Genomic DNA, 72089 nt, shown 5'->3' with positions numbered 1-72089 from the left:
CTCTGCAGGTTTGTGAATTACAGTGCCCCTGAGCTCCTTTCTTCAACTCGCTTTCTTTTGAGCTGGCCGCAACACCGCAGGATGGCTTCAGGCCCTAATCTGGTTCCGGCACGGCACGCTGAGCCTTTGGTTAATTCCTCTTCCTGGTGGGAAATGAGAGTTAAATTTGCCCGTCCAGACACCTCCAGCTAGTCTCTCATTGGTTCTCGCTATTCCTGTTCATCTTCCGCAGAAATTGCAAACTGGGCCAAACAGGAGGTTAAAGGGACTGACTCTCCAAGTGGGGAGAGTGTTAGTAAAGCGTCGGGAATGTTGCACCCGAGTACCAGGGTACGAAAACTGAGACATATTTGAACACGTCTCCCGATCACATGGTTGATCATACTCTAGGTTCCACATGCATGTTTTAGCTGAAGGAAGAATACCTTAAACCTGGGTAGTTGAAACCCGTGGAATGGGTACCATGCAATATGACTTCAAAGGGTCTTCATTTGCTCACCGAACCTCTTCAATCCTATCACTGCTGCGTTTATGCCCCTGTACACATGCTTGATTCTCTTTCGGAGACATAGCAATCCATAGGTTTTAAGATACTTACTAGTCAGGTACATTCTTAGGCGTTTAATATGGGGTGTTGAGTCCATTTCGTTGAGCAAGGAGTAGCTCTTGTCTATTCCATATTTGACTTAAGGAACATTATCTGTGTTCATTTCAATCTCTGGTTTTATGCAGCACCCCAACTCACCTTTACCCTTAAGCAAGCATAAGTTGGTTTTCTAAATTTGAGACCCTGTTCTGTTTTGGAATTCAGTTCCTGTGTAGCCAAGTTTACATTCCGTGTATTAGTGATATCTTATGATGTTTCTTTTTCTGTGTGACTTATTTCAGTTAGAATCATCGTACCTGAATCCACTCGTTATGCTGCTACGGGCCTGATGACATAGATTTTATTGCTGAGTGATACTGCATTGTACGTAAGTACCACAAGTTCTTTATCCATTTTTCACTTTCTGTGATATTGAACTCGTACGGTAAACGAGGTTCTTGTAAACAGAGGCGTCCCAAACTTTGGGGTGGCTGTGTCTTTTTGATTTTAATTTCCCTAAGCTATAGGACCATAAGTGGAAGTGCCCTAGGCTCTGTTGCTTTGTTTTTTAGATGTTTCAGGAAACACCATACACTTCTCCCGAGTGTCTGTTGGCAATTTACATCCCGCCCATCAGCATAACAAGGCTCCCAGTTCTCCATGGCCTGTCCTGCCTTTCTGGATTTTACACTTTTTTCATATGGCCCTTTTGACGGGGGGAAGTGAGACTTCATTGTAGTGCAGATTTCCTTTGCAAGTTTGCTTGGTTGGCCAAAACGGGCGTATGCGTTTTTTCCTGAATGTATTCAGGAAAAAACGCATACGCGCTTTTTGGCCAAGTGCATCATTGTGGACGTTCTGCCTCTTTTCCTATGCTTTCAATGCAATTCCAGTCTACCTCCTGAAATTGGTTTCCTGCAATTCTGCCCCGCTTTGAAGTCCTCTTGGCAGCCTTATTTCAGTATATTTTTGGACGATAGCTGTCATTTATAACTCTGCAGGTTTGTGAATTACAGTGCCCCTGAGCTCCTTTCTTCAACTCGCTTTCTTGTGACCTGGCCGCAACACCGCAGGATGGCTTCAGGCCCTAATCTTGTTCCGGCACGGCACACTGAGCCTTTGGTTAATTCCTCTTCCTGGTGGGAAATGAGAGTTAAATTTGCCCGTCCAGACACCTCCAGCTAGTCTCTCATTGGTTCTCGCTATTCCTGTTCATCTTCAGCAGAAATTGCAAACTGGGCCAAACAGGAGGTTAAAGGGACTGACTCTCCAAGTTGGGAGAGTGTTAGTAAAGCGTCTGGAATGTTGCACCCGAGTACCAGGGGAGGAAAACTGAGACATATTTGAACACGTCTCCCGTTCACACGGTTGATCATACTCTGGGTTCCACATGCATGTTTTAGCTGAAGGAAGAATACCTTAAACCTGGAGAGTTGAGACCCGTGGAATGGGTACCATGCAATATGACTTCAAAGGGTCTTCATTTGCTCACCGAACCTCTCCAATCCTATCACTGCTGCGTTTATGCCCCTGTACACACGCTTGATTCTCTTTTGGAGACATAGCAATCCATAGGTTTTAAGATACTTACTAGTCACGTACATTCTTAGGCGTTTAATATGGGGTGTTGAGTCCATTTCGTTGAGCAAGGAGTAGCTCTTGTCTATTCCATATTTGGCTTAAGGAACTTTATCTGTGCTCATTTCAATGTCTGGTTTTATGCAGCACCCCAACTCACCTTTCCCGTTAAGCAAGCATAAGTTGGTTTTCTAAATTTGAGACTCTGTTCTGTTTTGGAATTCAGTTCCTGTGTAGCCAAGTTTACATTCCGTGTATTACTGATATCTTATGATGTTTCTTTTTCTGTGTGACTTATTTCAGTTAGAATCATTGTACCTGAATCCACTCATTATGCTGCTACGGGCCTGATGACATAGATTTCATTGCTGAGTGATACTGCATTGTACGTATGTACCACAAGTTCTTTATCCATTTTTCACTTTCTGTGATATTGAACTTGTACGGTAAACGAGGTTCTTGTAAACAGAGGTGTCCCAAACATTGGGGTGGCTGTGTCTTTTTGATTTTAATTTCCCTAAGCTATAGGACCATAAGTGGAAGTGCCCTAGGCTCTGTTGCTTTGTTTTTTAGATGTTTCAGGAAACACCATACACTTCTCCCGAGTGTCTGTTGGCAAATTACATCCCCCCCATCAGCATAACAAGACTCCCAGTTCTCCATGGCCTGTCCTGCCTTTCTGGATTTTACACTTTTTTCAGATGGCCCTTTTGACCGGGGGGAAGTGAGACTACATTGTAGTGCAGATTTCCTTTGCAAGTTTGCTTGGTTGGCCAAAAAGGGCGTATGCGTTTTTTCCTGAATATATTCAGGAAAAAACGCATACGCACTTTTTGGCCAAGTGTATCATTGTGGACGTTCTGCCTCTTTTCCCATGCTTTCAATGCAATTCCTGTCTACCTCCTGAAATCGGTTTCCTGCAATTCTGCCCCGCTTTCAAGTCCTCTTGGCAGCCTTACTTCAGTATATTTTTGGACGATAGCTGTCATTTATAACTCTGCAGGTTTGTGAATTACAGTGCCCCTGAGCTCCTTTCTTCAACTCGCTTTCTTTTGAGCTGGCAGCAACACCGCAGGATGGCTTCAGGCTCTAATCTGGTTCCGGCACGGCACGCTGAGCCTTTGGTTAATTCCTCTTCCTGGTGGGAAATGAGAGTTAAATTTGCCCGTCCAGACACCTCCAGCTAGTCTCTCATTGGTTCTCGCTATTCCTGTTCATCTTCCGCAGAAATTGCAAACTGGGCCAAACAGGAGGGTAAAGGGACTGACTCTCCAAGTCGGGAGGATGTTAGTAAAGCGTCTGGAATGTTGCACCCGAGTACCAGGGTACGAAAACTGAGACATATTTGAACACGTCTCCCGATCACATGGTTGATCATACTCTAGGTTCCACATGCATGTTTTAGCTGAAGGAAGAATACCCTAAACCTGGGTAGTTGAAACCCGTGGAATGGGTACCATGCAATATGACTTCAAAGGGTCTTCATTTGCTCACCGAACCTCTCCAATCCTATCACTGCTGCGTTTATGCCCCTGTACACATGCTTGATTCTCTTTCGGAGACATAGCAATCCATAGGTTTTAAGATACTTACTAGTCAGGTACATTCTTAGGCGTTTAATATGCGGTGTTGAGTCCATTTCGTTGAGCAAGGAGTAGCTCTTGTCTATTCCATATTTGGCTTAAGGAATTTTATCTGTGCTCATTTCAATCTCTGGTTTTATGCAGCACCCCAACTCACCTTTACCCTTAAGCAAGCATAAGTTGGTTTTCTAACTTTGAGACCCTGTTCTGTTCTGTAATTCAGTTCCTGTGTAGCCAAGTTTACATTCCGTGTATTACTGATATCTTATGATGTTTCTTTTTCTGTGTGACTTATTTCAGTTAGAATCATCATACCTGAATCCACTCATTGTGCTGCTAAGGGCCTGATGACATAGATTTCATTGCTGAGTGATATTGCTTTGTAAGTAAATAGCACAACATCTTTATCCATTTTTCACTTTCTGCGAAATTGAACTTGTACTGTAAACGAGGTTCTTGTAAACAGAGGCATCCCAAACTTTGGGGTGGCTGTGTCTTTTTGATTTTAATTTCCCTAAGCTATAGGACCATAAGTGGAAGTGCCCTAGGCTCTGTTGCTTTGTTTTTTAGATGTTTCAGGAAACACCATACACTTCTCCCGAGTGTCTGTTGGCAATTTACATCCCGCCCATCAGCATAACAAGGCTCCCAGTTCTCCATGGCCTGTCCTGCCTTTCTGGATTTTACACTTTTTTCAGATGGCCCTTTTGACCGGGGGGAAGTGAGACTTCATTGTAGTGCAGATTTCCTTTGCAAGCTTGCTTGGTTGGCCAAAAAGGGCGTATGCGTTTTTTCCTGAATATATTCAGGAAAGAACGCATACGCCCTTTTTGGCCAAGTGCATCATTGTGGACGTTCTGCCTCTTTTCCTATGCTTTCAATGCAATTCCAGTCTACCTCCTGAAATCGGTTTCCTGCAATTCTGCTCCGCTTTCAAGTCCTCTTGGCAGCCTTACTTCAGTATATTTTTGGACGATAGCTGTCATTTATAACTCTGCAGGTTTGTGAATTACAGTGCCCCTGAGCTCCTTTCTTCAACTCGCTTTCTTGTGACCTGGCCGCAACACCGCAGGATGGCTTCAGGCCCTAATCTGGTTCCGGCACGGCACGCTGAGCCTTTGGTTATTTCCTCTTCCTGGTGGAAAATGAGAGATAAATTTGCCCGTCCAGACACCTCCAGCTAGTCTCTCATTGGTTCTCGCTATTCCTGTTCATCTTCCGCAGAAATTGCAAACTGGGCCAAACAGGAGGTTAAAGGCATTGACTCTCCAAGTGGGGAGAGTGTTAGTAAAGCGTCTGGAATGTTGCACCCGAGTACCAGGGGAGGAAAACTGAGACATATTTGAACACGTCTCCCGTTCAAATGGTTGATCATACTCTGGGTTCCACATGCATGTTTTAGCTGAAGGAAGAATACCTTAAACCTGGAGAGTTGAGACCCGTGGAATGGGTACAATGCAATATGACTTCAAAGGGTCTTCATTTGCTCACCGAACCTCTCCAATCCTATCACTGCTGCGTTTATGCCCCTGTACACATGCTTGATTCTCTTTCGGAGACATAGCAATCCATAGGTTTTAAGATACTTACTAGTCAGGTACATTCTTAGGCGTTTAATATGGGGTGTTGAGTCCATTTCGTTGAGCAAGGAGTAGCTCTTGTCTATTCCATATTTGACTTAAGGAACATTATCTGTGTTCATTTCAATCTCTGGTTTTATGCAGCACCCCAACTCACCTTTACCCTTAAGAAAGCATAAGTTGGTTTTCTAAATTTGAGACCCTGTTCTGTTCTGTAATTCAGTTCCTGTGTAGCCAAGTTTACATTCCGTGTATTAGTGATATCTTATGATGTTTCTTTTTCTGTGTGACTTATTTCAGTTAGAATCATCGTACCTGAATCCACTCGTTATGCTGCTACGGGCCTGATGACATAGATTTTATTGCTGAGTGATACTGCATTGTACGTAAGTACCACAAGTTCTTTATGCATTTTTCACTTTCTGTGATATTGAACTCGTACGGTAAACGAGGTTCTTGTAAACAGAGGCGTCCCAAACTTTGGGGTGGCTGTGTCTTTTTGATTTTAATTTCCCTAAGCTATAGGACCATAAGTGGAAGTGCCCTAGGCTCTGTTGCTTTGTTTTTTAGATGTTTCAGGAAACACCATACACTTCTCCCGAGTGTCTGTTGGCAATTTACATCCCGCCCATCAGCATAACAAGGCTCCCAGTTCTCCATGGCCTGTCCTGTCTTTCTGGATTTTACACTTTTTTCAGATGGCCCTTTTGACCGGGGGGAAGTGAGACTTCATTGTAGTGCAGATTTCCTTTGCAAGCTTGCTTGGTTGGCCAAAAAGGGCATATGCGTTTTTTCCTGAATATATTCAGGAAAAAACGCATATGCCCTTTTTGGCCAAGTGCATCATTGTGGACGTTCTGCCTCTTTTCCTATGCTTTCAATGCAATTCCAGTCTACCTCCTGAAATCGGTTTCCTGCAATTCTGCCCCGCATTCAAGTCCTCTTGGCAGCCTTACTTCAGTATATTTTTGGACGATAGCTGTCATTTATAACTCTGCAGGTTTGTGAATTACAGTGCCCCTGAGCTCCTTTCTTCAACTCGCTTTCTTTTGAGCTGGCCGCAACACCGCAGGATGGCTTCAGGCTCTAATCTGATTCCGGCATGGCATGCTGAGCCTTTGGTTATTTCCCTTTCCTGGTGGGAAATGAGAGTTAAATTTGCCCGTCTAGACACCTCCAGCTAGTCTCTCATTGGTTCTCCCTATTCCTGTTCATCTTCCGCAGAAATTGCAAACTGGGCCAAACAGGAGGTTAAAGGCGCTGACTCTACAAGTGGGGAGAGTGTTAGTAAAGCGTCTGGAATGTTGCACCCGAGTACCAGGGGAGGAAAACTGAGACATATTTGAACACGTCTCCCGTTCACATGGTTGATCATACTCTGGGTTCCACATGCATGTTTTAGCTGAAGGAAGAATACCTTAAACCTGGAGAGTTGAGACCCGTGTAATGGGTACCATGCAATATGACTTCAAAGGGTCTTCATTTGCTCACCGAACCTCTCCAATCCTATCACTGCTGCGTTTATGCCCCTGTACACACGCTTGATTCTCGTTTGGAGACATAACAATCCACAGGTTTTAAGATATTTACTAGTCAGATACATTCTTAGGCGTTTAATATGCGGTGTTGAGTCCATTTCGTTGAGCAAGGAGTAGCTCTTGTCTATTCCATATTTGGCTTAAGGAACTTTATCTGTGCTCATTTCAATCTCTGGTTTTATGCAGCACCCCAACTCACCTTTACCCTTAAGCAAGCATAAGTTCGTTTTCTAAATTTGAGACCCTGTTCTGTTCTGTAATTCAGTTCCTGTGTAGCCAAGTTTACATTCCGTGTATTAGTGATATCTTATGATGTTTCTTTTTCTGTGTGACTTATTTCAGTTAGAATCATCGTACCTGAATCCACTCGTTATGCTGCTACGGGCCTGATGACATAGATTTCATTGCTGAGTGATACTGCATTGTACGTAAGTACCAAAACTTCTTTATCCATTTTTCACATTCTGCAATGTTGAACTTGTACGGTAAACGAGGTTCTTGTAAACAGAGGCGTCCCAAATTTTGGGGTGGCTGTGTCTCTTTGATTTTAATTTCCCTAAGCTATAGGACCATAAGTGGAAGTGCCCTAGGCTCTGTTGCTTTGTTTTTTAGATGTTTCAGGAAACACCATACACTTCTCCCAAGTGTCTGTTGGCAATTTACATCCCGCCCATCAGCATAACAAGGCTCCCAGTTCTCCATGGCCTGTCCTGCCTTTCTGGATTTTACACTTTTTTCAGATGGCCCTTTTGACCGGGGGGAAGTGAGACTTCATTGTAGTGCAGATTTCCTTTGCAAGCTTGCTTGCTTTGCCTAAAAGGGTGTATGCGTTTTTCCCTGAATATATTCAGGAAAAAACACATACGCCCTTTTTGGCCAAGTGCATCATTGTGGACGTTCTGCCTCTTTTCCTATGCTTTCAATGCAATTCCAGTCTACCTCCTGAAATCGGTTTCCTGCAATTCTGCCCCGCTTTCAAGTCGTCTTGGCAGCCTTACTTCAGTATATTTTTGGACGATAGCTGTCATTTATAACTCTGCAGGTTTGTGAATTACAGTGCCCCTGAGCTCCTTTCTTCAACTCCCTTTCTTGTGACCTGGCCGCAACACCGCAGGATGGCTTCAGGCCCTAATCTGGTTCCGGCACGGCACGCTGAGCCTTTGGTTAATTCCACTTCCTCGTGGGAAATGAGAGTTAAATTTGCCCGTCCAGACACCTCCAGCTAGTCTCTCATTGGTTCTCGCTATTCCTGTTCATCTTCCGCAGAAATTGGAAACTGGGCCAAACAGGAGTTTAAAGGGACTGACTCTCCAAGTCGGGAGGGTGTTAGTAAAGCGTCTGGAATGTTGCACCCAAGTACCAGGGGAGGAAAACTGAGACATATTTGAACACGTCTCCCGTTCACACGGTTGATCATACTCTGGGTTCCACATGCATGTTTTAGCTGAAGGAAGAATACGTTAAACCTGGAGAGTTGAGACCCGTGGAATGGGTACAATGCAATATGACTTCAAAGGGTCTTCATTTGCTCACCGAACCTCTCCAATCCTATCACTGCTGCGTTTATGCCCCTGTACACATGCTTGATTCTCTTTTGGAGACATAGCAATCCATAGGTTTTAAGATACTTACTAGTCACGTACATTCTTAGGCGTTTAATATGGGGTGTTGAGTCCATTTCGTTGAGCAAGGAGTAGCTCTTGTCTATTCCATATTTGGCTTAAGGAACTTTATCTGTGCTCATTTCAATGTCTGGTTTTATGCAGCACCCCAACTCACCTTTCCCCTTAAGCAAGCATAAGTTGGTTTTCTAAATTTGAGACCCTGTTCTGTTTTGGAATTCAGTTCCTGTGTAGCCAAGTTTACATTCCGTGTATTACTGATATCTTATGATGTTTCTTTTTCTGTGTGACTTATTTCAGTTAGAATCATCGTACCTGAATCCACTCATTATGCTGCTACGGGCCTGATGACATAGATTTCATTGCTGAGTGATACTGCATTGTACGTAAGTACTACAAGTTCTTTATCCATTTTTCACTTTCTGTGATATTGAACTTGTACGGTAAACGAGGTTCTTGTAAACAGAGGTGTCCCAAACATTGGGGTGGCTGTGTCTTTTTGATTTTAATTTCCCTAAGCTAAAAGACAATAAGTGGAAGTGCCCTAGCCTCTGTTGCTTTGTTTTTTAGATGTTTCAGGAAACACCATACACTTCTCCCGAGTGTCTGTTGGCAATTTACATCCCGCCCATCAGCATAACAAGGCTCCCAGTTCTCCATGGCCTGTCCTGCCTTTCTGGATTTTACACTTTTTTCAGATGGCCCTTTTGACCGGGGGGAAGTGAGACTACATTGTAGTGCAGATTTCCTTTGCAAGTTTGCTTGGTTGGCCAAAAAGGGCGTATGCGTTTTTTCCTGAATATATTCAGGAAAAAACGCATACGCCCTTTTTGGCCAAGTGTATCATTGTGGACGTTCTGCCTGTTTTCCCATGCTTTCAATGCAATTCCAGTCTACCTCCTGAAATCGGTTTCCTGCAATTCTGCCCCGCTTTCAAGTCCTCTTGGCAGCCTTACTTTAGTATATTTTTGGACGATAGCTGTCATTTATAACTCTGCAGGTTTGTGAATTACAGTGCCCCTGAGCTCCTTTCTTCAACTCGCTTTCTTGTGACCCGGCCGCAACACCGCAGGATGGCTTCAGGCCCTAATCTGGTTCCGGCACGGCACGCTGAGCCTTTGGTTAATTCCTCTTCCTGGTGGGAAATGAGAGTTAAATTTGCCCGTCCAGACACCTCCAGCTAGTCTCTCATTGGTTCTCGCTATTCCTGTTCATCTTCCGCAGAAATTGGAAACTGGGCCAAACAGGAGGTTAAAGGGACTGACTCTCCAAGTCGGGAGGGTGTTAGTAAAGCGTCTGGAATGTTGCACCCGAGTACCAGGGTACGAAAACTGAGACATATTTGAACACGTCTCCCGATCACATGGTTGATCATACTCTGGGTTCCACATGCATGTTTTAGCTGAAGGAAGAATACCTTAAACCTGGAGAGTTGAGACCCGTGGAATGGGTACCATGCAATATGACTTCAAAGGGTCTTCATTTACTCACCGAACCTCTCCAATCCTATCACTGCTGCGTTTATGCCCCTGTACACACGCTTGATTCTCTTTCGGAGACATAGCAATCCATAGGTTTTAAGATACTTACTAGTCAGGTACATTCTTAGGCGTTTAATATGCGGTGTTGAGTCCATTTCGTTGAGCAAGGAGTAGCTCTTGTCTATTCCATATTTGGCTTAAGGAACTTTATCTGTGCTCATTTCAATCTCTGGTTTTATGCAGCACCCCAACTCACCTTTCCCCTTAAGCAAGCATAAGTTGGTTTTCTAAATTTGAGACCCTGTTCTGTTTTGGAATTCAGTTCCTGTGTAGCCAAGTTTACATTCCGTGTATTAGTGATATCTTATGATGTTTCTTTTTCTGTGTGACTTATTTCAGTTAGAATCATCGTACCTGAATCCACTCATTATGCTGCTACGGGCCTGATGACATAGATTTCATTGCTGAGTGATACTGCATTGTACGTAAGTACCACAAGTTCTTTATCCATTTTTCACTTTCTGTGATATTGAACTTGTACGGTAAACGAGGTTCTTGTAAACAGAGGTGTCCCAAACTTTGGGGTGGCTGTGTCTTTTTGATTTTAATTTCCCTAAGCTATAGGACCATAAGTGGAAGTGCCCTAGGCTCTGTTGCTTTGTTTTTTAGATGTTTCAGGAAACACCATACACTTCTCCCGAGTGTCTGTTGGCAATTTACATCCCGCCCATCAGCATAACAAGGCTCCCAGTTCTCCATGGCCTGTCCTGCCTTTCTGGATTTTACACTTTTTTCAGATGACCCTTTTGAGCGGGGGGAAGTGAGACTTCATTGTAGTGCAGATTTCCTTTGCAAGCTTGCTTGGTTGGCCAAAAAGGGCGTATGCGTTTTTTCCTGAATATATTCAGGAAAAAACGCATACGCCCTTTTTGGCCAAGTGCATCATTGTGGACGTTCTGCCTCTTTTCCTATGCTTTCAATGCAATTCCAGTCTACCTCCTGAAATCGGTTTCCTGCAATTCTGCCCCGCTTTCGAGTCCTCTTGGCAGCCTTACTTCAGTATATTTATGGACGATAGCTGTCATTTATAACTCTGCAGGTTTGTGAATTACAGTGCCCCTGAGCTCCTTTCTTCAACTCGCTTTCTTGTGAGCTGGCCGCAACACCGCAGGATGGCTTCAGGCCCTAATCTTGTTCTGGCACGGCACGCTGAGCCTTTGGTTATTTCCTCTTCCTGGTGGGACATGAGAGTTAAATTTGCCCGTCCAGACACCTCCAGCTAGTCTCTCATTGGTTCTCCCTATTCCTGTTCATCTTCCGCAGAAATTGCAAACTGGGCCAAACAGGAGGTTAAAGGCGCTGACTCTCCAAGTAGGGAGAGTGTTAGTAAAGCGTCTGGAATGTTGCACCCGAGTACCAGGGTACGAAAACTGAGACATATTTGAACACGTCTCCCGTTCACATGGTTGATCATACTCTGGGTTCCACATGCATGTTTTAGCTGAAGGAAGAATACCTTAAACCTGGAGAGTTGAGACCCGTGTAAAGGGTACCATGCTATATGACTTCAAAGGGTCTTCATTTGCTCACCGAACCTCTCCAATCCTATCACTGCTGCTTTTATGCCCCTGTACACACGCTTGATTCTCTTTTGGAGACATAGCAATCCATAGGTTTTAAGATACTTACTAGTCAGGTACATTCTTAGGTGTTTAATATGGGGTGTTGAGTCCATTTCGTTGAGCAAGGAGTAGGTCTTGTCTATTCCATATTTGGCTTAAGGAACTTTATCTGTGCTCATTTCAATCTCTGGTTTTATGCAGCACCCCAACTCACCTTTACCCTTAAGCAAGCATAAGTTGCTTTTCTAAATTTGAGACCCTGTTCTGTTTTGGAATTCAGTTCCTGTGTAGCCAAGTTTACATTCCGTGTATTAGTGATATCTTATGATGTTTCTTTTTCTGTGTGACTTATTTCAGTTAGAATCATCGTACCTGAATCCACTCATTATTCTGCTACGGGCCTGATGACATAGATTTCATTGCTGAGTGATACTGCATTGTACGTAAGTACCACAAGTTCTTTATCCATTTTTCACTTTCTGTGATATTGAACTTGTACGGTAAATGAGGTTCTTGTAAACAGAGGCGTCCCAAACTTTGGGGTGGCTGTGTCTTTTTGATTTTAATTTCCCTAAGCTATAGGACCATAAGTGGAAGTGCCCTAGGCTCTGTTGCTTTGTTTTTTAGATGTTTCAGGAAACACCATACAATTCTCCCGAGTGTCTGTTGGCAATTTACATCCCGCCCATCAGCATAACAAGGCTCCCAGTTCTCCATGGCCTGTCCTGACTTTCTGGATTTTACACTTTTTTCAGATGGCCCTTTTGACCGGGGGGAAGTGAGACTTCATTGTAGTGCAGATTTCCTTTGCAAGTTTGCTTGGTTGGCCAAAAAGGGCATATGCGTTTTTTCCTGAATATATTCAGGAAAAAACGCATACGCCCTTTTTGGCCAAGTGCATCATTGTGGACGTTCTGCCTCTTTTCCTATGCTTTCAATGCAATTCCAGTCTACCTCCTGAAATCGGTTTCCTGCAATTCTGCCCCGCTTTCAAGTCCTCTTGGCAGCCTTACTTCAGTATATTTTTGGACGATAGCTGTCATTTATAACTCTGCAGGTTTGTGAATTACAGTGCCCCTGAGCTCCTTTCTTCAACTCGCTTTCTTTTGAGCTGGCCGCAACACCGCAGGATGGCTTCAGGCCCTAATCTGGTTCGGGCACGCTACGCTGAGCCTTTGGTTAATTCCTCTTCCTGGTGGGAAATGAGAGTTAAATTTGCCCGTCCAGACACCTCCAGCTAGTCTCTCATTGGTTCTCGTTATTCCTGTTCATCTTCCGCAGAAATTGCAAACTGGGCCAAACAGGAGGTTAAAGGCGCTGACTCTCCAAGTGGGGAGAGTGTTAGTAAAGCGTCTGGAATGTTGCACCCGAGTACCAGGGGAGGAAAACTGAGACATATTTGAACACGTCTCCCGTTCACACGGTTGATCATACTCTGGGTTCCACATGCATGTTTTAGCTGAAGGAAGAATACCTTAAACCTGGAGAGTTGAGACCCGTGGAATGGGTACCATGCAATATGACTTCAAGGGGTCTTCATTTGCTCACCGAACCTCTGCAATCTTATCACTGCTGCATTTATGCCCCTGTACACATGCTTGATTCTCTTTCGGAGACATAGCAATCCATAGGTTTTAAGATACTTACTAGTCAGGTACATTCTTAGGCGTTTAATATGCGGTGTTGAGTCCATTTCGTTGAGCAAGGAGTAGCTCTTGTCTATTCCATATTTGGCTTAAGGAACTTTATCTGTCCTCATTTCAATCTCTGGTTTTATGCAGCACCCCAACTCACCTTTACCCTTAAGCAAGCATAAGTTGGTTTTCTAAATTTGAGACCCTGTTCTGTTCTGGAATTCAGTTCCTGTGTAGCCAAGTTTACCTTCCGTGTATTAGTGATATCTTATGATGTTTCTTTTTCTGTGTGACTTATTTCAGTTAGAATCATCGTACCTGAATCCACTCATTATGCTGCTACGGGCCTGATGACATAGATTTCATTGCTGAGTGATACTGCATTGTACGTATGTACCACAAGTTCTTTATCCATTTTTCACTTTCTGTGATATTGAACTTGTACGGTAAAGGAGGTTCTTGTAAACAGAGGCGTCCCAAACTTTGTGGTGGCTGTGTCTTTTTGATTTTCATTTCCCTAAGCTATAGGACCATAAGTGGAAGTGCCCTAGGCTCTGTTGCTTTGTTTTTTAGATGTTTCAGGAAACACCATACACTTCTCCCGAGTGTCTGTTTGCAATTTACATCCCGCCCATCAGCATAACAAGGCTCCCAGTTCTCCATGGCCTGTCCTGCCTTTCTGGATTTTACACTGTTTTCAGATGGTCCTTTTGACCGGGGGGAAGTGAGACTTCATTGTAGTGCAGATTTCCTTTGCAAGTTTGCTTGGTTGGCCAAAAAGGGCGTATGCGTTTTTTCCTGAATATATTCAGGAAAAAACGCATACGCCCTTTTTGGCCAAGTGCATCATTGTGGACGTTCTGCCTCTTTTCCTATGCTTTCAATGCAATTCCAGTCTACCTCCTGAAATCTGTTTCCTGCAATTCTGCCCCGCTTTCAAGTCCTCTTGGCAGCCTTACTTCAGTATATTTTTGGACGATAGCTGTCATTTATAACTCTGCAGCTTTGTGAATTACAGTGCCCCTGAGCTCCTTTCTTCAACTCGCTTTCTTTTGAGCTGGCCGCAACACCGCAGGATGGCTTCAGGCCCTAATCTGGTTCGGGCACGGCACGCTGAGCCTTTGGTTAATTCCTCTTCCTGGTGGGAAATGAGAGTTAAATTTGCCCGTCCAGACACCTCCATCTAGTCTCTCATTGGTTCTCGCTATTCCTGTTCATCTTCTGCAGAAATTGCAAACTGGGCCAAGCAGGAGGTTAAAGGGACTGACTCTCCAAGTCGGGAGAGTGTTAGTAAAGTGTCTGGAATGTTGCATCCGAGTACCAGGGTACGAAAACTGAGACATATTTGAACACGTCTCCCGTTCACACGGTTGATCATACTCTGGGTTCCACATGCATGTTTTAGCTGAAGGAAGAATACCTTAAACCTGGAGAGTTGAGACCCGTGGAATGGGTACCATGCAATATGACTTCAAAGGGTCTTCATTTGCTCACCGAACCTCTCCAATCCTATCACTGCTGCGTTTATGCCCCTGTACACACGCTTGATTCTCTTTCAGAGACATAGCAATCCATAGGTTTTAAGATACTTACTAGTCAGGTACATTCTTAGGCGTTTAATATGCGGTGTTGAGTCCATTTCGTTGAGCAAAGAGTAGCTCTTGTCTATTCCATATTTGGCTTAAGGAACTTTATCTGTGCTCATTTCAATCTCTGGTTTTATGCAGCACCCCAACTCACCTTTCCCCTTAAGCAAGCATAAGTTGGTTTTCTAAATTTGAGACCCTGTTCTGTTCTGTAATTCAGTTCCTGTGTAGCCAAGTTTACATTCCATGTATTACTGATATCTTATGATGTTTCTTTTTCTGTGTGACTTATTTCTGTTAGAATCATCATACCTGAATCCACTCATTTTGCTGCTAAGGGCCTGATGACATAGATTTCATTGCTGAGTGATATTGCTTTGTAAGTAAATACCACAACTTCTTTATCCATTTTTCACTTTCTGCGATGTTGAACTTGTACTGTAAACGAGGTTCTTGTAAACAGAGCTGATCCAAACTTTGGGGTGGCTGTGTCTTTTTGATTTTAATTTCCCTAAGCTATAGGACCATAAGTGGAAGTGCCCTAGGCTCTGTTGCTTTGTTTTTTAGATGTTTCAGGAAACACCATACACTTCTCCCGAGTGTCTGTTGGCAATTTACATCCCGCCCATCAGCATAACAAGGCTCCCAGTTCTCCATGGCCTGTCCTGCCTTTCTGGATTTTACACTTTTTTCAGATGGCCCTTTTGAGCGGGGGGAAGTGAGACTTCATTGTAGTGCAGATTTCCTTTGCAAGCTTGCTTGGTTGGCCAAAAAGGGCGTATGCGTTTTTTCCTGAATATATTCAGGAAAAAACGCATACGCCCTTTTTGGCCAAGTGCATCATTGTGGACGTTCTGCCTCTTTTCCTATGCTTTCAATGCAATTCCAGTCTACCTCCTGAAATCGGTTTCCTGCAATTCTGCCCCGCTTTCAAGTCCTCTTGGCAGCCTTACGTCAGTATATTTTTGGACAATAGCTGTCATTTATAACTCTGCAGGTTTGTGAATTACAGTGCCCCTGAGCTCCTTTCTTCAACTCGCTTTCTTTTGAGCTGGCCGCAACACCGCAGGATGGCTTCAGGCCCTAATCTGGTTCCGGCACGGCACGCTGAGCCTTTGGTTAATTCCTCTTCCTGGTGGGAAATGAGAGTTAAATTTGCCCGTCCAGACACCTCCAGCTAGTCTCTCATTGGTTCTCCCTATTCCTGTTCATCTTCCGCAGAAATTGCAAACTGGGCCAAACAGGAGGTTAAAGGCGCTGACTCTCCAAGTGGGGAGAGTGTTAGTAAAGCATCTGGAATGTTGAACCCAAGTACCAGGGGAGGAAAACTGAGACATATTTGAACACATCTGCCGTTCACACGGTTGATCATACTCTGGGTTCCACATGCATGTTTTAGCTGAAGGAAGAATACCTTAAACCTGGAGAGTTGAGACCCGTGTAATGGGTACCATGCAATATGACTTCAAAGGGTCTTCATTTGCTCACCGAACCTCTCCAATCCTAACACTGCTCCGTTTATGCCCCTGAACAAATGCTTGATTCTCTTTTCGAGACATAGCAATCCATAGGTTTTAAGATACTTACTAGTCAGGTACATTCTTAGGCGTTTAATATGGGGTGTTGAGTCCATTTCGTTGAGCAAGGAGTAGCTCTTGTCTATTCCATATTTGGCTTAAGGAACTTTATCTGTGCTCATTTCTATCTCTGGTTTTATGCAGCACCCCAACTCACCTTTCCCCTTAAGCAAGCATAAGTTGGTTTTCTAAATTTGAGACCCTGTTCTGTTATGTAATTCAGTTCCTGTGTAGCCAAGTTTACATTCCGTGTATTACTGATATCTTATGATGTTTCTTTTTCTGTGTGACTTATTTCAGTTAGAATCATCGTACCTGAATCCACTCATTATGCTGCTACGGGCCTGATGACATAGATTTCATTGCTGAGTGATACTGCATTGTACGTAAGTACCACAAGTTCTTTATCCATTTTTCACTTTCTGCGATGTTGAACTTGTACGGTAAACGAGGTTCTTGTAAACAGAGGCGTCCCAAACTTTGGGGTGGCTGTGTCTTTTTGATTTTAATTTCCCTAAGCTATAGGACCATAAGTGGAAGTGCCCTAGGCTCTGTTGCTTTGTTTTTTAGATGTTTCAGGAAACACCATACACTTCTCCCGAGTGTCTGTTGGCAATTTACATCCCGCCCATCAGCATAACAAGGCTCCCAGTTCTCCATGGCCTGTCCTGCCTTTCTGGATTTTACACTTTTTTCAGATGGCCCTTTTGAGCGGGGGGAAGTGAGACTTCATTGTAGTGCAGATTTCCTTTGCAAGCTTGCTTGGTTGGCCAAAAAGGGCGTATGCGTTTTTTCCTGAATATATTCAGGAAAAAACGCATACGCCCTTTTTGGCCAAGTGCATCATTGTGGACGTTCTGCCTCTTTTCCTATGCTTTCAATGCAATTCCAGTCTACCTCCTGAAATCGGTTTCCTGCAATTCTGCCCCGCTTTCGAGTCCTCTTGGCAGCCTTACTTCAGTATATTTATGGACGATAGCTGTCATTTATAACTCTGCAGGTTTGTGAATTACAGTGCCCCTGAGCTCCTTTCTTCAACTCGCTTTCTTGTGAGCTGGCCGCAACACCGCAGGATGGCTTCAGGCCCTAATCTTGTTCTGGCACGGCACGCTGAGCCTTTGGTTATTTCCTCTTCCTGGTGGGACATGAGAGTTAAATTTGCCCGTCCAGACACCTCCAGCTAGTCTCTCATTGGTTCTCCCTATTCCTGTTCATCTTCCGCAGAAATTGCAAACTGGGCCAAACAGGAGGTTAAAGGCGCTGACTCTCCAAGTAGGGAGAGTGATAGTAAAGCGTCTGGAATGTTGCACCCGAGTACCAGGGGAGGAAAACTGAGACATATTTGAACACATCTCCCGTTCACACGGTTGAGCATACTCTGGGTTCCACATGCATGTTTTAGCTGAAGGAAGAATACCTTAAACTTTGAGAGTTGAGACCCGTGGAATGGGTACCATGCAATATGACTTCAAAGGGTCTTCATTTGCTCACCGAACCTCTCCAATCCTATCACTGCTGCGTTTATGCCCCTGTACACACGCTTGATTCTCTTTCGGAGACATAGCAATCCATAGGTTTTAAGATACTTACTAGTCAGGTACATTCTTAGGCGTTTAATATGCGGTGTTGAGTCCATTTCGTTGAGCAAGGAGTAGCTCTTGTCTATTCCATATTTGGCTTAAGGAACTTTATCTGTGCTCATTTCAATCTCTGGTTTTATGCAGCACCCCAACTCACCTTTACCCTTAAGCAAGCATAAGTTGGTTTTCTAAATTTGAGACCCTGTTCTGTTCTGTAATTCAGTTCCTGTGTAGCCAAGTTTACATTCCATGTATTACTGATATGTTATGATGTTTCTTTTTCTGTGTGACTTATTTCAGTTAGAATCATCGTAACTGAATCCACTCATTGTGCTGCTAAGGGCCTGATAACATAGATTTCATTGCTGAGTGATATTGCTTTGTAAGTAAATACCACAACTTCTTTATCCATTTTTCACTTTCTGCGATGTTGAACTTGTACTGTAAACGAGGTTCTTGTAAACAGAGCTGTTCCAAACTTTGGGGTGGCTGTGTCTTTTTGATTTTAATTTCCCTAAGCTATAGGACCATAAGTGGAAGTGCCCTAGGCTCTGTTGCTTTGTTTTTTAGATGTTTCAGGAAACACCATACACTTCTCCCGAGTGTCTGTTGGCAATTTACATCCCGCCCATCAGCATAACAAGGCTCCCAGTTCTCCATGGCCTGTCCTGCCTTTCTGGATTTTACACTGTTTTCAGATGGCCCTTTTGACCGGGGGGAAGTGAGACTTCATTGTAGTGCAGATTTCCTTTGCAAGCTTGCTTGGTTGGCCAAAAAGGGCGTATGCGTTTTTTCCTGAATATATTCAGGAAAAAACGCATACGCCCTTTTTGGCCAAGTGCATCATTGTGGACGTTCTGCCTCTTTTCCTATGCTTTCAATGCAATTCCAGTCTACCTCCTGAAATCGGCTTCCTGCAATTCTGCCCTGCTTTCAAGTCCTCTTGGCAGCCTTACTTCAGTATATTTTTGGACGATAGCTGTCATTTATAACTCTGCAGGTTTGTGAATTACAGTGCCCCTGAGCTCCTTTCTTCAACTCGCTTTCTTGTGACCTGGCCGCAACACTGCAGGATGGCTTCAGGCCCTAATCTGGTTCCGGCACGGCACGCTGAGCCTTTGGTTAATTCCTCTTCCTGGTGGGAAATGAGAGTTAAATTTGCCCGTCCAGACACCTCCAACTAGTCTCTCATTGGTTCTCGCTATTCCTGTTCATCTTCCGCAGAAATTGCAAACTGGGCCAAACAGGAGGTTAAAGGCGCTGACTCTCCAAGTGGGGAGAGTGTTAGTAAAGCATCCCGAATGTTGCACCCGAGTACCAGGATACGAAAACTGAGACATATTTGAACACGTCTCCCGATCACACGGTTGATCATAATCTGGGTTCCACATGCATGTTTTAGCTGAAGGAAGAATACCTTAAACCTGGAGAGTTGAGACCCGTGTAATGGGTGCCATGCAATATGACTTCAAAGGGTCTTCATTTGCTCACCGAACATCTCCAATCCTATCACTGCTGCGTTTATGCCCCTGTACACACGCTTGATTCTCTTTTGGAGACATAGCAATCCATAGGTTTTAAGATACTTACTAGTCAGGTACATTCTTAGGCGTTTAATATGCGGTGCTGAGTCCATTTCGTTGAGCAAGGAGTAGCTCTTGTCTATTCCATATTTGGCTTAAGGAACTTTATCTGTGCTCATTTCAATGTCTGGTTTTATGCAGCACCCCAACTCACCTTTCCCCTTAAGCAAGCATAAGTTGGTTTTCTAAATTTGAGACCCTGTTCTGTTTTGGAATTCAGTTCCTGTGTAGCCAAGTTTACATTCCGTGTATTAGTGATATCTTATGATGTTTCTTTTTCTGTGTGACTTATTTCAGTTAGAATCATCATACCTGAATCCACTCATTGTGCTGCTAAGGGCCTGATGACATAGATTTCATTGCTGAGTGATACTGCATTGTACGTAAGTACCACAAGTTCTTTATCCATTTTTCACTTTCTGTGATATTGAGCTTGTACGGTAAACGAGGTTCTTGTAAACAGAGGCGTCCCAAACTTTGGGGTGGCTGTGTCTTTTTGATTTTAATTTCCCTAAGCTATAGGACCATAAGTGGAAGTGCCCTAGGCTCTGTTGCTTTGTTTTTTAGATGTTTCAGGAAACACCATACACTTCTCCCGAGTGTCTGTTGGCAATTTACATCCCGCCCATCAGCATAACAAGGCTCCCAGTTCTCCATGGCCTGTCCTGCCTTTCTGGATTTTACACTTTTTTCAGATGGCCCTTTTGACCGGGGGGAAGTGAGACTTCATTGTAGTGCAGATTTCCTTCGCAAGTTTGCTTGGTTGGCCAAAAAGGGCGTATGCGTTTTTTCCTGAATATATTCAGGAAAAAACGCATATGCCCTTTTTGGCCAAGTGCATCATTGTGGACGTTCTGCCTCTTTTCCTATGCTTTCAATGCAATTCCAGTCTACCTCCTGAAATCGGTTTCCTGCAATTCTGCCCCGCTTTCAAGTCCTCTTGGCAACCTTACTTCAGTATATTTTTGGACGATAGCTGTCATTTATAACTCTGCAGGTTTGTGAATTACAGTGCCCCTGAGCTCCTTTCTTCAACTCGCTTTCTTTTGAGCTGGCCGCAACACCACAGGATGGCTTCAGGCCCTAATCTGGTTCCGGCACGGCACGCTGAGCCTTTGGTTAATTCCTCTTCCTGGTGGGAAATGAGAGTTAAATTTGCCCGTCCAGACACCTCCAGCTAGTCTCTCATTGGTTCTCGCTATTCCTGTTCATCTTCCGCAGAAATTGCAAACTGGGCCAAACAGGAGGTTAAAGGCGCTGACTCTCCAAGTGGGGAGAGTGTTAGTAAAGCATCCCGAATGTTGCACCCGAGTACCAGGATACGAAAACTGAGACATATTTGAACACATCTCCCGATCACACGGTTGATCATAATCTGGGTTCCACATGCATGTTTTAGCTGAAGGAAGAATACCTTAAACCTGGAGAGTTGAGACCCGTGTAATGGGTACCATGCAATATGACTTCAAAGGGTCTTCATTTGCTCACCGAACCTCTCCAATCCTATCACTGCTGCGTTTATGCCCCTGTACACACGCTTGATTCTCTTTTGGAGACATAGCAATCCATAGGTTTTAAGATACTTACTAGTCAGGTACATTCTTAGGCGTTTAATATGGGGTGTTGAGTCCATTTCGTTGAGCAAGGAGTAGCTCTTGTCTATTCCATATTTGGCTTAAGGAACTTTATCTGTGCTCATTTCAATCTCTGGTTTTATGCAGCACCCCAACTCACCTTTCCCCTTAAGCAAGCATAAGTTGGTTTTCTAAATTTGAGACCCCGTTTTGTTTTGGAATTCAGTTCCTGTGTAGCCAAGTTTACATTCCGTGTATTAGTGATATCTTATGATATTTCTTTTTCTGTGTGACTTATTTCAGTTAGAATCATCGTACCTGAATCCACTCATTATGCTGCTACGGGCCTGATGACATAGATTTCATTGCTGAGTGATACTGCATTGTACGTAAGTACCACAAGTTCTTTATCCATTTTTCACTTTCTGTGATATTGAGCTTGTACGGTAAACGAGGTTCTTGTAAACAGAGGCGTCCCAAACTTTGGGGTGGCTGTGTCTTTTTGATTTTAATTTCCCTAAGCTATAGGACCATAAGTGGAAGTGCCCTAGGCTCTGTTGCTTTGTTTTTTAGATGTTTCAGGAAACACCATACACTTCTCCCGAGTGTCTGTTGGCAATTTACATCCCGCCCATCAGCATAACAAGGCTCCCAGTTCTCCATGGCCTGTCCTGCCTTTCTGGATTTTACACTTTTTTCAGATGGCCCTTTTGACCGGGGGGAAGTGAGACTTCATTGTAGTGCAGATTTCCTTCGCAAGTTTGCTTGGTTGGCCAAAAAGTGCGTATGCGTTTTTTCCTGAATATATTCAGGAAAAAACGCATACGCCCTTTTTGGCCAAGTGCATCATTGTGGACGTTCTGCCTCTTTTCCTATGCTTTCAATGCAATTCCAGTCTACCTCCTGAAATCGGTTTCCTGCAATTCTGCCTCGCTTTCAAGTCCTCTTGGCAACCTTACTTCAGTATATTTTTGGACGATAGCTGTCATTTATAACTCTGCAGGTTTGTGAATTACAGTGCCCCTGAGCTCCTTTCTTCAACTCGCTTTCTTGTGACCTGGCCGCAACACCGCAGGATGGCTTCAGGCCCTAATCTGGTTCCGGCATGGTACGCTGAGCCTTTGGTTATTTCCTCTTCCTGGTGGGACATGAGAGTTAAATTTGCCCGTCCAGACACCTCCAGCTAGTCTCTCATTGGTTCTCGCTATTCCTGTTCATCTTCCGCAGAAATTGCAAACTGGGCCACACAGGAGGTTAAAGGGACTGACTCTCCAAGTCGGGAGAGTGTTAGTAAAGTGTCTGGAATGTTGCACCCGAGTACCAGGATACGATAACTGAGACATATTTGAACACGTCTCCCGATCACATGGTTGATCATACTCTAGGTTCCACATGCATGTTTTAGCTGAAGGAAGAATACCTTAAACTTGGGTAGTTGAAACCCGTGGAATGGGTACCATGCAATATGACTTCAAAGGGTCTTCATTTGCTCACCGAACCTCTCCAATCCTATCACTGCTGCGTTTATGCCCCTGTACACATGCTTGATTCTCTTTCGGAGACATAGCAATCCATAGGTTTTAAGATACTTACTAGTCAGGTACATACTTAGGCATTTAATATGCGGTGTTGAGTCCATTTCGTTGAGCAATGAGTAGCTCTTGTCTATTCCATATTTGGCTTAAGCAACTTTATCTGTGCTCATTTCAATCTCTGGTTTTATGCCGCACCCCAACTCACCTTTACCCTTAAGCAAGCATAAGTTGGTTTTCTAAATTTGAGACCCTGTTCTGTTCTGTAATTCAGTTCCTGTGTAGCCAAGTTTACATTCCGTGTATTACTGATATCTTATGATGTTTCTTTTTCTGTGTGACTTATTTCAGTTAGAATCATCATACCTGAATGCACTCATTGTGCTGCTAAGGGCCTGATGACATAGATTTCATTGCTGAGTGATATTGCTTTGTAAGTAAATACCACAACTTCTTTATCCATTTTTCACTTTCTGCGATGTTGAACTTGTACTGTAAACGAGGTTCTTGTAAACAGAGGCGTCCCAAACTTTGGGGTGGCTGTGTCTTTTTGATTTTAATTTTCCTAAGCTATAGGACCATAAGTGGAAGTGCCCTAGGCTCTGTTGCTTTGTTTTTTAGATGTTTCAGGAAACACCATACACTTCTCCCGAGTGTCTGTTGGCAATTTACATCCCGCCCATCAGCATAACAAGGCTCCCAGTTCTCCATGGCCTGTCCTGCCTTTCTGGATTTTACACTGTTTTCAGATGGCCCTTTTGATCGGGGGGAAGTGAGACTTCATTGTAGTGCAGATTTCCTTTGCAAGCTTGCTTGGTTGGCCAAAAAGAGCGTATGCGTTTTTTCCTGAATATATTTAGGAAAAAACGCATATGCCCTTTTTGGCCAAGTGCATCATTGTGGACATTCTGCCTCTTTTCCTATGCTTTCAATGCAATTCCAGTCTACCTCCTGAAATTGGTTTCCTGCAATTCTGCCCCGCTTTCAAGTCCTCTTGGCAGCCTTACTTCAGTATATTTTTGGACGATAGCTGTCATTTATAACTCTGCAGGTTTGTGAATTACAGTGCCCCTGAGCTCCTTTCTTCAACTCCCTTTCTTTTGAGCTGGCCACAACACCACAGTATGGCTTCAGGCCCTAATCTGGTTCCGGCATGGCACACTGAGCCTTTGGTTATTTCCTCTTCCTGGTGGGAAATGAGAGTTAAATTTGCCCGTCCAGACACCTCCAGCTAGTCTCTCATTGGTTCTCGCTATTCCTGTTCATTTTACGCAGAAATTGCAAACTGGGCCAAACAGTTGGTTAAAGGCGCTGACTCTCCAAGTGGGGAGAGTGTTAGTAAAGCGTCTGGAATGTTGCACCCGAGTACCAGGGGAGGAAAACTGAGACATATTTGAACACGTCTCCCGTTCACACGGTTGATCATACTCTGGGTTCCACATGCATGTTTTAGCTGAAGGAAGAATACCTTAAACCTGGGTAGTTGAAACCCGTGGAATGGGTACCATGCAATATGACTTCAAAGGGTCTTCATTTGCTCACCGAACCTCTCCAATCCTATCACTGCTGCGTTTATGCCCCTGTACACATGCTTGATTCTCTTTCGGAGACATAGCAATCTATAGGTTTTAAGATACTTACTAGTCAGGTACATTCTTAGGCGTTTAATATGGGGTGTTGAGTCCATTTCGTTGAGCAAGGAGTAGCTCTTGTCTATTCCATATTTGGCTTAAGGAACTTTATCTGTGCTCATTTCAATCTCTGGTTTTATGCAGCACCCCAACTCACCTTTCCCCTTAAGCAAGCATAAGTTGGTTTTCTAAATTTGAGACCCTGTTCTGTTTTGGAATTCAGTTCCTGTGTAGCCAAGTTTACATTTCGTGTATTAGTGATATCTTATGATGTTTCTTTTTCTGTGTGACTTATTTCAGTTAGAATCATCGTACCTGAATCAACTCATTATGCTGCTACGGGCCTGATGACATAGATTTCATTGCTGAGTGATACTGCATTGTACGTAAGTACCACAAGTTCTTTATCCATTTTTCACTTTCTGTGATATTGAACTTGTACGGTAAACGAGGTTCTTGTAAACAGAGGCGTCCCAAACTTTGGGGTGGCTGTGTCTTTTTGATTTTAATTTCCCTAAGCTATAGGACCATAAGTGGAAGTGCCCTAGGCTCTGTTGCTTTGTTTTTTAGATGTTTCAGGAAACACCATACACTTCTCCCGAGTGTCTGTTGGCAATTTACATCCCGCCCATCAGCATAACAAGGCTCCCAGTTCTCCATGGCCTGTCCTGCCTTTCTGGATTTTACACTTTTTTCAGATGGCCCTTTTGACCGGGGGGAAGTGAGACTTCATTGTAGTGCAGATTTCCTTTGCAAGCTTGCTTGGTTGGCCAAAAAGTGCGTGTGCGTTTTTTCCTGAATATATTCAGGAAAAAACGCATACGCCCTTTTTGGCCAAGTGCATCATTGTGGACGTTCTGCCTCTTTTCCTATGCTTTCAATGCAATTCCAGTCTACCTCCTGAAATCGGTTTCCTGCAATTCTGCCCCGCTTTCAAGTCCTCTTGGCAGCCTTACTTCAGTATATTTTTGGACGATAGCTGTCATTTATAACTCTGCAGGTTTGTGAATTACAGTGCCCCTGATCTCCTTTCTTCAACTCGCTTTCTTTTGAGCTGGCCGCAACACCGCACGATGGCTTCAGGCCCTAATCTGTTTCCGGCAAGGCATGCTGAACCTTTGGTTATTTCCTTTTCCTGGTGGGAAATGAGAGTTAAATTTGCCCGTCCAGACACCTCCAGCTAGTCTCTCATTGGTTCTCCCTATTCCTGTTCATCTTCCGCAGAAATTGCAAACTGGGCCAAACAGGAGGTTAAAGGGACTGACTCTCCAAGTGGGGAGAGTGTTAGTAAAGCGTCTGGAAAGTTGCACCCGAGTACCAGGGGAGGAAAACTGAGATATATTTGAACACGTCTCCCGTTCACACGGTTGATCATACTCTGGGTTCCACATGCATGTTTTAGCTGAAGGAAGAATACCTTAAACCTGGAGAGTTGAGACCCGTGTAATGGGTACCATGCAATATGACTTCACAGGGTCTTCATTTGCTCACCGAACCTCTCCAATCCTATCACTGCTGCCTTTATGTCCCTGTACACATGCTTGATTCTCTTTTGGAGACATAGCAATCCATAGGTTTTAAGATACTTACTAGTCAGGTACATTCTTAGGCGTTTAATATGGGGTGTTGAGTCCATTTCGTTGAGCAAGGAGTAGCTCTTGTCTATTCCATATTTGGCTTAAGCAACTTTATCTGTGCTCATTTCAATCTCTGGTTTTATGCAGCACCCCAACTCACCTTTCCCCTTAAGCAAGCATAAGTTGGTTTTCTAAATTTGAGACCCTGTTCTGTTTTGGAATTCAGTTCCTGTGTAGCCAAGTTTACATTCCGTGTATTAGTGATATCTTATGATGTTTCTTTTTTTGTGTGACTTATTTCAGTTAGAATCATCGTACCTGAATCCACTCATTATGCTGCTATGGGCCTGATGACATAGATTTCATTGCTGAGTGATATTGCATTGTACGTAAGTACCACAAGTTCTTTATCCATTTTTCACTTTCTGTGATATTGAGCTTGTACGGTAAATGAGGTTCTTGTAAACAGAGGCGTCCCAAACTTTGGGGTGGCTGTGTCTTTTTGATTTTAATTTCCCTAAGCTATAGGACCATAAGTGGAAGTGCCCTAGGCTCTGTTGCTTTGGTTTTTAGATGTTTCAGGAAACACCATACACTTCTCCCGAGTGTCTGTTGGCAATTTACATCCCGCCCATCAGCATAACAAGGCTCCCAGTTCTCCATGGCCTGTCCTGCCTTTCTGGATTTTACACTTTTTTCAGATGGCCCTTTTGACCGGGGGGAAGTGAGACTTCATTGTATTGCAGATTTCCTTTGCAAGTTTGCTTGGTTGGCCAAAATGGGCGTATGCGTTTTTTCCTGAATATAATCAGGAAAAAACGCATACGCCCTTTTTGGCCAAGTGCATCATTGTGGACGTTCTGCCTCTTTTCCTATGCTTTCAAAGCAATTCCAGTCTACCTCCTGAAATCGGTTTCCTGCAATTCTGCCCCGCTTTCAAGTCCTCTTGGCAGCCTTACTTCAGTGTATTTTTGGACGATAGCTGTCATTTATAACTCTGCAGGTTTGTGAATTACAGTGTCCCTGAGCTCCTTTCTTCAACTCGCTTTCTTGTGACCTGGCCACAACACCGCAGGATGGCTTCAGGCCCTAATCTGGATCCGGCAGGGCACGCTGAGCCTTTGGTTATTTCCTCTTCCTGGTGGGAAATGAGAGTTAAATTTGCCCGTCCAGACACCTCCAGCTAGTCTCTCATTGGTTCTCCCTATTCCTGTTCATCTTCCGCATAAATTGCAAACTGGGCCAAACAGGAGGTTAAAGGCGCTGACTCTCCAAGTGGGGAGAGTGTTAGTAAAGCGTCTGGAATGTTGCACCCGAGTACCAGGGGAGGAAAACTGAGACATATTTGAACACGTCTCCCGTTCACACGGTTGATCATACTCTGGGTTCCACATGCATGTTTTAGCTGAAGGAAGAATACCTTAAACCTGGGTAGTTGAAACCTGTGGAATGGGAACCATGCAATATGACTTCAAAGGGTCTTCATTTGCTCACCGAACCTCTCCAATCCTATCACTGCTGTGTTTATGCCCCTGTACACATGCTTGATTCTCTTTCGGAGACATAGCAATCCATAGGTTTTAAGATACTTACTAGTCAGGTACATTCTTAGGCGTTTAATATGCGGTGTTGAGTCCATTTCGTTGAGCAAGGAGTAGCTCTTGTCTATTCCACATTTGGCTTAAGGAACTTTATCTGTGCTCATTTCAATCTCTGGTTTTATGCAGCACCCCAACTCACCTTTACCCTTAAGCAAGGATAAGTTGGTTTTCTAAATTTGAGACCCTGTTCTGTTTTGGAATTCAGTTCCTGTGTAGCCTAGTTTACATTCCGTATATTAGTGATATCTTATGATGTTTCTTTTTCTGTGTGACTTATTTCAGTTAGAATCATCATACCTGAATCCACTCATTGTGCTGTTAAGGGCCTGATGACATAGATTTCATTGCTGAGTGATATTGCTTTGTAAGTAAATACCACAACTTCTTTATCCATTTTTCACTTTCTGCGATGTTGAACTTGTACTGTAAACGAGGTTCTTGTAAACAGAGGTGTCCCAAACTTTGGGGTGGCTGTGTCTTTTTGATTTTAATTTCCCTAAGCTATAGGACCATAAGTGGAAGTGCCCTAGGCTCTGTTGCTTTGTTTTTTAGATGTTTCAGGAAACACCATACACTTCTCCCGAGTGTCTGTTGGCAATTTACATCCCGCCCATCAGCATAACAAGGCTCCCAATTCTCCATGGCCTGTCCTGCCTTTCTGGATTTTACACTTTATTCAGACGACCCTTTTGACCGGGGGGAAGTGAGACTTCATTGTAGTGCAGATTTCCTTTGCAAGTTTGCTTGGTTGGCCAAAAAGGGCGTATGCGTTTTTTCCTGAATATATTCAGGAAAAAACGCATACGCCTTTTTTGGCCAAGTGCATCATTGTGTACGTTCTGCCTCTTTTCCTATGCTTTCAATGCAATTCCAGTCTACCTCCTGAAATCGGTTTCCTGCAATTCTGCCCCGCTTTCAAGTCCTCTTGGCAGCCTTACTTCAGTATATTTTTGGACAATAGCTGTCATTTATAATTCTGCAGGTTTGTGAATTTCAGTGCCCCTGAGCTCCTTTCTTCTACTCGCTTTCGTTTGAGCTGGCCACAACACCACAGGATGGCTTCAGGCCCTAATCTTGTTCCGGCACGACACGCTGAGCCTTTGGTTATTTCCTCTTCCTGGTGGGAAATGAGAGTTAAATTTGCCCGTCCAGACACCTCCAGCTAGTCTCTCATTGGTTCTCGCTATTCCTGTTCATCTTCCACATAAATTGCAAACTGGGCCAAACAGGAGGTTAAAGGCACTGACTCTCCAAGTGGGGAGAGTGTTAGTAAAGCGTCTGGAATGTTGCACCCGAGTACCAGGGTACGAAACTGAGACATATTTGAACACGTCTCCCTTTCACATGGTTGATCATACTCTGGGTTCCGCATGCATGTTTTACCTGAAGGAAGAATACCTTAAACCTGGAGAGTTGAGACCCGAGTAATGGGTACCATGCAATATGACTTCAAAGGGTCTTCATTTGCTCACCGAACCTCTCCAATCCTATCACTGCTGCGTTTATGCCCCTGTACACACGCTTGATTCTCGTTTGGAGACATAGCAATCCACAGGTTTTAAGATACTTACTAGTCAGGTACATTCTTAGGCGTTTAATATGGGGTGTTGAGTCCATTTCGTTGAGCAAGGAGTAGCTCTTGTCTATTCCATATTTGGCTTAAGGAACTTTATCTGTGCTCATTTCAATCTCTGGTTTTATGCAGCACCCCAACTCACCTTTCCCCTTAAGCAAGCATAAGTTGGTTTTCTAAATTTGAGACCCTGTTCTGTTTTGGAATTCAGTTCCTGTGTAGCCAAGTTTACATTCCATGTATTACTGATATGTCATGATGTTTCTTTTTCTGTGTGACTTATTTCAGTTAGAATCATCATACCTGAATCCACTCATTGTGCTGCTAAGGGCCTGATGATATAGATTTCATTGCTGAGTGATATTGCTTTGTAAGTAAATACCACAACTTCTTTATCCATTTTTCACTTTCTATGATGTTGAAATTGTACTGTAAACGAGGTTCTTGTAAACAGAGGCGTCCCAAACTTTGGGGTGGCTGTTTTTTTTTTATTTTAATTTCCCTAAGCTATAGGACCATAAGTGGAAGTGCCCTAGGCTCTGTTGCTTTGTTTTTTAGATGTTTCAGGAAACACCATACACTTCTCCCGAGTGTCTGTTGGCAATTTACATCCCGCCCATCAGCATAACAAGGCTCCCAGTTCTCCATGGCCTGTCCTGCCTTTCTGGATTTTCCACTTTTTTCAGATGGCCCTTTTGACCAGGGGGAAGTGAGACTTCATTGTAGTGCAGATTTCCTTTGCAAGCTTGCTTGGTTGGCCAAAAAGTGCGTATGCGTTTTTTCCTGAATATATTCAGGAAAAAACGCATACGCCCTTTTTGGCCAAGTGCATCATTGTGGACGTTCTGCCTCTTTTCCTATGCTTTCAATGCAATTCCAGTCTACCTCCTGAAATCGGTTTCCTGCAATTCTGCCCCGCTTTCAAGTCCTCTTGGCAGCCTTACTTCAGTATATTTTTGGACAATAGCCGTCATTTATAACTCTGCAGGTTTGTGAATTACAGTGCCCCTGAGCTCCTTTCTTCAACTCGCTTTCTGTTGAGCTGGCCAAAACACCGCAGGATGGCTTCAGGCCCTAATCTGGTTCCGGCATGGCACGCTGAGCCTTTGGTTATTTCCTCTTCCTGGTGGGAAATGAGAGTTAAATTTGCCCGTCCAGACACCTCCAGCTAGTCTCTCATTGGTTCTCCCTATTCCTGTTCATCTTCCGCAGAAATTGCAAACTGGGCCAAACAGGAGGTTAAAGGCGCTGACTTTCCAAGTGGGGAGAGTGTTAGTAAAGCGTCTGGAATGTTGCACCCGAGTACCAGGGGAGGAAAACTGAGACATATTTGAACACGTCTCCCGTTCACACGGTTGATCATACTCTGGGTTCCACATGCATGTTTTAGCTGAAGGAAGAATACCTTAAACCTGGGTAGTTGAAACCCGTGGAATGGGTACCATGCAATATGACTTCAAAGGGTCTTCATTTGCTCACCGAACCTCTCCAATCCTATCACTGCTGCGTTTATGACCCTGTACACACGCTTGATTCTCTTTTGGAGACATAGCAATCCATAGGTTTTAAGATACTTACTAGTCAGGTACATTCTTAGGCGTTTAATATGGGGTGTTGAGTCCATTTCGTTGAGCAAGGAGTAGCTCTTGTCTATTCTATATTTGGCTTAAGGAACTTTATCTGTGCTCATTTCAATCTCTGGTTTTATGCAGCACCCCAACTCACCTTTCCCCTTAAGCAAGCATAAGTTGGTTTTCTAAATTTGAAACCCTGTTCTGTTCTGGAATTCAGTTCCTGTGTAGCCAAGTTTACATTCCGTGTATTAGTGATATCTTATGATGTTTCTTTTTCTGTGTGATTTATTTCAGTTAGAATCATCATACCTGAATCCACTCATTATGCTGCTACGGGCCTGATGACATAGATTTCATTGCTGAGTGATACTGCATTGTACGTAAGTACCACAAGTTCTTTATCCATTTTTCACTTTCTGTGATATTGAACTTGTACGGTAAACGAGGTTCTTGTAAACAGAGGCGTCCCAAACTTTGGGGTGGCTGTGTCTTTTTGATTTTAATTTCCCTAAGCTATAGGACCATAAGTGGAAGTGCCCTAGGCTCTGTTGCTTTGTTTTTTAGATGTTTCAGGAAACACCATACACTTCTCCCGAGTGTCTGTTGGCAGTTTACATCCCGCCCATCAGCATAACAAGGCTCCCAGTTTTCCATGGCCTGTCCTGCCTTTCTGGATTTTACACTTTTTTCAGATGGCCCTTTTGACCGGGGGGAAGTGAGACTTCATTGTAGTGCAGATTTCCTTTGCAAGCTTGCTTGGTTTTCCATAAAGGGCGTATGCGTTTTTTCCTGAATATATTCAGGAAAAAACGCATACGCCCTTTTTGTCCAAGTGCATCATTGTGGACGTTCTGCCTCTTATCTTATGCTTTCAATGCAATTCCAGTCTACCTCCTGAAATCGGTTTCCTGCAATTCTGCCCCGCTTTCAAGTCCTCTTGGCAGCCTTACTTCAGTATATTTTTGGACGATAGCTGTCATTTATAACTATGCAGGTTTGTGAATTACAGTGCCCCTGAGCTCCTTTCTTCAACTTGCTTTCTTTTGAGCTGGCCGCAACACCGCAGGATGGCTTCAGGCCCTAATCTGGTTCCGGCACGGCACGCTGAGCCTTTGGTTATTTCCTCTTCCTGGTGGGAAATGAGAGTTAAATTTGCCCGTCCAGACACCTCCAGCTAGTCTCTCATTGGTTCTCCCTATTCCTGTTCATCTTCCGCAGAAATTGCAAACTGGGCCAAACAGGAAGTTAAAGGCGCTGACTCTCCAAGTCGGGAGAGTGTTAGTAAAGCGTCTGGAATGTTGCACCCGAGTACCAGGGGAGGAAAACTGAGACATATTTGAACACGTCTCCCGTTCACACGGTTGATCATAGTCTGGGTTCCACATGCATGTTTTAGCTGAAGGAAGAATACCTTAAACCTGGAGAGTTGAAACCCGTGGAATGGGTACCATGCAATATGACTTCAAAGGGTCTTCATTTGCTCACCGAACCTCTCCAATCCTATCACTGCTGCGTTTATGCCCCTGTACACATGCTTGATTCTCTTTCGGAGACATAGCAATCCATAGGTTTTAAGATACTTACTAGTCAGGTACATTCTTAGGCGTTTAATATGCGGTGTTGAGTCCATTTCGTTGAGCAAGGAGTAGCTCTTGTCTATTCCATATTTGGCTTAAGGAACTTTATCTGTGCTCATTTCAATCTCTGGTTTTATGCAGCACCCCAACTCACCTTTCCCCTTAAGCAAGCATAAGTTGGTTATCTAAATTTGAGACCCTGTTCTGTTCTGTAATTCAGTTCCTGTGTAGCCAAGTTTACATTCCGTGTATTACTGATATCTTATGATGTTTCTTTTTCTGTGTGACTTATTTCAGTTAGAATCATCATACCTGAATCAACTCATTGTGCTGTTAAGGGCCTGATGACATAGATTTCATTGCTGAGTGATATTGCTTTGTAAGTAAATACCACAACTTCTTTATCCATTTTTCACTTTCTGCGATGTTGAACTTGTACTGTAAACGAGGTTCTTGTAAACAGAGGCGTCCCAAACTTTGGGGTGGCTGTGTCTTTTTGATTTTCATTTCCCTAAGCTATAGGACCATAAGTGGAAGTGCCCTAGGCTCTGTTGCTTTGGTTTTTAGATGTTTCAGGAAACACCATACACTTCTCCCGAGTGTCTGTTGGCAATTTACATCCCGCCCATCAGCATAACAAGGCTCCCAGTTCTCCATGGCCTGTCCTGCCTTTCTGGATTTTACACTTTTCTCAGATGGCCCTTTTGACCGGGGGGAAGTGAGACTTCATTGTAGTGCAGATTTCCTTTGCAAGCTTGCTTGGTTGGCCAAAAAGGACGTATGCGTTTTTTCCTGAATATATTCAGGAAAAAAGGCATACGCTCTTTTTGGCCAAGTGCATCATTGTGGACGTTCTGCCTCTTTTCCTATGCTTTCAATGCAATTCCAGTCTACCTCCTGAAATTGGTTTCCTGCAATTCTGCCCCGCTTTCAAGTTCTCTTGGCAGCCTTACTTCAGTATATTTTTGGACGATAGCTGTCATTTATAACTCTGCAGGTTTGTGAATTACAGTGCCCCTGAGCTCCTTTCTTCAACTCGCTTTCTTGTGACCTGGCCGCAACACCGCAGGATGGCTTCAGGCCCTAATCTGGTTCCGGCACGGCATGCTGAGCCTTTGGTTAATTCCTCTTCCTGGTGGGAAATGAGAGTTAAATTTGCCCGTCCAGACACCTCCAGCTAGTCTCTCATTGGTTCTCGCTATTCCTGTTCATCTTCCGCAGAAATTGCAAACTCGGCCAAACAGGAGGTTAAAGGGACTGACTCTCCAAGTCGGGAGGGTGTTAGTAAAGCGTCTGGAATGTTGCACCCGAGTACCAGGGTACGAAAACTGAGACATATTTGAACACGTCTCCCGATCACATGGTTGATCATACTCTAGGTTCCACATGCATGTTTTAGCTGAAGGAAGAATACCTTAAACCTGGAGAGTTGAGACCCGTGGAATGGGTACCATGCAATATGACTTCAAAGGGTCTTCATTTGCTCACCGAACCTCTCCAATCCTATCACTGCTGCGTTTATGCCCCTGTACACACGCTTGATTCTCTTTTGGAGACATAGCATTCCCTAGGTTTTAAGATACTTACTAGTCAGGTACATTCTTAGGCGTTTAATATGGGGTGTTGAGTCCATTTCGTTGAGCAAGGAGTAGCTCTTGTCTATTCCATATTTGGCTTAAGGAACTTTATCTGTGCTCATTTCAATCTCTGGTTTTATGCAGCACCCCAACTCACCTTTCCCCTTAAGCAAGCATAAGTTGGTTTTCTAAATTTGAGACCCTGTTCTGTTTTGGAATTCAGTTCCTGTGTAGCCAAGTTTACATTCCGTGTATTAGTGATATCTTATGATGTTTCTTTTTCTGTGTGACTGATTTCAGTTAGAATCATCGTACCTGAATCCACTCATTGTGCTGCTACGGGCCTGATGCCATAGATTTCATTGCTGAGTGATACTGCATTGTACGTAAGTACCACAAGTTCTTTATCCATTTTTCACTTTCTGTGATATTGAACTTGTACGGTAAACGAGGTTCTTGTAAACAGAGGTGTCCCAAACTTTGGGGTGGCTGTGTCTTTTTGATTTTAATTTCCCTAAGCTATAGGACCATAAGTGGAAATGTCCTAGGCTCTGTTGCTTTGTTTTTTAGATGTTTCAGGAAACACCATACACTTCTCCCGAGTGTCTGTTGGCAATTTACATCCCGCCCATCAGCATAACAAGGCTCCCAGTTCTCCATGGCCTGTCCTGCCTTTCTGGATTTTACACTTTTTTCAGATGGCCCTTTTGACCGGGGGGAAGTGAGACTACATTGTAGTGCAGATTTCCTTTGCAAGTTTGCTTGGTTGGCCAAAAAGGGCGTATGCGTTTTTTCCTGAATATATTCAGGAAAAAACGCATACGCACTTTATGGCCAAGTGCATCATTGTGGACGTTCTGCCTCTTTTCCTATGCTTTCAATGCAATTCCAGTCTACCTCCTGAAATCGGTTTCCTGCAATTCTGCCCCGCTTTCAAGTCCTCTTGGCAGCCTTACTTCAGTATATTTTTGGACGATAGCTGTCATTTATAAGTCTGCAGGTTTGTGAATTACAGTGCCCCTGAGCTCCTTTCTTCAACTCGCTTTCTTTTGAGCTGGCCGCAACACCGCAGGATGGCTTCAGGCCCTAATCTGGTTCCGGCACGGCACGCTGAGCCTTTGGTTATTTCCTCTTCCTGGTGGGAAATGAGAGTTAAATTTGCCCGTCCAGACACCTCCAGCTAGTCTCTCATTGGTTCTCCCTATTCCTGTTCATCTTCCGCAGAAATTGCAAACTGGGCCAAACAGGAGGTTAAAGGCGCTGACTCTCCAAGGGGGGAGAGTGTTAGTAAAGCGTCTGGAATGTTGCACCCGAGTACCAGGGGAGGAATACTGAGACATATTTGAACACGTCTCCCATTCACACGGTTGATCATACTCTGGGTTCCACATGCATGTTTTAGCTGAAGGAAGAATACCTTAAACCTGGAGAGTTGAGACCCGTGTAATGGGTACCATGCAATATGACTTCAAAGGGTCTTCATTTGCTCACCGAACCTCTCCAATCCTATCACTGCTGCGTTTATGCCCCTGTACACACGCTTGATTCTCTTTTGGAGACATAGCAATCCATAGGTTTTAAGATACTTACTAGTCAGGTACATTCTTAGGCGTTTAATATGGGGTGTTGAGTCCATTTCGTTGAACAAGGAGTAGCTCTTGTCTATTCCATATTTGGCTTAAGGAACTTTATCTGTGCTCATTTCAATGTCTGGTTTTATGCAGCACCCCAACTCACCTTTTCCCTTAAGCAAGCATAAGTTGGTTTTCTAAATTTGAGACCCTGTTCTGTTTTGGAATTCAGTTCCTGTGTAGCCAAGTTTACATTCCGTGTATTAGTGATATCTTATGATGTTTCTTTTTCTGTGTGACTTATTTCAGTTAGAATCATCGTACCTGAATCCACTCATTATGCTGCTACGGGCCTGATGCCATAGATTTCATTGCTGAGTGATACTGCATTGTACGTATGTACCACAAGTTCTTTATCCATTTTTCACTTTCTGTGATATTGAACTTGTACAGTAAACGAGGTTCTTGTAAACAGAGGTGTCCCAAACTTTGGGGTGGCTGTGTGTTTTTGATTTTAATTTCCCTAAGCTATAGGACCATAAGTGGAAGTGCCCTAGGCTCTGTTGCTTTGCTTTTTATATGTTTCAGGAAACACCATACACTTCTCCCGAGTGTCTGTTGGCAATTTACATCCCGCCCATCAGCATAACAAGGCTCCCAGTTCTCCATGGCCTGTCCTGCCTTTCTGGATTTTACACTTTCTTCAGATGGCCCTTTTGACCGGGGGGAAGTGAGACTACATTGTAGTGCAGATTTCCTTTGCAAGTTTGCTTGGTTGGCCAAAAAGGGCGTATGCGTTTTTTCCTGAATATATTCAGGAAAAAACGCATACGCCCTTTTTGGCCAAGTGCATCATTGTGGACGTTCTGCCTCTTTTCCTATGCTTTCAATGCAATTCCAGTCTACCTCCTGAAATCGGTTTCCTGCAATTCTGCCCCGCTTTCAAGTCCTCTTGGCAGCCTTACTTCAGTATATTTTTGGACGATAGCTGTCATTTATAACTATGCAGGTTTGTGAATTACAGTGCCCCTGAGCTCCTTTCTTCAACTCGCTTTCTTTTGAGCTGGCAGCAACACCGCAGTATGGCTTCAGGCCCTAATCTGGTTCCGGCACGGCACGCTGAGCCTTTGGTTAATTCCTCTTCCTGGTGGGAAATGAGAGTTAAATTTGCCCGTCCAGACACCTCCAGCTAGTCTCTCATTTGTTCTCGCTATTCCTGTTCATCTTCCGCAGAAATTGCAAACTGGGCCAAACAGGAGGTTAAAGGGACTGACTCTCCAAGTCGGGAGGATGTTAGTAAAGCGTCTGGAATGTTGCACCCGAGTACCAGGGTACGAAAACTGAGACATATTTGAACACGTCTCCCGATCACATGGTTGATCATACTCTAGGTTCCACATGCATGTTTTAGCTGAAGGAAGAATACCCTAAACCTGGGTAGTTGAAACCCGTGGAATGGGTACCATGCAATATGACTTCAAAGGGTCTTCATTTGCTCACCGAACCTCTCCAATCCTATCACTGCTGCGTTTATGCCCCTGTACACATGCTTGATTCTCTTTCAGAGACATAGCAATCCATAGGTTTTAAGATACTTACTAGTCAGGTACATTCTTAGGCGTTTAATATGCGGTGTTGAGTCCATTTCGTTGAGCAAGGAGTAGCTCTTGTCTATTCCATATTTGGCTTAAGGAACTTTATCTGTGCTCATTTCAATCTCTGGTTTTATGCAGCACCCCAACTCACCTTTCACCTTAAGCAAGCATAAGTTGGTTTTCTAAATTTGAGACCCTGTTCTGTTCTGTAATTCAGTTCCTGTGTAGCCAAGTTTACATTCCGTGTATTACTGATATCTTATGATGTTTCTTTTTCTGTGTGACTTATTTCAGTTAGAATCATCGTACCTGAATCCACTCATTGTGCTGCTAAGTGCCTGATGATATAGACTTCATTGCTGAGTGATATTGCTTTGTAAGTAAATACCACAACTTCTTTATCCATTTTTCACTTTCTGCAATGTTGAACTTGTACTGTAAATGAGGTTGTTGTAAACAGAGGCATCCCAAACTTTGGGGTGGCTGTGTCTTTTTGATTTTAATTTCCCTAAGCTATAGGACCATAAGTGGAAGTGCCCTAGGCTCTGTTGCTTTGTTTTTTAGATGTTTCAGGAAACACCATACACTTCTCTCAAGTGTCTGTTGGCAATTTACATCCCGCCCATCAGCATAACAAGGCTCCCAGTTCTTCATGGACTGTCCTGACTTTCTGGATTTTACACTTTTTTCAGATGGCCCTTTTGACCGGGGGGAAGTGAGACTTCATTGTAGTGCAGATTTCCTTTGCAAGCTTGCTTGGTTGGCCAAAAAGGGCCTATGCGTTTTTTCCTGAATATATTCAGGAAAAAACGCATCCGCCCTTTTTGGCCAAGTGCATCATTGTGGACGTTCTGCCTCTTTTCCTATGCTTTCAATGCAATTCCAGTCTACCTCCTGAAATCGGTTTCCTGCAATTCTGCCCCGCTTTCAAGTCCTCTTGGCAGCCTTACTTCAGTATATTTTTGGACGATAGCTGTCATTTATAACTCTGCAGGTTTGTGAATTACAGTGCCCCTGAGCTCCTTTCTTCAACTCGCTTTCTTGTGACCTGGCCGCAGCACCGCAGGATGGCTTCAGGCCCTAATCTGGTTCCGGCACGGCACGCTGAGCCTTTGGTTATTTCCTCTTCCTGGTGGAAAATGAGAGTTAAATTTGCCCGTCCAGACACCTCCAGCTAGTCTCTCATTGGTTCTCCCTATTCCTGTTCATCTTCCGCATAAATTGCAAACTGGGCCAAACAGGAGGTTAAAGGCATTGACTCTGCAAGTGGGGAGAGTGTTAGTAAAGCGTCGGGAATGTTGCACCCGAGTACCAGGGGAGGAAAAGTGAGACATATTTGAACACGTCTCCCGTTCACACGGTTGATCATACTCTGGGTTCCACATGCATGTTTTAGCTGAAGGAAGAATACCTTAAACCTGGAGAGTTGAGACCCGTGGAATGGGTACCATGCAATATGACTTCAAAGGGTCTTCATTTGCTCACCGAACCTCTGCAATCCTATCACTGCTGCATTTATGCCCCTGTACACACGCTTGATTCTCTTTTGGAGACATAGCAATCCATAGGTTTTAAGATACTTACTAGTCACGTACATACTTAGGCGTTTAATATGGGGTGTTGAGTCCATTTCGTTGAGCAAGGAGTAGCTCTTGTCTATTCCATATTTGGCTTAAGGAACTTTATCTGTGCTCATTTCAATGTCTGGTTTTATGCAGCACCCCAACTCACCTTTCCCCTTAAGCAAGCATAAGTTGGTTTTCTAAATTTGAGACCCTGTTCTGTTTTGGAATTCAGTTCCTGTGTAGCCAAGTTTACATTCCGTGTATTAGTGATATCTTATGATGTTTCTTTTTCTGTGTGACTTATTTCAGTTAGAATCATCGTACCTGAATCCACTCATTATGCTGCTACGGGCCTGATGACATAGATTTCATTGCTGAGTGATACTGCATTGTACGTAAGTACTACAAGTTCTTTATCCATTTTTCACTTTCTGTGATATTGATCTTGTACGGTAAACGAGGTTCTTGTAAACAGAGGTGTACCAAACTTTGGGGTGGCTGTGTCTTTTTGATTTTAATTTCCCTAAGCTAAAAGACCATAAGTGGAAGTGCCCTAGGCTCTGTTGCTTTGTTTTTTAGATGTTTCAGGAAACACCATACACTTCTCCCAAGTGTCTGTTGGCAATTTACATCCCGCCCATCAGCATAACAAAGCTCCCAGTTCTCCATGGCCTGTCCTGCCTTTCTGGATTTTACACTTTTTTCAGATGGCCCTTTTGACCGGGGGGACGTGAGACTACATTGTAGTGCAGATTTCCTTTGCAAGTTTGCTTGGTTGGCCAAAAAGGGCGTATGCGTTTTTTCCTGAATATATTCAGGAAAAAACGCATACGCCCTTTTTGGCCAAGTGTATCATTGTGGACGTTCTGCCTCTTTTCCCATGCTTTCAATGCAATTCCAGTCTACCTCCTGAAATCGGTTTCCTGCAATTCTGCCCCGCTTTCAAGTCTTCTTGGCAGCCTTACTTCAGTATATTTTTGGACGATAGCTGTCATTTATAACTCTGCAGGTTTGTGAATTACAGTGCCCCTGAGCTCCTTTCTTCAACTCGCTTTCTTGTGACCTGGCAACAACACCACAGGATGGCTTCAGGCCCTAATCTGGTTCCGGCACGGCACGCTGAGCCTTTGGTTAATTCCTCTTCCTCGTGGGAAATGAGAGTTAAATTTGCCCGTCCAGACACCTCCAGCTAGTCTCTCATTGGTTCTCCCTATTCCTGTTCATCTTCCGCAGAAATTGCAAACTGGGCCAAACAGGAGGTTAAAGGCGCTGACTCTCCAAGGGGGGAGAGTGTTAGTAAAGCGTCTGGAATGTTGCACCCGAGTACCAGGGGAGGAATACTGAGACATATTTGAACACGTCTCCCATTCACACGGTTTATCATACTCTGGGTTCCACATGCATGTTTTAGCTGAAGGAAGAATACCTTAAACCTGGAGAGTTGAGACCCGTGGAATGGGTACCATGCAATATGACTTCAAAGGGTCTTCATTTGCTCACCGAACCTCTCCAATCCTATCACTGCTGCGTTTATGCCCCTGTACACACGCTTGATTCTCTTTTGGAGACATAGCAATCCATAGGTTTTAAGATACTTACTAGTCAGGTACATTCTTAGGCGTTTAATATGGGGTGTTGAGTCCATTTCATTGAACAAGGAGTAGCTCTTGTCTATTCCATATTTGGCTTAAGGAACTTTATCTGTGCTCATTTCAATGTCTGGTTTTATGCAGCACCCCAACTCACCTTTCCCCTTAAGCAAGCAAAAGTTGGTTTTCTAAATTTGAGACCCTGTTCTGTTTTGGAATTCAGTTCCTGTGTAGCCAAGTTTACATTCCGTGTATTAGTCATATCTTATGATGTTTCTTTTTCTGTGTGACTTATTTCAGTTAGAATCATCGTACCTGAATCCACTCATTATGCTGCTACGGGCCTGATGCCATAGATTTCATTGCTGAGTGATACTGCATTGTACGTATGTACCACAAGTTCTTTATCCATTTTTCACTTTCTGTGATATTGAACTTGTACAGTAAACGAGGTTCTTGTAAACAGAGGTGTCCCAAACTTTGGGGTGGCTGTGTTTTTGATTTTAATTTCCCTAAGCTATAGGACCATAAGTGGAAGTGCCCTAGGCTCTGTTGCTTTGCTTTTTATATGTTTCAGGAAACACCATACACTTCTCCCGAGTGTCTGTTGGCAATTTACATCCCGCCCATCAGCATAACAAGGCTCCCAGTTCTCCATGGCCTGTCCTGCCTTTCTGGATTTTACACTTTCTTCAGATGGCCCTTTTGACCGGGGGGAAGTGAGACTACATTGTAGTGCAGATTTCCTTTGCAAGTTTGCTTGGTTGGCCAAAAAGGGCGTATGCGTTTTTTCCTGAATATATTCAGGAAAAAATGCATACGCCCTTTTTGGCCAAGTGCATCATTGTGGACGTTCTGCCTCTTTTCCTATGCTTTCAATGCAATTCCAGTCTACCTCCTGAAATCGGTTTCCTGCAATTCTGCCCCGCTTTCAAGTCCTCTTGGCAGCCTTACTTCAGTATATTTTTGGACGATAGCTGTCATTTATAACTCTGCAGGTTTGTGAATTACAGTGCCCCTGAGCTCCTTTCTTCAACTCGCTTTCTTGTGACCTGGCAACAACACCACAGGATGGCTTCAGGCCCTAATCTGGTTCCGGCATGGCACGCTGAGCCTTTGGTTAATTCCTCTTCCTCATGGGAAATGAGAGTTAAATTTGCCCGTCCAGACACCTCCAGCTAGTCTCTCATTGGTTCTCCCTATTCCTGTTCATCTTCCGCAGAAATTGCAAACTGGGCCAAACAGGAGGTTAAAGGCGCTGACTCTCCAAGGGGGGAGAGTGTTAGTAAAGCGTCTGGAATGTTGCACCCGAGTACCAGGGGAGGAATACTGAGACATATTTGAACACGTCTCCCATTCACACGGTTTATCATACTCTGGGTTCCACATGCATGTTTTAGCTGAAGGAAGAATACCTTAAACCTGGAGAGTTGAGACCCGTGGAATGGGTACCATGCAATATGACTTCAAAGGGTCTTCATTTGCTCACCGAACCTCTCCAATCCTATCACTGCTGCGTTTATGCCCCTGTACACACGCTTGATTCTCTTTTGGAGACATAGCAATCCATAGGTTTTAAGATACTTACTAGTCAGGTACATTCTTAGGCGTTTAATATGGGGTGTTGAGTCCATTTCGTTGAACAAGGAGTAGCTCTTGTCTATTCCATATTTGGCTTAAGGAACTTTATCTGTGCTCATTTCAATGTCTGGTTTTATGCAGCACCCCAACTCACCTTTCCCCTTAAGCAAGCAAAAGTTGGTTTTCTAAATTTGAGACCCTGTTCTGTTTTGGAATTCAGTTCCTGTGTAGCCAAGTTTACATTCCGTGTATTAGTGATATCTTATGATGTTTCTTTTTCTGTGTGACTTATTTCAGTTAGAATCATCGTACCTGAATCCACTCATTATGCTGCTACGGGCTTGATGCCATAGATTTCATTGCTGAGTGATACTGCATTGTACGTAAGTACCAAAAATTCTTTATCCATTTTTCACTTTCTGTGATATTGAACTTGTACGGTAAACGAGGTTCTTGTAAACAGAGGCGTCCCAAACTTTGGGGTGGCTGTGTCTTTTTGATTTTAATTTCCCTAAGCTATAGGACCATAAGTGGAAGTGCCCTAGGCTCTGTTGCTTTGCTTTTTATATGTTTCAGGAAACACCATACACTTCTCCCGAGTGTCTGTTGGCAATTTACATCCCGCCCATCAGCATAAAAAGGCTCCCAGTTCTCCATGGCCTGTCCTGCCTTTCTGGATTTTACACTTTTTTCAGATGGCCCTTTTGACCGGGGGGACGTGAGACTACATTGTAGTGCAGATTTCCTTTGCAAGTTTGCTTGGTTGGCCAAAAAGGGCGTATGCGTTTTTTCCTGAATATATTCAGGAAAAAACGCATACGCCCTTTTTGGCCAAGTGTATCATTGTGGACGTTCTGCCTCTTTTCCCATGCTTTCAATGCAATTCCAGTCTACCTCCTGAAATCGGTTTCCTGCAATTCTGCCCCGCTTTCAAGTCTTCTTGGCAGCCTTACTTCAGTATATTTTTGGACGATAGCTGTCATTTATAACTCTGCAGGTTTGTGAATTACAGTGCCCCTGAGCTCCTTTCTTCAACTCGCTTTCTTGTGACCTGGCAACAACACCACAGGATGGCTTCAGGCCCTAATCTGGTTCCGGCACGGCACGCTGAGCCTTTGGTTAATTCCTCTTCCTCGTGGGAAATGAGAGTTAAATTTGCCCGTCCAGACACCTCCAGCTAGTCTCTCATTGGTTCTCCCTATTCCTGTTCATCTTCCGCAGAAATTGCAAACTGGGCCAAACAGGAGGTTAAAGGCGCTGACTCTCCAAGGGGGGAGAGTGTTAGTAAAGCGTCTGGAATGTTGCACCCGAGTACCAGGGGAGGAATACTGAGACATATTTGAACACGTCTCCCATTCACACGGTTTATCATACTCTGGGTTCCACATGCATGTTTTAGCTGAAGGAAGAATACCTTAAACCTGGAGAGTTGAGACCCGTGGAATGGGTACCATGCAATATGACTTCAAAGGGTCTTCATTTGCTCACCGAACCTCTCCAATCCTATCACTGCTGCGTTTATGCCCCTGTACACACGCTTGATTCTCTTTTGGAGACATAGCAATCCATAGGTTTTAAGATACTTACTAGTCAGGTACATTCTTAGGCGTTTAATATGGGGTGTTGAGTCCATTTCATTGAACAAGGAGTAGCTCTTGTCTATTCCATATTTGGCTTAAGGAACTTTATCTGTGCTCATTTCAATGTCTGGTTTTATGCAGCACCCCAACTCACCTTTCCCCTTAAGCAAGCAAAAGTTGGTTTTCTAAATTTGAGACCCTGTTCTGTTTTGGAATTCAGTTCCTGTGTAGCCAAGTTTACATTCCGTGTATTAGTGATATCTTATGATGTTTCTTTTTCTGTGTGACTTATTTCAGTTAGAATCATCGTACCTGAATCCACTCATTATGCTGCTACGGGCCTGATGCCATAGATTTCATTGCTGAGTGATACTGCATTGTACGTAAGTACCAAAAGTTCTTTATCCATTTTTCACTTTCTGTGATATTGAACTTGTACGGTAAACGAGGTTCTTGTAAACAGAGGCGTCCCAAACTTTGGGGTGGCTGTGTCTTTTTGATTTTAATTTCCCTAAGCTATAGGACCATAAGTGGAAGTGCCCTAGGCTCTGTTGCTTTGCTTTTTAGATGTTTCAGGAAACACCATACACTTCTCCCGAGTGTCTGTTGGCAATTTACATCCCGCCCATCAGCATAACAAGGCTCCCAGTTCTCCATGGCCTGTCCTGCCTTTCTGGATTTTACACTTTCTTCAGATGGCCCTTTTGACCGGGGGGAAGTGAGACTACATTGTAGTGCAGATTTCCTTTGCAAGTTTGCTTGGTTGGCCAAAAAGGGCGTATGCGTTTTTTCCTGAATATATTCAGGAAAAAACACATACGCCCTTTTTGGCCAAGCGCATCATTGTGGACGTTCTGCCTCTTTTCCTATGCTTTCAATGCAATTCCAGTCTACCTCCTGAAATCGGTTTCCTGCAATTCTGCCCCGCTTTCAAGTCCTCTTGGCAGCCTTACTTCAGTATATTTTTGGACGATAGCTGTCATTTATAACTATGCAGGTTTGTGAATTACAGTGCCCCTGAGCTCCTTTCTTCAAATCGCATTCTTTTGAGCTGGCAGCAACACCGCAGTATGGCTTCAGGCCCTAATCTGGTTCCGGCACGGCACACTGAGCCTTTGGTTAATTCCTCTTCCTGGTGGGAAATGAGAGTTAAATTTGCCCGTCCAGACACCTCCAGCTAGTCTCTCATTGGTTCTCGCTATTCCTGTTCATCTTCCGCAGAAATTGCAAACTGGGCCAAACAGGAGGTTAAAGGGACTGACTCTCCAAGTCGGGAGGGTGTTAGTAAAGCGTCTGGAATGTTGCACCCGAGTACCAGGGTACGAAAACTGAGACATATTTGAACACGTCTCCCGATCACATGGTTGATCATACTCTAGGTTCCACATGCATGTTTTAGCTGAAGGAAGAATACCTTAAACCTGGGTAGTTGAAACCCGTGGAATGGGTACCATGCAATATGACTTCAAAGGGTCTTCATTTGCTCACCGAACCTCTCCAATCCTATCACTGCTGCGTTTATGCCCCTGTACACATGCTTGATTCTCTTTCGGAGACATAGCAATCCATAGGTTTTAAGATACTTACTAGTCAGATATATTCTTAGGCGTTTAATATGAGGTGTTGAGTCCATTTCATTGAGCAAGGAGTAGCTCTTGTCTATTCCATATTTGGCTTAAGGAAATTTATCTGTGCTCATTTCAATCTCTGGTTTTATGCAGCACCCCAACTCACCTTTCCCCTTAAGCAAGCATAAGTTGGTTTTCTAAATTTGAGACCCTGTTCTGTTCTGTAATTCAGTTCCTGTGTAGCCAAGTTTACATTCCGTGTATTACTGATATCTTATGATGTTTCTTTTTCTGTGTGACTTATTTCAGTTAGAATCATCATACCTGAATCCACTCATTGTGCTGCTAAGGGCCTGATGACATAGATTTCATTGCTGAGTTATATTGCTTTGTAAGTAAATACCACAACTTCTTTATCCATTTTTCACTTTCTGCGATGTTGAACTTGTACTGTAAACGAGGTTCTTGTAAACAGAGGCGTCCCAAACTTTGGGGTGGCTGTGTCTTTTTGATTTTAATTTCCCTAAGCTATAGGACCATAAGTGGAAGTGCCCTAGGCTCTGTTGCTTTGTTTTTTAGATGTTTCAGGAAACACCATACACTTCTCCCGAGTGTCTATTGGCAATTTACATCCCGCCCATCAGCATAACAAGGCTCCCAGTTCTCCATGGCCTGTCCTGCCTTTCTGGATTTTACACTTTTTTCAGATGGCCCTTTTGACCGGGGGGAAGTGAGACTTCATTGTAGTGCAGATTTCCTTTGCAAGCTTGCTTGGTTGGCCAAAAAGGGCGTATGCGTTTTTTCCTGAATATATTCAGGAAAAAACGCATACGCCCTTTTTGGCCAAGTGCATCATTGTGGACGTTCTGCCTCTTTTCCTATGCTTTCAATGCAATTCCAGTCTACCTCCTGAAATCGGTTTCCTGCAATTCTGCCCCACTTTCAAGTCCTCTTGGCAGCCTTACTTCAATATATTTTTGGAAGATAGCTGTCATTTATAACTCTGCAGGTTTGTGAATTACAGTGCCCCTGAGCTCCTTTCTTCGACTCGCTTTCTTGTGACCTGGCCGCAACACCGCAGGATGGCTTCAGGCCCTAATCTGGTTCCGGCACGGCACGCTGAGCCTTTGGTTAATTCCTCTTCCTGGTGGGAAATGAGAGTTAAATTTGCCCGTCCAGACACTTCCAGCTAGTCTCTCATTGGTTCTCGCTATTCCTGTTTATCTTCCACAGAAATTGGAAACTGGGCCAAACAGGAGGTTAAAGGGACTGACTCTCCAAGTCGGGAGGGTGTTAGTAAAGCGTCTGGAATGTTGCACCCGAGTACCAGGGTACGAAAACTGAGACATATTTGAACACGTCTCCCGATCACATGGTTGATCATACTCTAGGTTCCACATGCATGTTTTAGCTGAAGGAAGAATACCTTAAACCTGGGTAGTTGAAACCCATGGAATGGGTACCGTGCAATATGACTTCAAAGGGTCTTCATTTGCTCACCGAACCTCTCCAATCCTATCACTGCTGCGTTTATGCCCCTGTACACATGCTTGATTCTCTTTCGGAGACATAGCAATCCATAGGTTTTAAGATACTTACTAGTCAGGTACATTCTTAGGCGTTAAATATGCGGTGTTGAGTCCATTTCGTTGAGCAAGGCGTAGCTCTTGTCTATTCCATATTTGGCTTAAGGAATTTTATCTGTGCTCATTTCAATCTCTGGTTTTATGCAGCACCCCAACTCACCTTTACCCTTAAGCAAGCATAAGTTCGTTTTCTAAATTTGAGACCCTGTTCTGTTCTGTAATTCAGTTCCTGTGTAGCCAAGTTTACATTCCGTGTATTACTGATATCTTATGATGTTTCTTTTTCTGTGTGACTTATTTCAGTTAGAATCATCATACCTGAATCCACTCATTGTGCTGCTAAGGGCCTGATGACATAGATTTCATTGCTGAGTGATATTGCTTTGTAAGTAAATACCACAACTTCTTTATCCATTTTTCACTTTCTGCGATGTTGAACTTGTACTGTAAACGAGGTTCTTGTAAACAGAGGCGTCCCAAACTTTGGGGTGGCTGTGTCTTTTTGATTTTAATTTCCCTAAGCTATAGGACCATAAGTGGAAGTGCCCTAGGCTCTGTTGCTTTGTTTTTTAGATGTTTCAGGAAACACCATACACTTCTCCCGAGTGTCTGTTGGCAATTTACATCCCGCCCATCAGCATAACAAGGCTCCCAGTTCTCCATGGCCTGTCCTGCCTTTCTGGATTTTACACTTTTTTCAGATGGCCCTTTTGACCGGGGGGAAGTGAGACTTCATTGTAGTGCAGATTTCCTTTGCAAGCTTGCTTGGTTGGCCAAAAAGGGCGTATGCGTTTTTTCCTGAATATATTCAGGAAAAAACGCATACGCCCTTTTTGGCCAAGTGCATCATTGTGGACGTTCTGCCTCTTTTCCTATGCTTTCAATGCAATTCCAGTCTACCTCCTGAAATCGGTTTCCTGCAATTCTGCCCCGCTTTCAAGTCCTCTTGGCAGCCTTACTTCAGTATATTTTTGGACGATAGCTGTCATTTATAACTCTGCAGGTTTGTGAATTACAGTGCCCCTGAGCTCCTTTCTTCAACTCGCTTTCTTTTGAGCTGGCCGCAACACCGCAGGATGGCTTCAGGCCCTAATCTGGTTCCGGCACGGCACGCTGAGCCTTTGGTTAATTCCTCTTCCTGGTGGGAAATGAGAGTTAAATTTGCCCGTCCAGACACCTCCAGCTAGTCTCTCATTGGTTCTCGCTATTCCTGTTCATCTTCCGCAGAAATTGCAAACTGGGCCAAACAGGAGGTTAAAGGGACTGACTCTCCAAGTGGGGAGAGTGTTAGTAAAGCGTCGGGAATGTTGCACCCGAGTACCAGGGTACGAAAACTGAGACATATTTGAACACGTCTCCCGATCACATGGTTGATCATACTCTAGGTTCCACATGCATGTTTTAGCTGAAGGAAGAATACCTTAAACCTGGGTAGTTGAAACCCGTGGAATGGGTACCATGCAATATGACTTCAAAGGGTCTTCATTTGCTCACCGAACCTCTTCAATCCTATCACTGCTGCGTTTATGCCCCTGTACACATGCTTGATTCTCTTTCGGAGACATAGCAATCCATAGGTTTTAAGATACTTACTAGTCAGGTACATTCTTAGGCGTTTAATATGGGGTGTTGAGTCCATTTCGTTGAGCAAGGAGTAGCTCTTGTCTATTCCATATTTGACTTAAGGAACATTATCTGTGTTCATTTCAATCTCTGGTTTTATGCAGCACCCCAACTCACCTTTACCCTTAAGCAAGCATAAGTTGGTTTTCTAAATTTGAGACCCTGTTCTGTTTTGGAATTCAGTTCCTGTGTAGCCAAGTTTACATTCCGTGTATTAGTGATATCTTATGATGTTTCTTTTTCTGTGTGACTTATTTCAGTTAGAATCATCGTACCTGAATCCACTCATTATGCTGCTACGGGCCTGATGACATAGATTTTATTGCTGAGTGATACTGCATTGTACGTAAGTACCACAAGTTCTTTATCCATTTTTCACTTTCTGTGATATTGAACTCGTACGGTAAACGAGGTTCTTGTAAACAGAGGCGTCCCAAACTTTGGGGTGGCTGTGTCTTTTTGATTTTAATTTCCCTAAGCTATAGGACCATAAGTGGAAGTGCCCTAGGCTCTGTTGCTTTGTTTTTTAGATGTTTCAGGAAACACCATACACTTCTCCCGAGTGTCTGTTGGCAATTTACATCCCGCCCATCAGCATAACAAGGCTCCCAGTTCTCCATGGCCTGTCCTGCCTTTCTGGATTTTACACTTTTTTCATATGGCCCTTTTGACGGGGGGAAGTGAGACTTCATTGTAGTGCAGATTTCCTTTGCAAGTTTGCTTGGTTGGCCAAAAAGGGCGTATGCGTTTTTTCCTGAATGTATTCAGGAAAAAACGCATACGCGCTTTTTGGCCAAGTGCATCATTGTGGACGTTCTGCCTCTTTTCCTATGCTTTCAATGCAATTCCAGTCTACCTCCTGAAATTGGTTTCCTGCAATTCTGCCCCGCTTTGAAGTCCTCTTGGCAGCCTTACTTCAGTATATTTTTGGACGATAGCTGTCATTTATAACTCTGCAGGTTTGTGAATTACAGTGCCCCTGAGCTCCTTTCTTCAACTCGCTTTCTTGTGACCTGGCCGCAACACCGCAGGATGGCTTCAGGCCCTAATCTGGTTCCGGCACGGCACACTGAGCCTTTGGTTAATTCCTCTTCCTGGTGGGAAATGAGAGTTAAATTTGCCCGTCCAGACACCTCCAGCTAGTCTCTCATTGGTTCTCGCTATTCCTGTTCATCTTCAGCAGAAATTGCAAACTGGGCCAAACAGGAGGTTAAAGGGACTGACTCTCCAAGTTGGGAGAGTGTTAGTAAAGCGTCTGGAATGTTGCACCCGAGTACCAGGGGAGGAAAACTGAGACATATTTGAACACGTCTCCCGTTCACACGGTTGATCATACTCTGGGTTCCACATGCATGTTTTAGCTGAAGGAAGAATACCTTAAACCTGGAGAGTTGAGACCCGTGGAATGGGTACCATGCAATATGACTTCAAAGGGTCTTCATTTGCTCACCGAACCTCTCCAATCCTATCACTGCTGCGTTTATGCCCCTGTACACACGCTTGATTCTCTTTTGGAGACATAGCAATCCATAGGTTTTAAGATACTTACTAGTCACGTACATTCTTAGGCGTTTAATATGGGGTGTTGAGTCCATTTCGTTGAGCAAGGAGTAGCTCTTGTCTATTCCATATTTGGCTTAAGGAACTTTATCTGTGCTCATTTCAATGTCTGGTTTTATGCAGCACCCCAACTCACCTTTCCCGTTAAGCAAGCATAAGTTGGTTTTCTAAATTTGAGACTCTGTTCTGTTTTGGAATTCAGTTCCTGTGTAGCCAAGTTTACATTCCGTGTATTACTGATATCTTATGATGTTTCTTTTTCTGTGTGACTTATTTCAGTTAGAATCATTGTACCTGAATCCACTCATTATGCTGCTACGGGCCTGATGACATAGATTTCATTGCTGAGTGATACTGCATTGTACGTAAGTACTACAAGTTCTTTATCCATTTTTCACTTTCTGTGATATTGAACTTGTACGGTAAATGAGGTTCTTGTAAACAGAGGTGTCCCAAACATTGGGGTGGCTGTGTCTTTTTGATTTTAATTTCCCTAAGCTATAGGACCATAAGTGGAAGTGCCCTAGGCTCTGTTGCTTTGTTTTTTAGATGTTTCAGGAAACACCATACACTTCTCCCGAGTGTCTGTTGGCAATTTACATCCCGCCCATCAGCATAACAAGGCTCCCAGTTCTCCATGGCCTGTCCTGCCTTTCTGGATTTTACACTTTTTTCAGATGGCCCTTTTGACCGGGGGGAAGTGAGACTACATTGTAGTGCAGATTTCCTTTGCAAGTTTGCTTGGTTGGCCAAAAAGGGCGTATGCGTTTTTTCCTGAATATATTCAGGAAAAAACGCATACGCACTTTTTGGCCAAGTGTATCATTGTGGACGTTCTGCCTCTTTTCCCATGCTTTCAATGCAATTCCTGTCTACCTCCTGAAATCGGTTTCCTGCAATTCTGCCCCGCTTTCAAGTCCTCTTGGCAGCCTTACTTCAGTATATTTTTGGACGATAGCTGTCATTTATAACTCTGCAGGTTTGTGAATTACAGTGCCCCTGAGCTCCTTTCTTCAACTCGCTTTCTTTTGAGCTGGCAGCAACACCGCAGGATGGCTTCAGGCTCTAATCTGGTTCCGGCACGGCACGCTGAGCCTTTGGTTAATTCCTCTTCCTGGTGGGAAATGAGAGTTAAATTTGCCCGTCCAGACACCTCCAGCTAGTCTCTCATTGGTTCTCGCTATTCCTGTTCATCTTCCGCAGAAATTGCAAACTGGGCCAAACAGGAGGGTAAAGGGACTGACTCTCCAAGTCGGGAGGATGTTAGTAAAGCGTCTGGAATGTTGCACCCGAGTACCAGGGTACGAAAACTGAGACATATTTGAACACGTCTCCCGATCACATGGTTGATCATACTCTAGGTTCCACATGCATGTTTTAGCTGAAGGAAGAATACCCTAAACCTGGGTAGTTGAAACCCGTGGAATGGGTACCATGCAATATGACTTCAAAGGGTCTTCATTTGCTCACCGAACCTCTCCAATCCTATCACTGCTGCGTTTATGCCCCTGTACACATGCTTGATTCTCTTTCGGAGACATAGCAATCCATAGGTTTTAAGATACTTACTAGTCAGGTACATTCTTAGGCGTTTAATATGCGGTGTTGAGTCCATTTCGTTGAGCAAGGAGTAGCTCTTGTCTATTCCATATTTGGCTTAAGGAACTTTATCTGTGCTCATTTCAATCTCTGGTTTTATGCAGCACCCCAACTCACCTTTACCCTTAAGCAAGCATAAGTTGGTTTTCTAACTTTGAGACCCTGTTCTGTTCTGTAATTCAGTTCCTGTGTAGCCAAGTTTACATTCCGTGTATTACTGATATCTTATGATGTTTCTTTTTCTGTGTGACTTATTTCAGTTAGAATCATCATACCTGAATCCACTCATTGTGCTGCTAAGGGCCTGATGACATAGATTTCATTGCTGAGTGATATTGCTTTGTAAGTAAATAGCACAACTTCTTTATCCATTTTTCACTTTCTGCGAAATTGAACTTGTACTGTAAATGAGGTTCTTGTAAACAGAGGCATCCCAAACTTTGGGGTGGCTGTGTCTTTTTGATTTTAATTTCCCTAAGCTATAGGACCATAAGTGGAAGTGCCCTAGGCTCTGTTGCTTTGTTTTTTAGATGTTTCAGGAAACACCATACACTTCTCCCGAGTGTCTGTTGGCAATTTACATCCCGCCCATCAGCATAACAAGGCTCCCAGTTCTCCATGGCCTGTCCTGCCTTTCTGGATTTTACACTTTTTTCAGATGGCCCTTTTGACCGGGGGGAAGTGAGACTTCATTGTAGTGCAGATTTCCTTTGCAAGCTTGCTTGGTTGGCCAAAAAGGGCGTATGCGTTTTTTCCTGAATATATTCAGGAAAGAACGCATACGCCCTTTTTGGCCAAGTGCATCATTGTGGACGTTCTGCCTCTTTTCCTATGCTTTCAATGCAATTCCAGTCTACCTCCTGAAATCGGTTTCCTGCAATTCTGCCCCGCTTTCAAGTCCTCTTGGCAGCCTTACTTCAGTATATTTTTGGACGATAGCTGTCATTTATAACTCTGCAGGTTTGTGAATTACAGTGCCCCTGAGCTCCTTTCTTCAACTCGCTTTCTTGTGACCTGGCCGCAACACCGCAGGATGGCTTCAGGCCCTAATCTGGTTCCGGCACAGCACGCTGAGCCTTTGGTTATTTCCTCTTCCTGGTGGAAAATGAGAGATAAATTTGCCCGTCCAGACACCTCCAGCTAGTCTCTCATTGGTTCTCGCTATTCCTGTTCATCTTCCGCAGAAATTGCAAACTGGGCCAAACAGGAGGTTAAAGGCATTGACTCTCCAAGTGGGGAGAGTGTTAGTAAAGCGTCTGGAATGTTGCACCCGAGTACCAGGGGAGGAAAACTGAGACATATTTGAACACGTCTCCCGTTCAAACGGTTGATCATACTCTGGGTTCCACATGCATGTTTTAGCTGAAGGAAGAATACCTTAAACCTGGAGAGTTGAGACCCGTGGAATGGGTACAATGCAATATGACTTCAAAGGGTCTTCATTTGCTCACCGAACCTCTCCAATCCTATCACTGCTGCGTTTATGCCCCTGTACACATGCTTGATTCTCTTTCGGAGACATAGCAATCCATAGGTTTTAAGATACTTACTAGTCAGGTACATTCTTAGGCGTTTAATATGGGGTGTTGAGTCCATTTCGTTGAGCAAGGAGTAGCTCTTGTCTATTCCATATTTGACTTAAGGAACATTATCTGTGTTCATTTCAATCTCTGGTTTTATGCAGCACCCCAACTCACCTTTACCCTTAAGAAAGCATAAGTTGGTTTTCTAAATTTGAGACCCTGTTCTGTTCTGTAATTCAGTTCCTGTGTAGCCAAGTTTACATTCCGTGTATTAGTGATATCTTATGATGTTTCTTTTTCTGTGTGACTTATTTCAGTTAGAATCATCGTACCTGAATCCACTCGTTATGCTGCTACGGGCCTGATGACATAGATTTTATTGCTGAGTGATACTGCATTGTACGTAAGTACCACAAGTTCTTTATGCATTTTTCACTTTCTGTGATATTGAACTCGTACGGTAAACGAGGTTCTTGTAAACAGAGGCGTCCCAAACTTTGGGGTGGCTGTGTCTTTTTGATTTTAATTTCCCTAAGCTATAGGACCATAAGTGGAAGTGCCCTAGGCTCTGTTGCTTTGTTTTTTAGATGTTTCAGGAAACACCATACACTTCTCCCGAGTGTCTGTTGGCAATTTACATCCCGCCCATCAGCATAACAAGGCTCCCAGTTCTCCATGGCCTGTCCTGTCTTTCTGGATTTTACACTTTTTTCAGATGGCCCTTTTGACCGGGGGGAAGTGAGACTTCATTGTAGTGCAGATTTCCTTTGCAAGCTTGCTTGGTTGGCCAAAAAGGGCATATGCGTTTTTTCCTGAATATATTCAGGAAAAAACGCATATGCCCTTTTTGGCCAAGTGCATCATTGTGGACGTTCTGCCTCTTTTCCTATGCTTTCAATGCAATTCCAGTCTACCTCCTGAAATCGGTTTCCTGCAATTCTGCCCCGCATTCAAGTCCTCTTGGCAGCCTTACTTCAGTATATTTTTGGACGATAGCTGTCATTTATAACTCTGCAGGTTTGTGAATTACAGTGCCCCTGAGCTCCTTTCTTCAACTCGCTTTCTTTTGAGCTGGCCGCAACACCGCAGGATGGCTTCAGGCTCTAATCTGATTCCGGCATGGCATGCTGAGCCTTTGGTTATTTCCCTTTCCTGGTGGGAAATGAGAGTTAAATTTGCCCGTCTAGACACCTCCAGCTAGTCTCTCATTGGTTCTCCCTATTCCTGTTCATCTTCCGCAGAAATTGCAAACTGGGCCAAACAGGAGGTTAAAGGCGCTGACTCTACAAGTGGGGAGAGTGTTAGTAAAGCGTCTGGAATGTTGCACCCGAGTACCAGGGGAGGAAAACTGAGACATATTTGAACACGTCTCCCGTTCACATGGTTGATCATACTCTGGGTTCCACATGCATGTTTTAGCTGAAGGAAGAATACCTTAAACCTGGAGAGTTGAGACCCGTGTAATGGGTACCATGCAATATGACTTCAAAGGGTCTTCATTTGCTCACCGAACCTCTCCAATCCTATCACTGCTGCGTTTATGCCCCTGTACACACGCTTGATTCTCGTTTGGAGACATAACAATCCACAGGTTTTAAGATATTTACTAGTCAGATACATTCTTAGGCGTTTAATATGCGGTGTTGAGTCCATTTCGTTGAGCAAGGAGTAGCTCTTGTCTATTCCATATTTGGCTTAAGGAACTTTATCTGTGCTCATTTCAATCTCTGGTTTTATGCAGCACCCCAACTCACCTTTACCCTTAAGCAAGCATAAGTTCGTTTTCTAAATTTGAGACCCTGTTCTGTTCTGTAATTCAGTTCCTGTGTAGCCAAGTTTACATTCCGTGTATTAGTGATATCTTATGATGTTTCTTTTTCTGTGTGACTTATTTCAGTTAGAATCATCGTACCTGAATCCACTCGTTATGCTGCTACGGGCCTGATGACATAGATTTCATTGCTGAGTGATACTGCATTGTACGTAAGTACCAAAACTTCTTTATCCATTTTTCACATTCTGCAATGTTGAACTTGTACGGTAAACGAGGTTCTTGTAAACAGAGGCGTCCCAAATTTTGGTGTGGCTGTGTCTCTTTGATTTTAATTTCCCTAAGCTATAGGACCATAAGTGGAAGTGCCCTAGGCTCTGTTGCTTTGTTTTTTAGATGTTTCAGGAAACACCATACACTTCTCCCAAGTGTCTGTTGGCAATTTACATCCCGCCCATCAGCATAACAAGGCTCCCAGTTCTCCATGGCCTGTCCTGCCTTTCTGGATTTTACACTTTTTTCAGATGGCCCTTTTGACCGGGGGGAAGTGAGACTTCATTGTAGTGCAGATTTCCTTTGCAAGCTTGCTTGCTTTGCCTAAAAGGGTGTATGCGTTTTTCCCTGAATATATTCAGGAAAAAACACATACGCCCTTTTTGGCCAAGTGCATCATTGTGGACGTTCTGCCTCTTTTCCTATGCTTTCAATGCAATTCCAGTCTACCTCCTGAAATCGGTTTCCTGCAATTCTGCCCCGCTTTCAAGTCGTCTTGGCAGCCTTACTTCAGTATATTTTTGGACGATAGCTGTCATTTATAACTCTGCAGGTTTGTGAATTACAGTGCCCCTGAGCTCCTTTCTTCAACTCCCTTTCTTGTGACCTGGCCGCAACACCGCAGGATGGCTTCAGGCCCTAATCTGGTTCCGGCACGGCACGCTGAGCCTTTGGTTAATTCCACTTCCTCGTGGGAAATGAGAGTTAAATTTGCCTGTCCAGACACCTCCAGCTAGTCTCTCATTGGTTCTCGCTATTCCTGTTCATCTTCCGCAGAAATTGGAAACTGGGCCAAACAGGAGTTTAAAGGGACTGACTCTCCAAGTCGGGAGGGTGTTAGTAAAGCGTCTGGAATGTTGCACCCGAGTAGCAGGGGAGGAAAACTGAGACATATTTGAACACGTCTCCCGTTCACACGGTTGATCATACTCTGGGTTCCACATGCATGTTTTAGCTGAAGGAAGAATACGTTAAACCTGGAGAGTTGAGACCCGTGGAATGGGTACAATGCAATATGACTTCAAAGGGTCTTCATTTGCTCACCGAACCTCTCCAATCCTATCACTGCTGCGTTTATGCCCCTGTACACATGCTTGATTCTCTTTTGGAGACATAGCAATCCATAGGTTTTAAGATACTTACTAGTCACGTACATTCTTAGGTGTTTAATATGGGGTGTTGAGTCCATTTCGTTGAGCAAGGAGTAGCTCTTGTCTATTCCATATTTGGCTTAAGGAACTTTATCTGTGCTCATTTCAATGTCTGGTTTTATGCAGCACCCCAACTCACCTTTCCCCTTAAGCAAGCATAAGTTGGTTTTCTAAATTTGAGACCCTGTTCTGTTTTGGAATTCAGTTCCTGTGTAGCCAAGTTTACATTCCGTGTATTACTGATATCTTATGATGTTTCTTTTTCTGTGTGACTTATTTCAGTTAGAATCATCGTACCTGAATCCACTCATTATGCTGCTACGGGCCTGATGACATAGATTTCATTGCTGAGTGATACTGCATTGTACGTAAGTACTACAAGTTCTTTATCCATTTTTCACTTTCTGTGATATTGAACTTGTACGGTAAACGAGGTTCTTGTAAACAGAGGTGTCCCAAACATTGGGGTGGCTGTGTCTTTTTGATTTTAATTTCCCTAAGCTAAAAGACAATAAGTGGAAGTGCCCTAGCCTCTGTTGCTTTGTTTTTTAGATGTTTCAGGAAACACCATACACTTCTCCCGAGTGTCTGTTGGCAATTTACATCCCGCCCATCAGCATAACAAGGCTCCCAGTTCTCCATGGCCTGTCCTGCCTTTCTGGATTTTACACTTTTTTCAGATGGCCCTTTTGACCGGGGGGAAGTGAGACTACATTGTAGTGCAGATTTCCTTTGCAAGTTTGCTTGGTTGGCCAAAAAGGGCGTATGCGTTTTTTCCTGAATATATTCAGGAAAAAACGCATACGCCCTTTTTGGCCAAGTGTATCATTGTGGACGTTCTGCCTGTTTTCCCATGCTTTCAATGCAATTCCAGTCTACCTCCTGAAATCGGTTTCCTGCAATTCTGCCCCGCTTTCAAGTCCTCTTGGCAGCCTTACTTTAGTATATTTTTGGACGATAGCTGTCATTTATAACTCTGCAGGTTTGTGAATTACAGTGCCCCTGAGCTCCTTTCTTCAACTCGCTTTCTTGTGACCCGGCCGCAACACCGCAGGATGGCTTCAGGCCCTAATCTGGTTCCGGCACGGCACGCTGAGCCTTTGGTTAATTCCTCTTCCTGGTGGGAAATGAGAGTTAAATTTGCCCGTCCAGACACCTCCAGCTAGTCTCTCATTGGTTCTCGCTATTCCTGTTCATCTTCCGCAGAAATTGGAAACTGGGCCAAACAGGAGGTTAAAGGGACTGACTCTCCAAGTCGGGAGGGTGTTAGTAAAGCGTCTGGAATGTTGCACCCGAGTACCAGGGTACGAAAACTGAGACATATTTGAACACGTCTCCCGATCACATGGTTGATCATACTCTAGGTTCCACATGCATGTTTTAGCTGAAGGAAGAATAACTTAAACCTGGGTAGTTGAAACCCGTGGAATGGGTACCATGCAATATGACTTCAAAGGGTCTTCATTTGCTCACCGAACCTCTCCAATCCTATTACTGCTGAGTTTATGCCCCTGTACACATGCTTGATTCTCTTTCAGAGACATAGCAATCCATAGGTTTTAAGATACTTACTAGTCAGGTACATTCTTAGGCGTTTAATATGCGGTGTTGAGTCCATTTCGTTGAGCAAGGAGTAGCTCTAGTCTATTCCATATTTGGCTTAAGGAACTTTATCTGTGCTTATTTCGATCTATTGTTTTATGCAGCAACCCAACTCACCTTTTCCCTTAAGCAAGCATAAGTTGGTTTTCTAAATTTGAGACCCTGTTCTGTTTTGTAATTCAGTTCCTGTGTAGCCAAGTTTACATTCCGTGTATTACTGATATCTTATGATGTTTCTTTTTCTGTGTGACTTATTTCAGTTAGAATCATCATACCTGAATCCACTCATTGTGCTGCTAAGGTCCTGATGCCATAGATTTCATTGCTGAGTGATACTGCATTGTACGTAAGTACCACAAGTTCTTTATCCATTTTTCACTTTCTGTGATATTGAACTTGTACGGTAAACGAGGTTCTTGTAAACAGAGGCGTCCCAAACTTTGGGGTGGCTGTGTCTTTTTGATTTTAATTTCCCTAAGCTATAGGACCATAAGGGGAAGTGTCCTAGGCTCTGTTGCTTTGTTTTTTAGATGTTTCAGGAAACACCATACACTTCTCCCGAGTGTCTGTTGGCAATTTACATCCCGCCCATCAGCATAACAAGGCTCCCAGTTCTCCATGGCCTGTCCTGCCTTTCTGGATTTTACACTTTTTTCAGATGGCCCTTTTGACCGGGAGGAATTGAGACTACATTGTAGTGCAGATTTTCTTTGCAAGTTTGCTTGGTTGGCCAAAAAGGGCGTATGCGTTTTTTCCTGAATATATTCAGGAAAAAACGCATACGCCCTTTTTGGCCAAGTGCATCATTGTGGACGTTCTGCCTCTTTTCCTATGCTTTCAATGCAATTCCAGTCTACCTCCTGAAATCGGTTTCCTGCAATTCTGCCCCGCTTTCAAGTCCTCTTGGCAGCCTTACTTCAGTATATTTTTGGACGATAGCTGTCATTTATAACTCTGCAGGTTTGTGAATTACAGTGCCCCTGAGCTCCTTTCTTCAACTCGCTTTCTTGTGACCTGGCCGCAACACCGCAGTATGGCTTCAGGCCCTAATCTGGTTCCGGCACGGCACGCTGAGCCTTTGGTTAATTCCTCTTCCTGGTGGGAAATGAGAGTTAAATTTGCCCGTCCAGACACCTCCAGCTAGTCTCTCATTGGTTCTCGCTATTCCTGTTCATCTTCCGCAGAAATTGCAAAGTGGGCCAAACAGGAGGTTAAAGGGACTGACTCTCCAAGTCGGGAGAGTGTTAGTAAAGCGTCTGGAATGTTGCACCCGAGTACCAGGGTACGAAAACTAAGACATATTTGAACACGTCTCCCGATCACATGGTTGATCATACTCTAGGTTCCACATGCATGTTTTAGCTGAAGGAAGAATACCTTAAACCTGGGTAGTTGAAACCCGTGGAATGGGTACCATGCAATATGACTTCAAAGGGTCTTCATTTGCTCACCGAACCTCTGCAATCCTATCACTGCTGCGTTTATGCCCCTGTACACACGCTTGATTCTCTTTTGGAGACATAGCAATCCATAGGTTTTAAGATACTTACTAGTCAGGTACATTCTTAGGCGTTTAATATGGGGTGTTGAGTCCATTTCGTTGAGCAAGGAGTAGCTCTTGTCTATTCCATATTTGGCTTAAGGAAATTTATCTGTGCTCATTTCAATCTCTGGTTTTATGCAGCACCCCAACTCACCTTTCCCCTTAAGCAAGCATAAGTTGGTTTTCTAAATTTGAGACCCTGTTCTGTTTTAGAATTCAGTTCCTGTGTAGCCAAGTTTACATTCCGTGTATTAGTGATATCTTATGATGTTTCTTTTTCTGTGTGACTTATTTCAGTTAGAATCATCGTACCTGAATCCACTCATTATGCTGCTACGGGCCTGATGACATAGATTTCATTGCTGAGTGATACTGCATTGTACGTAAGTACCACAAGTTCTTTATCCATTTTTCACTTTCTGTGATATTGAACTTGTACGGTAAACGAGGTTGTTGTAAACAGAGGCGTCCCAAACTTTGGGGTGGCTGTGTCTTTTTTATTTTAATTTCCCTAAGCTATAGGACCATAAGTGGAAGTGCCCTAGGCTCTGTTGCTTTGTTTTTTAGATGTTTCAGGAAACACCATACATTTCTCTCGACTGTCTGTTGGTAATTTACATCCCGCCCATCAGCAAAACAAGGCTCCCAGTTCTCCATGGCCTGTCCTGCCTTTCTGGATTTTACACTTTTTTCAGATGGCCCTTTTGACCGGGGGGAAGTGAGACTTCATTGTAGTGCAGATTTCCTTTGCAAGCTTGCTTGGTTGGCCAAAAAGGGCGTATGCGTTTTTTCCTGAATATATTCAGGAAAAAACGCATACGCCCTTTTTGGCCAAGTGCATCATGGTGGACGTTCTGCCTCTTTTCCTATGCTTTCAATGCAATTCCAGTCTACCTCCTGAAATCGGTTTCCTGCAATTCTGCCCCGCTTTCAAGTCCTCTTGGCAGCCTTACTTCAGTATATTTTTGGACGATAGCTGTCATTTATAAGTCTGCAGGTTTGTGAATTACAGTGCCCCTGAGCTCCTTTCTTCAACTCGCTTTCTTTTGAGCTGGCCGCAACACCGCAGGATGGCTTCAGGCCCTAATCTGGTTCCGCCACGGCACGCTGAGCCTTTGGTTAATTCCTCTTCCTGGTGGGAAATGAGAGTTAAATTTGCCCGTCCAGACACCTCCAGCTAGTCTCTCATTGGTTCTCGCTATTCCTGTTCATCTTCCGCAGAAATTGCAAACTGGGCCAAACAGGAGGTTAAAGGCGCTGACTCTCCAAGTGGGGAGAGTGTTAGTAAAGCGTCTGGAATGTTGCACCCGAGTACCAGGGGAGGAAAACTGAGACATATTTGAACACGTCTCCCGTTCACACGGTTGATCCTACTCTGGGTTCCACATGCATGTTTTAGCTGAAGGAAGAATACCTTAAACCTGGAGAGTTGAGACCCGTGTAATGGGTACCATGCAATATGACTTCAAAGTGTCTTCATTTGCTCACCGAACCTCTCCAATCCTATCACTGCTGCATTTATGCCCCTGTACACATGCTTGATTCTCTTTCGGAGACATAGCAATCCATAGGTTTTAAGATACTTACTAGTCAGATACATTCTTAGGCATTTAATATGGGGTGTTGAGTCCATTTCGTTGAGCAAGGAGTAGCTCTTGTCTATTCCATATTTGGCTTAAGGAACTTTATCTGTGCTCATTTCAATCTCTGGTTTTATACAGCACCGCAACTCACCTTTACCCTTAAGCAAGCATAAGTTGGTTTTCTAAATTTGAGACCCTCTTCTGTTCTGTAATTCAGTTCCTGTGTAGCCAAGTTTACATTCCGTGTATTACTGATATCTTATGTTGTTTCTTTTTCTGTGTGACTTATTTCAGTTAGAATCATCATACCTGAATCCACTCATTGTGCTGCTAAGGGCCTGATGACATAGATTTCATTGCTGAGTGATATTGCTTTGTAAATAAATACCACAAGTTCTTTATCCATTTTTCACTTTCTGCGATGTTGAACTTGTACTGTAAACGAGGTTCTTGTAAACAGAGGCGTCCCAAACTTTGGGGTGGCTGTGTCTTTTTGATTTTAATTTCCCTAAGCTATAGGACCATAAGTGGAAGTGCCCTAGGCTCTGTTGCTTTGTTTTTTAGATGTTTCAGGAAACACCATACACTTCTCCCGAGTGTCTGTTGGCAATTTACATCCCGCCCATCAGCATAACAAGGCTCCCAGTTCTCCATGGCCTGTCCTGCCTTTCTGGATTTTACACTTTTTTCAGATGGCCCTTTTGACCGGGGGGAAGTGAGACTTCATTGTAGTGCAGATTTCCTTTGCAAGCTTGCTTGGTTGGCCAAAAAGGGCGTATGCGTTTTTTCCTGAATATATTCAGGAAAAAACGCATACGCCCTTTTTGGCCAAGTGCATCATGGTGGACGTTCTGCCTCTTTTCCTATGCTTTCAATGCAATTCCAGTCTACCTCCTGAAATCGGTTTCCTGCAATTCTGCCCCGCTTTCAAGTCCTCTTGGCAGCCTTACTTCAGTATATTTTTGGACGATAGCTGTCATTTATAAGTCTGCAGGTTTGTGAATTACAGTGCCCCTGAGCTCCTTTCTTCAACTCGCTTTCTTTTGAGCTGGCCGCAACACCGCAGGATGGCTTCAGGCCCTAATCTGGTTCCGGCACGGCACGCTGAGCCTTTGGTTAATTCCTCTTCCTGGTGGGAAATGAGAGTTAAATTTGCCCCTCCAGACACCTCCAGCTAGTCTCTCATTGGTTCTCCCTATTCCTGTTCATCTTCCGCAGAAATTGCAAACTGGGCCAAACAGGAGGTTAAAGGAGCTGACTCTCCAAGTGGGGAGAGTGTTAGTAAAGCATCTGGAATGTTGCACCCGAGTACCAGGGGAGGAAAACTGAGACATATTTGAACACGTCTCCCGTTCACACGGTTGATCATACTCTGGGTTCCACATGCATGTTTTAGCTGAAGGAAGAATACCTTAAACCTGGAGAGTTGAGACCCGTGGAATGGGTACCATGCAATATGACTTCAAAGGGTCTTCATTTGCTCACCGAACCTCTGCAATCCTATCACTGCTGCGTTTATGCCCCTGTACACACGCTTGATTCTCTTTTGGAGACATAGCAATCCATAGGTTTTAAGATACTTACTAGTCAGGTACATTCTTAGGCGTTTAATATGGGGTGTTGAGTCCATTTCGTTGAGCAAGGAGTAGCTCTTGTCTATTCCATATTTGGCTTAAGGAAATTTATCTGTGCTCATTTCAATCTCTGGTTTTATGCAGCACCCCAACTCACCTTTCCCCTTAAGCAAGCATAAGTTGGTTTTCTAAATTTGAGACCCTGTTCTGTTTTAGAATTCAGTTCCTGTGTAGCCAAGTTTACATTCCGTGTATTAGTGATATCTTATGATGTTTCTTTTTCTGTGTGACTTATTTCAGTTAGAATCATCGTACCTGAATCCACTCATTATGCTGCTACGGGCCTGATGACATAGATTTCATTGCTGAGTGATACTGCATTGTACGTAAGTACCACAAGTTCTTTATCCATTTTTCACTTTCTGTGATATTGAACTTGTACGGTAAACGAGGTTGTTGTAAACAGAGGCGTCCCAAACTTTGGGGTGGCTGTGTCTTTTTGATTTTAATTTCCCTAAGCTATAGGACCATAAGTGGAAGTGCCCTAGGCTCTGTTGCTTTGTTTTTTAGATGTTTCAGGAAACACCATACATTTCTCTCCACTGTCTGTTGGTAATTTACATCCCGCCCATCAGCAAAACAAGGCTCCCAGTTCTCCATGGCCTGTCCTGCCTTTCTGGATTTTACACTTTTTTCAGATGGCCCTTTTGACCGGGGGGAAGTGAGACTTCATTGTAGTGCAGATTTCCTTTGCAAGCTTGCTTGGTTGGCCAAAAAGGGCGTATGCGTTTTTTCCTGAATATATTCAGGAAAAAACGCATACGCCCTTTTTGGCCAAGTGCATCATGGTGGACGTTCTGCCTCTTTTCCTATGCTTTCAATGCAATTCCAGTCTACCTCCTGAAATCGGTTTCCTGCAATTCTGCCCCGCTTTCAAGTCCTCTTGGCAGCCTTACTTCAGTATATTTTTGGACGATAGCTGTCATTTATAACTCTGCAGGTTTGTGAATTACAGTGCCCCTGAGCTCCTTTCTTCAACTCGCTTTCTTTTGAGCTGGCCGCAACACCGCAGGATGGCTTCAGGCCCTAATCTGGTTCCGCCACGGCACGCTGAGCCTTTGGTTAATTCCTCTTCCTGGTGGGAAATGAGAGTTAAATTTGCCCGTCCAGACACCTCCAGCTAGTCTCTCATTGGTTCTCGCTATTCCTGTTCATCTTCCGCAGAAATTGCAAACTGGGCCAAACAGGAGGTTAAAGGGGCTGACTCTCCAAGTGGGGAGAGTGTTAGTAAAGCGTCTGGAATGTTGCACCCGAGTACCAGGGGAGGAAAACTGAGACATATTTGAACACGTCTCCCGTTCACACGGTTGATCCTACTCTGGGTTCCACATGCATGGTTTAGCTGAAGGAAGAATACCTTAAACCTGGAGAGTTGAGACCCGTGGAATGGGTACCATGCAATATGACTTCAAAGGGTCTTCATTTGCTCATCGAACCTCTCCAATCCTATCACTGCTGCGTTTATGCCCCTGTACACACGCTTGATTCTCTTTTGGAGACATAGCAATCCATAGGTTTTAAGATACTTACTAGTCAGGTACATTCTTAGGTGTTTAATATGGGGTGTTGAGTCCATTTCGTTGAGCAAGGAGTAGCTCTTGTCTATTCCATATTTGGCTTAAGGAACTTTATCTGTGCTCATTTCAATCTCTGGTTTTATGCAGCACCCCAACTCACATTTACCCTTAAGCAAGCATAAGTTGGTTTTCTAAATTTGAGACCCTGTTCTGTTTTGGAATTCAGTTCCTGTGTAGCCAAGTTTACATTCCGTGTATTAGTGATATCTTATGATGTTTCTTTTTCTGTGTGTCTTATTTCAGTTAGAATCATCGTACCTGAATCCACTCATTATGCTGCTACGGGCCTGATGACATAGATTTCATTGCTGAGTGATACTGCATTGTACGTAAGTACCACAAGTTCTTTATCCATTTTTCACTTTCTGTGATATTGAACTTGTACGGTAAACGAGGTTCTTGTAAACAGAGGCGTCCCAAACTTTGGGGTGGCTGTGTCTTTTTGATTTTAATTTCCCTAAGCTATAGGACCATAAGTGGAAGTGCCCTAGGCTCTGTTGCTTTGTTTTTTAGATGTTTCAGGAAACACCATACACTTCTCCCAAGTGTCTGTTGACAATTTACATCCCGCCCTTCAGCATAACAAGGCTCCCAGTTCTCCATGGCCTGTCCTGCCTTTCTGGATTTTACACTTTTTTCAGATGGCCCTTTTGACCGGGGGGAAGTGAGACTTCATTGTAGTGCAGATTTCCTTTGCAAGCTTGCTTGGTTGGCCAAAAAGGGCGTATGCGTTTTTTCCTGAATATATTCAGGAAAGAACGCATACGCCCTTTTTGGCCAAGTGCATCATTGTGGACGTTCTGCCTCTTTTCCTATGCTTTCAATGCAATTGCAGTCTACCTCCTGAAATCGGTTTCCTGCAATTCTGCCCCGCTTTCAAGTCCTCTTGGCAGCCTTACTTTAGTATATTTTTGGACGATAGCTGTCATTTATAACTCTGCAGGTTTGTGAATTACAGTGCCCCTGAGCTCCTTTCTTCAACTCGCTTTATTTTGAGCTGGCCGCAACACCGCAGGATGGCTTCAGTTCCTAATCTGGTTCCGGCACGGCACGCTGAGCCTTTGGTTATTTCCTCTTCCTGGTGGGAAATGAGAGTTAAATTTGCCCGTCCAGACACCTCCAGCTAGTCTCTCATTGGTTCTCCCTATTCCGGTTCATCTTCCGCAGAAATTGCAAACTGGGCCAAACAGGAGGTTAAAGGCGCTGACTCTCCAAGTGGGGAGAGTGTTAGTAAAGCGTCTGGAATGTTGCACCCGAGTACCAGGGGAGGAAAACTGAGACATATTTGAACACGTCTCCCGTTCACACGGTTTATCATACTCTGGGTTCCACATGCATGTTTTAGCTGAAGTAAGAATACCTTAAACCTGGAGAGTTGAGACCCGTGTAATGGGTACCATGCAATATGACTTCAAAGGGTCTTCATTTGCTCACCGAACCTCTCCAATCCTATCACTGCTGCGTTTATGCCCCTGTACACACGCTTGATTCTCTTTCGGAGACATAGCAATCCATAGGTTTTAAGATACTTACTAGTCAGGTACATTCTTAGGCGTTTAATATGGGGTGTTGAGTCCATTTCGTTGAGCAAGGAGTAGCTCTTGTCTATTCCATATTTGGCTTAAGGAACTTTACCTGTGCTCATTTCAATCTCTGGTTTTATGCAGCACCCCAACTCACCTTTACCCTTAAGCAAGCATAAGTTGGTTTTCTAAATTTGAGACCCTGTTCTGTTCTGTAATTCAGTTCCTGTGTAGCCAAGTTTACATTCCGTGTATTAGTGATATCTTATGATGTTTCTTTTTCTGTGTGACTTATTTCAGTTAGAATCATCGTACCTGAATCCACTCATTATGCTGCTACGGGCCTGATGACATAGATTTCATTGCTGAGTGATACTGCATTGTACGTAAGTACCACAAGTTCTTTATCCATTTTTCACTTTCTGTGATATTGAACTTGTACGGTAAACGAGGTTCTTGTAAACAGAGGCGTCCCAAATTTTGGGGTGGCTGTGTCTTTTTTATTTTAATTTCCCTAAGCTATAGGACCATAAGTGGAAGTGCCCTAGGCTCTGTGCTTTGTGTTTTAGATGTTTCAGGAAACACCATACACTTCTCCCAAGTGGCTGTTGGCAATTTACAACCCGTCCATCAGCATAACAAGGCTCCCAGTTCTCCATGGCCTGTCCTGCCTTTCTGGATTTTACACTTTTTTCAGATGGCCCTTTTGACCAGGGGGAAGTGAGACTTCATTTTAGTGCAGATTTCCTTTGCAAGCTTGCTTGGTTGGCCAAAAAGGGCGTATGCCTTTTTTCCTGAATAAATTCAGGAAAAAAGGCATACGCCCTTTTTGGCCAAGTGAATCATTGTGGACGTTCTGCCTCTTTTCCTATGCTTTAAATGCAATTCCAGTCTACCTCCTGAAATCATTTTCCTGCAATTCTGCCTTGCTTTCAATGTCTCTTCATAGCCTTACCTCAATATATTTTTTGAAAATAGTTGGCCTTTATAACTCTGCAGGTTTTTGAATTGCAGTGGCCCTTAGCTCCATTTTTCAGCTCTTATTTTTGTGATCTTGCCTCATAACCACAGGATTCCTTCTGGCCCTATTCTTCTTCTGGGTCACCTTGCTGTGCCTTTGGTTTATTCTTCTTACTGATGTGAAATTAGAGTGACATGTGCCCATTGAATCCGCTACAGCTAGTTTCTCACTGGTTCCCCCTATTCCCATTCATCCTCCGCACTAACTGCAGACTGTGCGATACCAGAACTTAAAGGCATTGACTCTCCATGTGGGGATATTTTTGGTAAAGCGGCTGGAATGTCGATCCGGAGCCCCAGGAGAGGAAAAATGAGGTGCGTTTTAGAAACCTTTCCCGATCAGATGGTATACCAGTCGCTGGGTTTCCCAAGCATGGTTTAGCTGTAGGAAGATTCCCTTCAACCTGGAGTGTTGGGACCCTTGGAATGAGTAGCATGAAGTATTGCATTAAACTTTTGGCAGTTGCTCACCAAAGCTCATCAATCCTCTCAGCCCCAAGTGTCCAGCCTTATGTCTTATCCAGCTGTGGGTTTATATGTGGTCAATCCAGGTTGCATCACAGCCCCTGAGCGAATTTTGTAAGAATTTTTCTCTCTTTCATTGTTTCTGCGTTTTGTTTTTAAAATTTATTTCTATAATGGGGTTTAGCTCATTTTCACTGCTGTGTTTGTGCCACTCTGCACACACTTGATTCCCTTATGGAGATATATCAATACATGGGTTTTAAGATTCTTATTACTCAGATATATTTCTCTGCGGTGTATAGGGTGTGTTGAGGCCAGTTCATTGAGCAAGGTGTAGATCTTGTCTAATATCTATTTGGTTTATTGAACGGTATCTGTGCTAATTTCAAACTCTGGTTTTATGCATCACCCCACCTCTCCTTTCCCCTTAAGCTGAAATAAGTGTGTTTTCTAAATGTGAGACACTGTTCTGTTCTGTAATTCATTTCTTGTGCAGCCATATTTACCCTCCCTCTATAAGTGATATCTTATGATATGTTTCTTTTTCTGTTTGACTTATTTCAAGTAGTATTATCGGACCTAAATCCACTCTTTATCCTTCTACTAGCCTTATTACATTGATTTCATGGTGAAGAGATATTCCATTGTACATAAGTACCACATCTTCTTTATCCATTGTTCTCTTTCCTGGGATATTTAAGGTATACTGAAGTTGAGGTTCTTGTAAACAGAGTAGCCCTAAACTGTGGTGTGCTTGTGTCTTGTTGATTTTTAGACTTCCCTAGATATACTCCCATGATTGGAAGTGTCCTATGCTCTGTAGCTCTGTTTTTTAGATGATTTAGGAACCACCATACACTTCTCCAGAGTGGCTCTCGGCAGTTCACACACTGCCCATCAGCGTATAAAGGCTCCCTGTTCTCCATGGCCTGTCCTGCATTTCTGGTTTTTACAATTTTTTAGGATGGCCCTTTTGACCAGTGGGAAATGAGACTTCTTTGTTGTGCACATTTGCATTGCTTGCTTGCTTCGTTGCCCATAAAGTGCGTATGCGTTTTTTCCTGGATATAATCAGGAAAAAACGCATACGCCCTTTTGGGCCAACTGCATCATTGTCGAAATTCTGCCGCTTTTCATGTGCTTTAAAGACGAGTCCAATCTATCTCTTGAAATCTGTTTCTTGCAATTCTGTCTTGCATTCAGATCCTCTTCTTTGCCTTACCTCAACATATTTTTGGACGTTAGTTTTCATTTATAACTCTGCAGGTTTGTGAATTGCAGTGACCCTGAGCTCCATTTTTTAAGTTGCTCTTTTGTGAGCTGGCCTCAAACCCGCAGGATTGCTTCAGGCCCTATTTTGGCTCGGGCGAGGCGGGCTGAGCCTTTTTTCAATTCTTATTCTTAATGGGAAATTAGAGTGATATGTGCCCGTCCAAACCCCTACAACTATTCTCTCATTGGTTCCCCGTTCATCCTCCTCACAATTTGCAAAATGTGTGAAACAGAAGTTGAAATGTGCTGATTCTCCAAGTGGGGAGATTCTAAGTAACGTGGCTGGAATGGTGAACAGGAGCACCAGGAGAGGATAAATGAGCTGCATTTTAGACACATCTCCCGATCACATGGTGTACAGTCCTCTGGGTTTTCCATGCATGTTTTAGCTGTAGGAAGATCCCTTGAACCTGCATATTTGGGACCCATTGAATGGGTACCAGGTAGTATTACTTTAAAGGGTGTGCATTTCCTCACCCAACCTCACATTTCTCTTAGCGCAAACAGTTTCCAGCCTTATGTCTCATCCTGCTGTGGGTCTAGATGTGTTCAATCCATGTTGCATCACCGGCCCTGAGGAAAAGTTGTAAGAGGTTTTCTCTGTCTCTCTGTCATTTATTTTTTTCAATTTATTACTATATTGGTTACAGCTGATTTTCAAAGCTCTGTTTCTTGCTGCTGTACATCCACTTGATTCACGTACAGAGAGACATCAGTAAATTCTTTTTCAGATTCTTACCAGTCGTATATATTCTTTTCCGGTGACTTGAGTGTGCTGAGTGCAGTTCTTTTAGCTACCGTGTAGGCCTTGTTGATTATCAGTTTGGTATTTGGAATGGTATCTTTGCTAATTTCAACCTCCTGGGTGATGCCTCACCCCTCCCCACCTTTCCCGTTTAGCAGCCTTATGCGTGTTTTCTACATATTTGACTATGTTTTTGTTTTGTAATTTATTTCATGTGTAGCCATTTTGGATTCCACCTTTAAGTGATATCTTATGTGTCTTTTTCTTTTTGAATTATGTCACTTAGAAAGATCATACGTAACTCCTCCGGAGTTGTTACAACTGGCCATATTTCATTGATTTCCAGGCTGAATAATATTCCACTCTACCTAAGTACCACATCTCTACCCATTTTTTCCCTCCAGAGACATTTAAGTTATATCCTAGTCGAGGATCTTTTAAACAGAGAGGGGGTAAACATTGGGGTGCCTGTGTCCTCTCGATTTTTGTTTTTCTCAAGATATACGCCCATGAGTGCAAGTGCCCTATGCTCTGTAGCTCATTTTTTAGATGCTTTAGTAAACACAATACACTTCTCCAGAATGGCCGTTGGCAATATACATTTCCACTATAAGTCTCACAGGGCTCCCTCTTCTCCTTGCCCTGTCCTGCATTTCTGTTGTTTACGCTTTATGAGGATGGCTCTTCTGACTGATGCGAAGTGATATCTTTTGTAGTATTGACTTCCAGTGCCCACCTGTTTGGTTGGCTAAAAAAGTGTATGCCCTTTTCTTGAATATATACAGAAAAAAACGCATACACCCTTTTTGGCCAACTGCAATGTTGGCAATGTTCAGCTCCTTTTCTTGTGCTTAATGGCGAGTCCTTTCTACCTCCTCAAATCCCTTTCCTGCCATTCTCCCTTGCTTACAAGTCCTTTTCTCTGACTTTCCTCAAGACATTTTTCAGTGATGGATATTTTCAACTCTGCAGTTTTGTGAATTTTACTGCCCCTGAGTTCCATTGTTCAACTTGTGTGTATGGGAACTGGCCACAAAGCAGCGGGATTTCCTCAAGCCCTATACTGTTTCCATGGGCAACCCTAGCCTTTGGTCAATTCGTCTTCCTGATTGGAAATTAGAGTGACATGTGTCTGTCTGAACACCTAGGACTTGTCTCTCATTGTTCCTCATCCTTCCGCTTCATCCTCTGGACAAATTCCAAACTGTACGCAACAGGATGTTGACAGTGCTGACATCTCCAAGTGGGGAGACTGTTAGTAAAGACGCTGGAGGGGTGAACCCGAGCACCAGGAGATGAGGAGATGAGATGCCTTTTCCAAACTCTTCCCGATCAGACGGTATACCATCCTCTGGGTGTGACAGACATGTTTTAGCAGTAGGAAGAGTCCCATTCATGTAAGGAGAACACCAGGGCTTTTTCAAAATCAGTGTCTCCCCGAAACCCAAACTGGGGAATTTTTTAAGCTACGGCTACACATATGTTCATTAAGGGCCTTGGGAAGTAGGCAGAGTCCAAACTTTAGATGATTGAAGTCTTCAGGGTCAGAAGCACTCACCACCAGCTTCCCTTAGGTTACACTTTAACTGTCATTGATAGATGATGTCAATAAAAATATCTATTCTTTTTCAGATTATTTCCCCTTATAGGTTATTGCAAAATGTTGAGTGTAGTTCCCTGTGCTATACAGTAGTTCCTTGTTGATGATCTATTTTATACATAGCAGTGTGTATGTGTTAATCCCAAACTGTTAATTTATCCCTCCTCCCACCTTTCCCCTTTGGTAATAATAAATTATAAGATTTTATACTTCTCAGAAATGGGGGAGCTGAAAGAGAGGTATCATTTTCAATGGAAAAGCATTTAAAACAAGATTGAAGCTTTAACCAAGATTATTAGATGTACATCCTTGGAAAGAAATCACTTCATTTCTCTAATATTGACCTGACAAATAAGACAAACCTTTTCACTGAACTTGCTTATAATAAAGTGATGGAAATATCAAATGGAAGTGTTAGAAACATCTTATTTTACCCGAGCCTTATACACTGTTCTATGTTAACTACAGTTTGGCTCACACATCTGTTCATTGAGGTTACAATAGTCTCAATTTCTGTTACTGATCCTCCAGAGTGGACCCCAACAAGTGTCCCCCTGCCCAGTGTCATTGGGGCCAACAGATCGAGACTGAGTTTGGTTCACAAGCAAAGGAAACTTTATATTTTGATCAGAGAATGGAGAGGTGAGAGCATGCACTACCCCGTGGGCTGTGGGCTGGGCTGCTGTGTAGAGATCCTGTCAGAGTCAGTGGGAGGGAGGGGGCGGAGCTCTCGAGGGCCAGGTTGGCTGCAGCTCAGGCTCTATATCGCGGAGTCTGCACTGGGCCCCAGGAGCTGAGGTGTCGACCCAGCCATTCTGCACTAGGAAATCTGGTCTGAAGTGCCGGGTGTGGAACCTCTGCATGCGGGACCCTAGGAGCACGTGAAATTAGACAAAGCACAAAGGATAAAAAAGGTTAGACTTGACTTTATTGCCCAGATTCTATTTTTATCTCCCAGGGATTTTTAATGGGGTTTGCTGGGGACAAACCCCTCCTCTGCCTTTTGTCCCGTTCCTCATTCTTGGAGTGCTGAGGGTGCAGACATTTCTTCTGTAACTGCTGAGTGCTGAGTTGGGAGCCCTAATACCCGGGGGCGAGGGTCAGAGCTTCTCCCCAGCAGCCTCCAGGTGACGTTGATTGTCCCCAGGACCCCTGCCTCCCTGCTCGTCCACCTGAGCACCAGCATTGGAAGTGTTATAGATTCTAATGACCTTTAAGGGTCCAGGAAAGAGATGTGCAGAGACGCTGTGGGGGCCGGTTTCACCCCGCCCCACATTTGTTCGGCCACCTTAGGCTGACCGTTTCTGCCAGCCTAGATGCTCTGACCAGTAGTCTGCGCTTTCTTCAATTAGGCCCCTGAATTAACGTACAAACAGCACCAGGTGTCAGAGCCCTGCCCGCTCAACTCCCAGACAGTCCAGGGTCAGTGGTGATCAAGGACCATGATGACCACTGAGTCAACAGCCTTTTGAAGTAAACAGGAGTCCAGCCGGTCTTATTGGCCACCATCATCACGGTGTCTGTAGGCTTTTCTATGGTGACAGTGTGATATACGGTTCCCCCGCCAAGATTATTAGCTCCCCTCTGGGTGCAGTAAGTCCTGCAAGCAGTAGTCTGCTCTTTT

This window comes from Pseudorca crassidens, chromosome 5, assembly GCF_039906515.1.
Source record: "Pseudorca crassidens isolate mPseCra1 chromosome 5, mPseCra1.hap1, whole genome shotgun sequence".
Taxonomy (NCBI): domain Eukaryota; kingdom Metazoa; phylum Chordata; class Mammalia; order Artiodactyla; family Delphinidae; genus Pseudorca; species Pseudorca crassidens.
This window is presented reverse-complemented; position numbering follows the sequence as displayed.